Source organism: Cervus canadensis, chromosome 8, assembly GCF_019320065.1.
Source record: "Cervus canadensis isolate Bull #8, Minnesota chromosome 8, ASM1932006v1, whole genome shotgun sequence".
Taxonomy (NCBI): Eukaryota; Metazoa; Chordata; class Mammalia; order Artiodactyla; family Cervidae; genus Cervus; species Cervus canadensis.
This window is the reverse complement of record NC_057393.1, coordinates 48,121,293-48,193,381: the sequence shown is the minus strand read 5'-3', so window position 1 is coordinate 48,193,381 and position 72,089 is coordinate 48,121,293. Positions and strand designations below refer to the sequence as shown.

At 38.7% G+C, this 72,089-nt stretch overlaps 1 pseudogene; it reads left to right on the top strand.

Moving 5' to 3' along the window:
* Positions 1-46,516: 46,516 nt before the first annotated feature.
* LOC122445801 lies at positions 46,517-46,828 on the top strand (annotated as a pseudogene).
* Positions 46,829-72,089: the final 25,261 nt, after the last annotated feature.

The window sequence follows — 72,089 nt, the reverse complement described above, 5'->3', positions numbered from 1 at the left end:
TGAACTGTTTCAAATCCTTAAAGTGATGCTGTTAAAGTGCTGCACTCACTATTCAGCAAATTTGGAAAATTCACAAGTGGCCACAGGACTGTAAAAGATCAGTTTTCATTACAATCCCAAAGAAGGGAAATGTAAAAAAAAAAGTTCAAATTACTGCACAATTGCACTCATTTCACATGTTAGCAAAGTCAAGCTCAAAATTCCTCAAGCCAGGCTTCAACAGTACATAAATTGAGAACTTCCAGATATTCAAGCTGGATTTAGAAAAGGCAGAGAAACCAGAGATCAAATAGCCAACATCCATCAGATCATAGAAAAAGCAAGAGAATTTTCAGAAAAATATCTACTTCTGCTTCATTGACTACACTAAAGCCATTGACTATGTGGATCACAACAAACCATGGAAAATTCTTGAAGAGATGGGAGTACTAGATCACCTGACCTACCTCCTTAGAAACCTGAATGCTGGTCAATAAGCAACGGTTAGAACCGAACATGAAACAATGGACTGCTTCCAAATTGGGAAAGGAGTACATCAAGGCTGAATATTGTCACCCTGCTTATTTAACTTATATGCAGAATACATCATGCTTAATGCCAGGCTGGATGACGCCCAAGCTGGAATCAAGATTTCTGGGAAAAATACCAATTACCTCAGATATGCAGATGACACTACCCTAATGGCAGAAAGTGAAGAGGAACTAAAGAGCCTCCTGATGAAGGTGAAAGAAGAGAGTGAAAAGGCCGGCTTAAAACTCAACGTTCAAAAAACTAAAATCATGGTTTCTGGTTATCACTCCATGGCAGATAGATGGGGAAACAATGGAAATAGTGATAGGCTCTAAAATCACTGTGGATGGTGACTGCAGCCATGAAATTAAAAGATACTTGGTCCTTGGGAGAAAAGCTATGACAAACCTAGACAGTGTATTAAAAAGCAGAGACATTATTTTGCTGACAAACTTTTTTTGCTGACAAAGCTATAGTTTTTCCAGTAGTCATGTATGGATATGAAATTTGGACCACAAAGAAAGCTGAGCACCAAAGAATTGATACCTTCAAACTTTGGTGCTGGAGAATACTCTTGAAATTCCCTTGGACATCAAGATCAAACCAGTCAATCCTAAAGGAAATCAACCCTGAATATTCATTTGAAGAACTGATGCTGAAGCTGAAACTCCAATATTTTGGCTACCTGATGGAAAGACCTGACTCACAGAAAAAGACTCTGATGCTGGGAAAGATTGAGGGAAGGAGGAGAAGGTTACAACAGAGGATGAGGTGGTTGGATGGCATCATCAACTCAATGGACATGAATCTGAACAAACTCGAGGAGACAGTGAAGGACAAGGAAGCCTGGCATGCTACAGTCTATGGGGTTGTAAAGAGTCAGACATGACTGAGCGACTGAACAACAATAATAAGGCAGTGAAAAGGTGGCAAGAATTTGGGCTCCACACCTACATACAGGGCAAATTTGGTGTTCTGTTGTCTCAAGATTGATTTTTCACATATGTCTCAGAAGGCTCCGCTTCTAAGTTAAGACTTGAATGGGTGGACAGGTGGTTTTGGTTACTGGTCTGAGGAGGATAATTCTTTTTGGTTGCTCGGTTTATGCAGGAAGCAATTTCCGCTCCCCCTGAGAATGGGCCAAAGCAGTCCTCAATTGGAAGCTAACACCCTAGCTCCTGAAGAGTGTAACAGTTGATATGGAAGTTGTTAAGAGAGTAAACCTAAGAATTCTCATTGACACCAAAAAAATCTTTTTTCTCCTGATGATCAGAATTTGCTTCTGGCTGAGGTAATCAAGTTCCATGGATGCAAGAGAGATTGTCAAGGTGCACAGCACTCTGCCCATTCTATGTGACCTGACGGGGCTTGCTGGTTTTCTGATCGTGTTAACTCATTCCTCCAGGTTGAGAGGTTGACTCTGAGATTATTAACAAAGCTACCATGGCTCCAAACACCCAGCGCAGCGTGCCACGTGTAAGGCTTTCAAGTAGAAAATGAAGGAGGCCTGGCTGTTCTAGTGGAGTGGTGCTGGGGTACCAGTGGGCCTCTTGGCAGAATCTGACCGTCCCAGGGGAAGAGCAGTGTGACTGGCAGGCTGACCCATGCAAAGGCACAGAATTAGCTGGTTGATTTGAATCCATGGTTCTTGTTATTAGACCTGGCTTTGGGGACACTCACAGGACTGATTTTGTCAATAATGGGGAAACTTAGCAGGCAATGACATAACAAAAGAGTATCCGCTTTTCTTTTTCCACTCTCTGCCTCATTCCCGGAAGAAAGTGAATGAATGTTAAAGGTACCTTTTCCTGCTCAAAGACTTCCCTATTATTAACAGCTTTCTGTGGGTGATAAATCATAATAATTCACAGTTCTGTTAAATCAAGAATTACCAATTTAGGTCAGCTACTCCTTACCCATGTGTCCCTCTCCAATTAAAACTATATCTGGCTGAGTAGAACCAAGGCTTCCAAAACTGAATTTATTGATAAAAATCAACAAACCAAATACTTGTAATTTAATTTAAGTTAATAAGGTAATCTAAATTTGCATGATGCTCTTAATGACCATAAGCAATGCCTTGTTATTTGGGGGCTGAAGTTGATGAGGCAGATATTTTCTAAGTTCTTTCTGACTATTAAAATCTCACTATAACATTAATGTTACTTGTTTATTTCATTTCTTCTTGGCATAAATGTACAGTTAATTTTGTCAACTATCTTCTAGAAAAAAAGTATGCCTATACACGTAAAAGTTTCTGTATTTTCTGATTCATTTACTATATTTACTTTATAGATATTTACTTTGCAGCACTCTCTCACTTTGTAGGTAACAACAAACACTTTTCTCCGGGCCAAGGGAGGCAGCAAGAATAATTTGTAGAGAATCAAAATCAGCTTTTTGTGAAACACAGCATTTTTTCATGTAAAGGCTTTGCTTGCACTAAATTGTATTAGGATTGTCAAGCGCAAACATTTCCTGGAAGCACATTAATAAAGCATGCCACTCACAACTGCAGTGGAATTTTAATTGAGTTCCGTAGCATCCCGGAAGGGAGGCGGCTGGCCGAGCCATTGCACACTCTGCACTCGGTTCTACCACAGTGTCCTCATTCTCCACTAATAAGCCTTTATCTTACATAGTCATTCGGGACAAATCATTTGCAAAATTAACCCAAACCCACTTAATTAACATCTGTGTTGTAGAGCCCATTCTTCCAAAGCAGCCTCCGGAAAATTTTTTCAGTTGTCTGTATGTTTGGTTTTGATAATATATGAGTAAAGCATTTCTGTTATTTTTCTGCCTTTGCTTTTGTGGCTGAAGAAAGAAATGGATGAGTTAGTGCATTAGATGGCTGGAGATCTTAATAGAACCACATTTATTAGTAATACTTCTTGAATTATTTCATGCATGGTAGTCTGATAGGCTGGTTCCTGACTATTATTACAGTAAAATAAATTTTCTACCCCAAGGGCAAATCATTACTACAAAGTTGGATTAAATTTACTTGAGCAGGGAGGAAACTAGTGGAAAATCCCTCTATAAAGGTGATTTTCAAAAAATTTATATTAAGTCAGTTATAGAACTCATTAAAGTGCAGATTCTAGGATAAAGAGATTCAATAAATCTAGGGGGAGCCTCAAAATCTGTATTTGAAAAAATAAGAAGCCTATGTGGTAATGTTATATAGTGATCCTGATGGAAGTGGTTCTCATAACTTAATAAAAGGAGCACCAGGCCTAAAACCTCAAATTTTTGCTAATATGCAGTTTTAAATTTTGCTGCTTTTGACAAATTTCAGTATTATTTATTAAATCTGCCTATCTGATCTTGATCTTTGTGTCAGAGTCAGTATTTTTTAAAAAATCAGTTTTTTTTTTTAATCACTCAGACCCTAAGATTCTCAAGTTGTACTTGCCTGTATTTAATTGTGTAATTAGAAAAGGAAAAAACAAAACAACAAACTTACTAGATGCAGTAGAATGAGTCATGTCTGTTTTAAATTTAGTTAAGGAACGATAGTAAGGAAAACAAAAATGTTTCTGTGTAGTTGATGGGGAGAGGGGAACTTGTGAAAAAACAAACCCAGCTTATCAACTGAGAGTCTCCAATCGACAGTGCATATGTAACATCAGAGTTCTCAACTAACGTGGTTTCTTATTAGCATTTAAGTAAGATTTTTATCTAGTTCTATCACAGTCAGAGGCTAAAACCAAAGCAGTATAGTAAGCACCTCATCACTGAAAGTCAGGTCTCTAACAGAGCCTTAGTGTGTGGAATATCTTACCATGTGAAAAAGCTATGCCAAAAGAACATTTTTTTACTCCCTTTTTTCTTTCTTTTACTTTTTTGGGTGACATTTTGCTTATGTGGACAAAAGACAGCATTAAATATCTTGCAATTGAAACATAACAGACATTTGCTTCCTGTAATTTTTAGATATTTTCTGTGTTCACAGTTTCTCTGCTGTTAGAATTGTGGCATGGGGGGAATAGTGACAAAAGAATCAAATGTTACCAGGAAAGTGAAGCCAATTTTAGATTTCTTGAGGTGGTTGCATGCAGTGACTGCATTTAGAAAGCCTAAGGAAGTTATGTGAGTTCATAGGCACATGTAGATTTTGAGTCAGAAGTACAACAAACACATTAGCTTCTTCAAACTTCAGGGCTATTTTTGAGTGTCTTTTATTTCTGAAAGCTCATTTTAATTGTCTGGCATAACTCTGTTTAATTTAATTTTTCAGGGTCTTCTAGGTTGTTCAAGGTTGGCTTTGAATGTTATTTGAGGGATCCTGAAATTGCTCTGATCCAAGGCATTTCACAAGTGGCTTGTCAAGGCCCTGAAACCAGTCCTTTTTTTTTTTTTCCCTTTTAATTAAAAAGACACTTTTTATTGAATACTCAGTTCAATGCAAATTTGCTATATTAGGGTTGGGGTAGAGAAGGACAAATGACTTGTTACTTCAACACTCAGTCTTCAATTATCAGATGAGCCTACCTCTTCATCTCTCACAGATGTTTGCAGATAGAAGGCCCCTGGTGGTTCTGCTAATAGCTACCTGTTTGATATTAGACAAGCCACTTAACTTCTCTGGCTTTCATTATTTCCATGAATAAAATAAATGAATTGGATTTAAGGTTCTCCAGAAATCTTTCAACTCAATCTATTGATCTTGCAGTTTAAAATTTTTTATTTAATGTGTTGTGTTGATTTTTATAATTTTTTCCTTACCCTAATCTTGAATACAATTATTTGATAGTTGCAATTTAACAAATGCAATTCAAAGTAGAAGAATTTAATGGCCGATCTACAATGTACAAGGGACAATAAATATCCCTACAGATTAGCTCAACATTCTATAAAGTTTTATGGCAATTATAATCATTCTCCTTGGCTTTTCTGGGATGGTTCTGGTATTTAATATAGTCTTGCTCTTATAAACTGAGAGCTAGAAAGTAATGGGCTGTTGGCCATATGCAGCTGTTTTATGTATTTTGCTTCTCCTATAAAGTATTTAGAATATGAGTTAGGGCAAATGATCTCTAGTTTGTCAAGATCCTGTCTCTATTGTCTCCACCAAGTCGGTTTCATTCATTCACTTAGGTATGTAGCCTTATGAAAACATGTAAGTTTGCAACCCCTGTCGAACTACAGAAAAACTAACTTTTCTAGACCAGCACTCTTCAGTTGATCTTTCTGTATTGATAAAGATGCTCTAGATCATTGTTTAATCCACTAGCTATTAACTGTTTGAAATGTGGTTAGGGTGACCGAAGACTAAAAATTTTAACGTTACTTAATTTGACTTGATGACTTCCCTCATAACTCAGTTGGTAAAGAATCTGCTTGCAGTGCAGGAGTCCTGGGTTCGATTTCTGGGTTAGGAAGATCCCCTGGAGATGGAAATGGCAACATACTCCAGTATTCTTGCCTAGGAAATCCCACGGACAGAGTAGCCTGGCAGGCTACAGTCCATGGGGTCAAAAGAGTCAGACACAGCTTAACGACTAAACCAATTTGACTTGATTTAAATTTCAATTTAAGTAGCCACATTAAAAAAAGAGAGAGAGAAAGAAATAAGCACATGTGAGTAATGGCCAACGTACTAGACAAGGCGATATCTACACTGTCTGTCCAGGTAATCTACTTCTGTGCAACAAACCATCCAAACTTATTTTGCTCATGGATTCAGTGGGTCAGGAATTCAGACAGGGTAGCACAGATGGCTCACTGAAGCCCCAGCTGGGAAGTTGCAAATGATACAGTGACAGCTTGAGCTGGAATCATCTGGAAAATTGCTTTTCTAATCTCTGATGCCTAGGCTGGGGTGACTTGCAAGCTGTGTTAAACTGGGGCTGTCAACCAGAGCACTTGCAGGTGGCCTTTTTTTGTGGCTTGAGCTTGCCACCATGCCACATCATGGCGTCTAGATTCTAAAAGGGAGTGTCCAGGCAGCAAGTATTCCTTGGTAAATTTTATCTGGAGGTGGAAGTGTTAAGTGGGGTCACTGTTCATTGTTCAAGAAGCAGCAGTCACCCAGTGAGCAACACAAGGAATATTCAGCTATTTGTGTGGTTGCAGGGCATCCTTGCCTCAGTCTGGTTTCAGACACAATCACAGGGAAGTCTTAGCTCTGTTTTGTTAGACTGTCTCACAGTGAAGCCTTGTCCAATCCTTATTTATGCTGTGCAAAAGTTGTTTATGTTTTCTTAAAAACATTAAGGCCTAGCTGTCATGTGCTAGGGCTATTTTTCATTTTCTCACACAAAAAAGTGATCTTTACCTATTAATGAATAGCCTGAGGTATAAATAAACCAATTAGAAATTAGTCCTCAGTTGTAATTAATTCACTTTGGTGAAGATGAACCAAGCAGCAGTGGGATCACTTTCTGTCATTATCCATTGTGTAACCAATAAATCAAATTGCTTTCCACTTTCCAAGCCTGGGTGTTGAGTGCTTATTTTCCCTTTGGTTTCTGGTATGTCAGTTCCAGAGGGAGAACAAATGAACTTGCTACAGCTAAAAGAGTTAAGTCTTTTTGGGAAGTTGAAACCTAATATAGAATTTTAGGTTGCAGTAAGATGCTGCAGGGAGTCCAAAGCTGTGCTATCTTTTAGGTCCTTTAGAAATTGAGGGATGATAGAAGAATTCTGGAGCATTACTGCATCAGATTTACTGGACAGGGGTTAAATCTTTGAAAGTAAGGATATATAGAACACCTATGTTCTGGTAGCTTTGTGTGTCTGGTAATCTTGTTTGCCCTCTCAAGATGTGACCTCTGTAACTAAGGCTTTCACTTTTTTCATCCCTCTCATATTTGTGATTGGAACATATAAGTTACTACTCGAGCACTAGGATCTCATATAAAAAAAATATGTGTCAATTAAAAATAAAAATAACATTCAGGTCCTCAAAGGAATTCTTCCTCATCACACTGCAGAACCTATTTGCAGATACTGCTTTGAACATGGAGTTGATTTGGGATTAAATGAGGTCAGGTTGATGTAGCAGTCCCCGACCTAGATGAGTCTTAGATGTGAAATTCCTAACAGCCAAAGGGTAAGGAATGTGCTAACACTAGCCTGCTTCCTCATTGAAATACCAGTTGTTGCTCTAATGTTGCCTGAAAACAAAACTCCTGCCTGCCTTCCCAGTTCCTATTTCTCAGTGCAGGGCTGGCCCTGTGTCGATGGATAAAACAGTGATGAGAAAGGAAGGAAATCATTGGTTCCCGCTTCTCTCATCACCTGCAAATTCCCCTTTCCTACTTCCAGCTTTCTTAGCCCTTCTTTCACTTATTTCCCTGTTCCTTCTGCAGGACCCAGACCTGCTGTTCATTTTAGGTTCCTCTGCTCTAACGAGGTTTAAGAAGCCCAGGATACCTGGAGTCTCACTTTGATGTTTAAATTAATCTGCTCCTCCACCACCACCTACAGACCCACTGTTATTACCCATGTACATAGAATCTAAAAGAAGTATAGTGTGCAAAGATCCATAGGAAGAAAATTTCTTTCTCCCCATGTATTCTTGTGCAGTTGTACAGTAATCAGAAAGTTGGGTGCTAATCAGGGCAAAAAGCAGTGTGGAAAACTGAGGATGAGAAGGGAAGGTAGAAACTGATCAGAGGCATCAAACTGCCTAGAAGGAGAAGAAAGTGGTCCCGAGGTATACAGGATATGAAGGTAGTGATGGGGGAGATGGGACGAGTTGGAGCTGAGACTCTTTGCCATCCACTCCCTAGATCACTTGTTTCACTTTTAGGCACAACTCACCTATTAGTCTCACAGAGCCCCATCTCTAGGTCACGGATACAGTTGGAGGAAGGAAATACCAGAAGGGGATAGAAGGGTGAAGTGGGGCAGTTGCTGATTTTAAGTATCCCTGGTTAGGAATCCAAAGGCTCATTCTGGTAAAAAAAAAAAAAACAAACAAAACCTTGTGCCCAGATTCTGCAGAACAGCATCTTGCTGCCAAGAAGTTTAGCTTCAGAAAATTAGCGAACAGTCCTATGGTAGATGGTATTCTAAAGATGCCTCTTCTCTGTTCCTCTCCCTTCCCAAGGATTCTTGTCACCTGGCTCATCAATCAAACACTCACCTAAGTGCTGCTGTGAAGAGACTTTACAAATGTAATTATAGTCCCAAATTGTTTAACCTCAAAATAGGAAGATAATCCAGGTGGGCCTGTTTGAATCACACAGATTCTTTAAAAGAAGGGAAAGTCAGAGAGACTCCAAATCCAAGAAGGCTTTGACTTGGGGTTGCTGACAGAAGATGGAAGGGGCTACAGGAGAGGAGTGTGGGCAGCCTCTGCGAATTGAGAGTGGCTTCCATCTGACAGTTTGTAAGAAAACAAGGACCTCAGTCCTAGCACCGCTAGGAACTGAATTCTGCCATCAACTTGGACAACCCTGGAAGCAGATTCTTCTCCAGAGTATCTGGGAAGGGATGTAGCTCTGGGACACCTTGGTTTGAGCTACATGACTGCGAGCAGAGAATCCATTCTAATGGTAATGTACTTCTGATCTGAAGAACTGTGAGCCATTTTTGTTACTTTGATCTGCTATATTTTAAATCCATAATTATTATATTTAAATTTAATTATTTATATTTAAATTTAATTATTTATATTTAATATTATATTTGTAATGGTTTTTTTATACAGGAATAGAAAACTAATATAAGACCTAATATTTACAGCGAGTTTCCTACAATGCTCAAGGGGATTGCAGAAAGACAGAATTGAGGAAAACATGCTTTCTTTCAAAGGTATGTATTCTCCTTGTTAGCAAAGGTCTAAATTCAATATTTGACACCAGTGAGGTATCTCCAAAGAAGAAGAAAATAGGTGTGTAAAAATATTTCTGTAAAATAGGTTGAATTACATATTGACATTACAATATCCCCCATGGATATGGGGCAACATGGATGTTGACCCTGTTCTTCAAGCAGAGTCCTAACAGAGTTGTTTCCTTTTGTTCACACAGCAAAACTATAGTAGAGTTGACTGGTTATGAGCACAGGTGAATCAGGTTTGATGCCATCTCATAGAGAGGTTGTGAAAATTAAATGACACAGTAAGTTCGTTTCTTTAAAAAGATTTTTTTTTTTGATGTGGACCATGTTTAAAACCTTCATTGATTTTGTCACAATATTGCTTCTGTTTTATATTTTGGTTTTTAGGCTGGAAGGCATGTGGAGTCCTCCCTGACCAAGGATTGAATCCACACCTCCTGCATTGGAAGGCAAAGTCTTAACCACTGGACCACCAGGGAAATCCCTGTGAATTCTAAATAAATTCTAAATAAAGTTTGTTGTTGTTGTTGTCATCATCATCAGCAGCAGCATCATGGATCTCCATGGCCAGAGGAAATGAAAAAGTGTTAGGAAAATCCTTGAATATGTATCAGAAGAGAAAACCTCCTTCTTTTTCTTGTCAAGTCCCAAATTAAATAATAGTTCTTTCTGTAAGTTAACACTCTAAGGAAGACATCAATCAAAAAGAGATTTTCAATATTAACCAGTAATCACATATAAACTCAATTGCTTTGTCAAGTCTCTAATTGTGAGGTTTTATTCTGTGGAGTCTCTTTTTTAAAAAATTGATGTACGGTTTGTTTAGAATATTAGTTTCAGTTGTGCAATACAATGTTTTAAAAGGCAAACTTATCTCCATCCATTCTCCCTTTACCCCGAATTTTAACTTTTTATAAACCGGTCACTGCTTCCCTGGGGCCAAGGATTTACCTGACTTCCTGTTTTGTACTAGAGAAGACTGGCATTCAGTTACAACTTCATTTCATGTACTGAGAGGCAGGCTTAACAGAATTTTGCAAAGCAGCAAAAATGCAAAAAATTATAATGATATAAAGAGTGAAAAACTTTTTATCATTTAATTTTATTCTTTTAATTTATGTATTTATCTCTTAGGAAAGAGATATTTATACAAAAGATATAATATACATATAATATAATATAATAAAGATATAATATACAAAACCATGTAAGCTGTATGGTAGTCTGTTCTCTTGATGACAGATCTAATTTCCAGATGAAGGAAATACTGTCATATAGAAAATGACAAGGTCTTTTTTAAAGACCCTGAGCTGGGAAAGATTGAAAGCAGGAGGAGAAGAGGACGACAGAGGATGAGATGGTTGGATGGCATCACCGACTCAATGGACACGAGCTTGAGTAAACTCCAGGAGTTGGTGATGGACAGGGAGGCCTGGTATGCTGCGATTCATGGGGTCGCAAAGAGTTGGACATGACTGAGTGACTGAACTGAACTGACTGAAGGGTCTTTAGGCAGGGACAGGACTGCCCAAGATATTTTGGTATATCAAGGAAACTCAAACCTAAAGTAGATTAACTTTGACCTTATTTTCCAAGGATTTGTTCAAATTCCCCTAGTTTCTGGTTTGCTTTTGTATTTGAAAGTTTGTATTATAATCTCCAATGGATGTTGTTGGTTACTGTTCCAGGTACATTCAATCTGGACATTAGCCAGGTGGGACAATTAACCATCTATACCCTGATAGTGTCACTATAAGCCGAATATGATGTTGGGCACTTTTGAGTTAACAAAGGAGCTAGAGATGAGACCCTGCCTTCAAACAGTCCACAGATATTTATCAAGCACACTTTCTGTGCCTGGAGGATAAGGTAGAAGCTGTGATTTCTCATGGAGCTTACAGCTTAGCAGGGACAAGATACATACTAAACAATGATGTGTAGTGTGAGAAGTGTTGTGAGGAAGGCGTCCAGGAAACCCTCAGCATCTCCCATTCCACTAGGAAGAGTGAGAACATTGAAAGCAGAGATTATAATTGCTAGCCCCAAAGGTGATTTTTATCAGCAGATAGGCACTGTTGTATTTATTCTGTTCACACATATTAAATTTGATTTAGTTGTTAATAATGCAAAAATTCATGTAACATTCCAGATTTCTAGTTCCTGTTGAAAAATTGGAATTTCTTGGCAATATTGGGGCTACTATTGATCTTTTTCTGTTGCTGGAGTTGTATGTGCTCAGTCACTTCAGGCTTGTCTGACTCCTTCCGACCCCATGGGCTGCAGCCTGCCAGGCTCCTTTGTCTACGGGATTATCCTGGCAAGAATGTTGGAGTGGGTCGCCATTTCTTACTCCATTGGAGCTGTATAATGCCCTACAAATGCTTCCTGCACTCTCCATTGTGCCAGAGTCCCTGCCAGTCCCTCCTTTGTCTCTGACACAGAAGCTGAGGGTCATGTGCTATTAATCATGTCACACTTGGGGGACACATTTCTCTAATTTTCATGATTGGCTTGGCTCCCATGGGTATTTGAGTTTGCCAACCCTGACCACCAAAGAAGAAGTTTATAATGTGTAAAGTTTATAGTACGTAGTCAACAAGCTTTATTCGAACAGAAGTGTGTGGGAATCAGAGTAAACAAAACAGTGGGTAGAAATGAGTTACATTTTGGATAATTTCATAGAGGAAGTAGTGATGCTTATTAGCATTTCAAATGAGACTTGTGCTTGGTTTCTCATGAGAGGCTAACCTGTTTCTTGATGGTGGTTTAGTCGCTCAGTCATGCCTGACTCTTTCAAGCCCATGGACTGTGCCTGCCAGGCTTTTCTGTCCATGGGATTCTCCAGGCAAGCATACTGGAGTGGGTTGTCATTTCCTTCTCCAGGGGATCCTCCCTATGCAGGAATTGAACCTGGGTCTCCTGCATTGCAGGCAGATTCTTTACCGACTGAGCTACAAGGGAAAGGAAAGGATTACTTATTTAAAGTCTTAGGGTTGTCATTTGACTACAAGTCACATTTACTGTTAACTGGAAGTTAACTAGAAGAGATTTTTTTTCCAAGACATAGGCCCAGCAAATGCCTCCTGAGATTCTTTTTTTCTTGAGAATTTGATTCATATAGTCTGGACTGAGGATAAAAAAAATGAATGTTTGGCAGGAGTACTCTAGGGGATTCTCACGTGTACTCTGTCCTTGAACTTCTGCTTTGAAAACTACTAAGCTAGAGCATACTAGAAACTCAAGGTAAATGGACGGGAAGATTAAGACTTTGAAATCCATGACTTAGAGCATATCTGATTTTAAATAACAGCAACAGCAGCGGCAAACCTCTAGCAGCAACAACCACAGCCACTGTGTGCCAGGCGTTATTCTGAATCCTCTACGTGTAAGAACCTTGTTTAGTCCTAGAGTAGATATCATCCCAAGAGAGGTGAAGTGAATGGTTTAGAGCAAAAAGCCAAGGCAGGATTCAACCTGGACAGTCTGGTTCCTGAACCCTTCTTTTAACCAATATGCTGTCCTGAGTTCATGAATGAGGTTTCAAGTGACTTGGGGAGAGGAGACAAGCATGAAGATGAGGGAGATACTTCTGTCTATAAGACTGTAGGGTGGCTTCCAGTGAGGAAGAGTGAGGAGACAGCAAGATTTCATGCAATTCTTTGGGTTAATATTTGCCTTCTTGCCTCCTGCAATTTCAAGAAAACCTTGTGATGAGTTGCTGTCACCTACAAAACTGCTCATTGTTTAATAAAAAATGAGCATAATTTTAGGTATACTTCTTGTGCTCATCTATATCATGGAGACAATTAATTGCCTTTAATTACACTTGCAATGAATTATCTTAAGAAAATAAGACCATCAGTCACTTCTGATTTTAACAACTTACTCCAGACTCACTTTAAAAAGACTATTGACTTGGAAGGAAATATTCTTCCATGGCCCTATCTTTCAACTCTCATTCTTTATTTCTGGAAATGTACCCCTGCTCCCCTCACAATTTTTTACTTTACTCAGTAAAGATGGAGTTGGCTGAAGGAGCCATTTCTGCCTTTGGTTTCTTACCACTGAGCAGAGTGGCTCATAGTTAGAGGTCACCTCTGAACCAAGGCTAGTCCCTAGTTTCTTCCCGTGCATCCTCCATTGAAACAGCTGCTTGCCAGCTGAGTATTAAGAGCTATCTTCTTTATTGTTTCTGGTGCCTGAAGCTATTAATCATCAGGAGGAAAAATGTCAATTTCATTAGAGAAAATAGTTCTGTAACAGCAATATTCTTGTCTCAGAGCAGTAAATACAATTCATCTGGGTGTATTTGTGTGAAAAGTTTCAAACCAAATTGATCAGAGGTTTTGTAATGAATATCCAGGAAATTCATTCTTACTGTGGAGGAAGGGGCAGGGATGACATTTTAAATAAAGATATGCATCATTCTTGTCATAAGGAGGGCTCTGGGGATTGTTCTTATAAAAGGATCTCAGTTCAGTTTAAAGAGAGCAATAGCACCAGATGGGAATACTCCCACCTCTGATTTCTGTTTCAACTCTTTTCTTTAAAATAACAGTGACTGAGACTGCTTCTGGGGAGTTAGATTAAATGATCTACTGGCATGAAATGCAGCAAAATTGATGCGAGTCACTCCCAGCCTCTTATCATTTTCCCTCCACTTTCTCCACCCCCTCAAATGAAGATGAAGGGATGAAATAAATGGACAGAGTGGGATTGTGAGCTCTGTTTTCATTTCTCCACTCAATATGACTATGTATTATAGAAAATACAAATAAATTAATAATGTGAGCAAGACTACAAGAGAGTTTTTTTCAGATTTATTGAGGTATGGTTGCCAAATAAAATTGTAGTATATTTAAAGCACACTGTGATAATTTGATATCCTGGTGGCTCAATGGTAAAGAATCTGCCTGCCAATGTAGGAGATCTGGGTTTGATTCCTGGGTTGGGAAGATCCCCTGGAGAAGGAAATGGCAACCCACTCCAGTATTCTTGCTTGGGAAAGCCCATGGATTGTGAAAGAATTCCAACAATTGAGTGAATTAACACATCAATTACCTCACATATTTACTTTTGTTTGTGGAGTTGGTAGGAATGCTTAAGTTCTACTCTCTTAGCAAATTTCAGTTACACAGTACAGCATTATCAACTAGGATCACCATGTTATAAATAGGTTCTCAGACTTTACTCATCTTAGAACTGAAAGTTTATACCCTTTGATCAACCTCTTCCTATTTGCCTCATCTCCTAGCCCCTGGCAATTGTAATTCTACTATGTTCTGTGAGTTTGCCTTTTTTTTTTTTTTTGGTTCCACATAATATTGCCAACATGCAGTATCTGTCTTTAAGATGACAATTAAAATTATTTATCCATCCTGTATTTACTGGATATCCATACTTGCCAGGTGTTGTGCTAACACAGATAACATAATCACAGTGTAGAAGGACTTATCTCTCCTTATGAGATTTTTTTGTAATTTTCTGTCTTCATACTGAAGGGTCATAAAGTACAATGCTTACTCTTCTGTGCTTAGCAGTCAAACAAATCTACGTTGGAATTTTAGCTCTGATACTTAGCTTGTGTGACCTTACACAATTCACTTATCTGTTAAATAAATCTCTGTAAGATGAAGATTTTAAAAGAACCTAAAGATAGAGTTGTTTGGAAGATTCAGTGAAACAATACATGTAAAGTGTTTGGTTCCATGACTAGTATTTACTACATACTTAAAAATGATAGCTGCTAATTAGTATAACATTTCTCCACTTCTGGGTAACACCATATCCACAGCAGCCTCTCTGAGTAGGTAGAGCAAAAGTGCAGCAAATTCCATTAGTTAGTGGGAGTTAATTAACGGGGGAATGTGTGTGTGTGTATGTGTGTGTGTGCGCGCGCTTAGTTGCTTAGTCATTTCTAACTGTAGCCTGCCAGGCTCCTCTTTCCATGAAATTTTCCAGGCAAGAGGACTAGAGTGGGGTGCTATTTCCTATTCCAGGGAATCTACCTGACTCATGAATCAAACCCATGTTTCTTGTGTCTCCTCATTGGCAGGCAGGTTCTTAACCATCTGAGCCATCTGGGATATTGCAGCTAAATTAACAAAGAAGATTTATGACTTCTTAAAAGTAAGTGAAGACTTGTATCTTTAAAATTCTCATGTTAGCCAGAAATATCATAACAAAATCTTTACCAGAGTCTCTATTCTAAGAATAGATAACAATGATTAGTATGTCAAAGCCCATTAAATAGCATTCTTTGTGCTTACTGAGACCCAGTAATTCTATGTACCTACTGAGACCTCTTCCAACAAGACAAGAGAAGACTCTACACATGGACATCACCAGATCGTCGACACCGAAATCAGATTGATTCTATTCTTTGCAGCCAAAGATGAAGAAGCTCTACACAGTCAGCAAAAACAAGACCGGGAGCAGACTGTGGTTCAGATCATGAACTCCTTACTGCCAAATTCAGACAAATTGAAGAAAGTAGGGAAAACCACTAGACCATCCACGTATGACCTAAATCAAATCCCTTATGACTATACAGTGGAAGTGAGAAATAGATTTAAGGGACTAGATCTGATAGACAGAGTGCCTGATTAACTATGGACAAAGGTTCGTGACATTGTACAGGAGACAGGAATCAAGACCATCCCCAAGAATAAAAAATGCAAAAAAGCAAAACGTCTGTCTGAGGAGGCCTTACAAGTAGCTGTGAAAAGAAGGGAAGTGAAAAGCAAAGAAGAAAAGGAAAGATATTCCCATTTGAATGCAGAGTTCCAAAGAATATCAAGGAGAGATAAGAAAGCGTTCCTCAGTGATCAATGCAAAGAAATAGAGAAAAACAATAGAATGGGAAAGACTAGAGATCTCTTCAAGAAAATTAGAGATACCAAGGGAACATTTCACGCAAAAGTGGGTTCAATAAAGGACAGAAATGGTATGAACCTAACAGATGCAGAGGATATTAAGAAGAGGTGGCAAGAATACACAGAAGAACTATACAAAAAAATCTTCACAACCCAGATAATCACAATGGTGTGATCACTCACCTAGAGCCAGACATCCTGGAATGTGAAGTCAAATGGGCCTTAGGAAGCATCACTACAAACAAAGCTAGTGGAGGTGATGGAATTCCAGTTGAGCTATTTCAAATCCTGAAAGATGATGCTGTGAAAGTGCTGCACTCAATATGTCAGCAAATTTGGAAAATTCAGCAGTGGCCACAGGACTGGAAAAGATCAGTTTTCACTCCAATCCCCAAAGAAAGGCAGTGCCAAAGAATGCTCAAACTACCACACAATTGCACTCATCTCAGTCGCCAGTAAAGTAATGCTTAAAATTCTCCAAGTCAGACTTCAGCTATATGTGAACCATGAACTTCCAGATGTTCAAGCTGGATTTAGAAAAGGCAGAGGAACCAGAGATCAAATTGCCAACATCCCACTGGATCATTGAAAAAGCAAGAGAGTTCCAGAAAAATGTCTATTTCTGCTTTATTGACTATGCCAAAGCCTTTGACTGTGTGGATCACAATAAACTGTGGAAAATTCTGAAAGAGATGGGCATACCAGACCACCTGACCTGCCTCTTGAGAAATCTGCATGCAGGTCAGGAAGCGACAGTTAGAACTGGACTAGGAACAATAGACTGGTTCCAAATAGGAAAAGGAAGACATCAAGGCTGTATATTGTCACCCTGCTTATTTAACTTATATGCAGAGTACATCATGAGAAACGCTGGGCTGGAGGAAGCACAAGCTGGAATCAAGATTGCTGGGAGAAATATCAATAACCTCAGATATGGAGATGACACCACCCTTATGGCCGAACGTGAAGAACTAAAGAGCCTCTTAATGAAAGTGAAAGAGGAGAGTGAAAAAGTTGGCTTAAAGCTCAACATTCAGAAAACTAAGATCATGGCCTCTGGTCCCATCACTTCATGGTGAATAGATGGGGAAACAGTGGAAACAGTGGTTGACTTTATTTTTCTGGGCTCCAAAATCACTGCAGATGGTGAGTACAGCATGAAATTAAAAGACGCTTACTCCTTGGAAGGAAAGTTATGACCATCCTAGACAGCATATTGAAAAGCAGAGGCATTACTTTGTCAACAAAGGTCCGTCTAGTCAAGGCTATGTTTTTTCCAGTAGTTGTGTATGGATGTAAGAGTTGGATTATAAAGAAAGCTGAGCACAGAAGAATTGATGCTTTTGAACTGTGGTTTGGAGAAGACTCTTGAGAGTCCTTTGGACTGCAAGGAGATCCAACCAATCCATCCTAAAGGAAATCGATCCTGAATATTCATTGGAAGGACTGATGTTTAAGCTGAAACTCCAATACTTTGGCCACCTGATGTGAAGAGCTGACTCATTTAAAGACCCTGATTCTGGGAAAGATTGAGGGCAGAAGGAGAAGGGGAAGGCAGAGGATGAGCTGGTTGGATGGCATCACCGACTCAATGGACATGGGTTTGGGTGAACTCTGGGAGTTGGTGATGGGCAGGGAGGCCTGGCGTGCTGCGGTTCATGGGGTCGCAAAGAGTCAGACACGACTGAGCGACTGAACTGACTGACTGAGACCCAGGCATGGTATGGGAACTAGTCTGAATAATTGAAAAAGCTACCATTTTGACTCATGGAAGCAAGTCCCACAAGAAGTCAGAGAACCGTCTATTTCAGGGCCAAGTTGAGTCTTAATGATATGCACATTGTACTGAAATCTCCAAGCCAAGAAATTCTCATTAAAACTGGTTTCTGGCCCATGAAACACTTGGGAGCCTGGCAGATAAAGACATAAAATAGCTGTGTAGCCATATTTCTTTGACCCATGGTAGTTGGGACTCTGGGGGCCTGAGGAGGCAAGGGAACATATGTTTAACTGGTGGGATGCCCAGCTACTGACCCTGGGCTTGAACTGGAGCAGGGAGCAGGACAAACCAGCCCTGCCCACAGGAAACTTGGCATATTCTCTGTGCAATGGATGTTCTAGTCCTTCCTCTGTCTTCCCCTCAAGCTTCACATAGTTCAAGTCTGAGGTCTTATCCTCTTCACAAGTCTTTCCTTGCCTGATTTTGTTGCCCCTCTCTTCTCTCTGAGTTTACTTAATGCCTTGCTTAAACCTCTGTTGAAGCAGTATCACTCTTAGTAAGTTAGTTTGAGAGCTTATTTCCTCTTCTAGAGGTTAAGTCTTTTAGGGATGTGCGTTAGTTGCTCAGTCGTGTCTGACTTTTGGTGACCCCAGAGACTGTAGCCATCTAGTCTCTGTCCATGGGATTTCCCAGGCAAGAATACTGGAGTGATTGCTCCAGTTTTACAAGAATGCTGGAGCAAGATTTCCAGGGGATCTTCCCAACTCAGGGATCAAGCTCAGGTCTTCTGCCTTACAAGCAGATTCTTTACCAGCAGGATAAATCTGTTTTATTCAGTACTTTTCTCTAGTCCTGATGTATTTGCTTAGGAATACTGAACAAACCAACAAGACAATATATTCTGCTAGGGAGGTAGATGTTCACCTTTAATCTTGCTGAGATTATTGATTTGCTTATTTTTAATTTTTTTATGGATAGTGCAAACATAAATGTTGCCCAGGCTTTTAGGAATTATAGATTTGAATTTTGTGAGACAAATAGATACAGTAAAAGAAGGTGTAGTGAGGAAGATTAATAATAAAATGTGTAACTCATATGCCAAAATTATGTACTGAGTATATATATATATATATTTATATATATGTAATAACATAAGTTATATCTGTTAAGTAAATGTATTTAAGCTAATTATCTGCTCAACAAGTTAGCTTTTATAATCTAAAAATTAGATTTTGCTTTTTTATGCTTTCTTGTTCATAACATAAATATTTATTTTCTTAAATGTTTCCTCAAACATCTAGCACAAAATGTATCACTTTAAACAAAAAACATTTGCATATTATTGAATTTAAATTGGTGCATATTTCAGAGCTGCCTATGCAACATTTATGCAACTCAGTGTAAAATTTGTCAGTATTTTAATGCTAACCAGTTTTATCATAGGCATTTTTGTATGAGTACTTCCCTGTTCATTCATTAGCATTAGGCAATAATTCTCAAATACGTGCAAGACACACGTTTTAGGAACAGTGGGAAAATCCAATGTACATCATCTAGTGTGTGAAGGCCAGTACTCTTGCCTGGAAAATCCCATGGATGGAGGGGCCTGGTAGGCTGTGGTCCATGGGGTCCCTAAGAGTCGGACATGACTGAACGACTTCACTTTCACTTTTACACATTGGAGAAGGAAATGGCAACCCATTCCAGTGTTTTTGCCTGGAGAATCCCAGGGACAGGGGAGCCTGGTGGGCTGATGTCTATGGGGTCACACAGAGTTGGACACGACTGAAGTAACTTAGCAGCAGCAGTGTGTGAAGGAAGAGGATTCCAGATACTGATGGAAGGCACTTCGTATGAACTTAGAATTGGTTCAGCTACTTCTTGATGTATGTTAAGTTAAAAATGAAAATTTAAAACTTCTGCCAATGCAAGTTTCATTCAAACTAGTTTATATTTTTATTTTAAAGCAAATCATAGGTCTGACTGAAGCCATTCAGTATTCTTTTTGGTGCATTGAATGATTAAACAATGTGAAAATTTATTTGCAATTTACTTTTGTTGATTTAAAGTTTTCCCTTGAACTGTTGTGTACATTCATTCATTATCTTCCTCAACAAAAATTCATGGGACACCTATTTGGACCACTGTACTTGGCATTAGTGATTCATGGTAAACAGGACAGAACACAGCTTACCATCAGAGACCTTCCATCTAGCAGTAAAGAAAAGTGTATGATAAATATGTGAATGTTACATAATTTCAAAAATAATCTATGTTTTGGTAGAGTTTAGTCTGAAGGAATTGGAGGATTCTTGAAGAGTTAATCAGGACAGAAATGGTGATCACCTTGTGCAGTAGACTAAATACTAGCCTTGTAAATGATTAGATGTATACTGTTTATGGCCAGAATTCAGTGTTTTAAAATCTGTGATCTTTCTTTCTAAGCAATTTCATGACTTATCTGGTAAGTCGAGTGTGTGTGGAGTGGTATTTTAAAGTTTTATAAAAAAACAGAATAAATTCTGACAGATACCACATAAACAGCAATCCTCAACCATTTAACTTTAGTCAAGGCCTAAAATCTGAGCAGATTGTGATGAATTTTAACAAGCTGTATAAATTATTTCTATATACTAAAATGTTATTGTTTTAAATGTATATAAATAGGGAAAATAGCCATAAAATATATGAACAAATATTCATCCTTATAACCAGAGGAATGAAAATGGGAACATGAATTACCCTGTCTTACTAAGTGGCATATTGAGCAGCTGATAATATGGGTTGGAAATATCTTTTCATACACTGTTGAAATGTGAATTATTTTAACAGTTTTGGAAAACCCTTTGGAAGCCTCAGATAAAATCAATATAGACATACCTTTTGATTCAGATATTTCTGCTCTTTGTATCTCTAACCCACATTCCATATCTACTATATGGTAAAGCTCCTAGGAGATTATATTACTGTATTGTTATATTACAGTAATGTATTAGTGTTGTATTATATGCTGTCTTCACTCTAAGAGGATTTTATATCCTCATTGGTTACTAAGTGATTTGCTATGCTCCTCCCATTAGGAAAACTATACTTGGTTCTCCACAGACCGCAGTCTTGTTCACATGATTTCTTAGCTGGTGGAGTGTGGGTGGAAGTAATATATACTGTGACCAAATAGAAGCTTCAAGAGCCATTATGTGGTTTCATTATTTCTATTACTTCTCTGTGCCAGCAGATTAAAATGAGACTGGTCCTTTAGTCTGAGTCTTGAATAAGGAAGATTTGGAACAGAACTGAAACCAACCACAGGAATCATGTACGTGAATCAAAAATAAATGTGTGGTAAGCCATTGAAAATTTTGGTTATTTGTTTAGTGTTGTTCAGTTCAGTTCAGTTCAGTTCAGTCGCTCAGTCGTGTCCGACTCTTTGTGACCCCATGAATCGCAGCACGCCAGGCCTCCCTGTCCATCAAAAACTCCTGGAGCTTACTCAAACTCATGTCCATTGAGTCGGTGATGCCATCCATCCATCTCATCCTCTGTTGTCCCCTTCTCCTGCCCCCAGTCCCTCCCAGCATCAGGGTCTTTTCCAACGAGTCAACTCTTTGCATGAGGTGGCCAAAGTATTGGAGTTTCAGCTTCAGCATCAGTCCTTCCAAAGAACACCCAGGACTGATCTCCTTCAGGATGGACTGGTTGGATCTCCTTGCAGTCTGAGGGACTCTCAAGAGTCTTCTCCAACACCATAGTTCAAAAGCATCATTTCTTTGGTGCTCAGCTTTCTTCACAGTCCAATTCTCACATCCATACATGATCACTGGAAAAACCATAGCCTTGACCAGACGGACCTTTAACCCAGCATAAACAAACAAAAGTTCCATATCCACTTTTTCCACAAAGTTTTTAGTGTTTATTCCAGTTTATGTTTGTTTTTCCTTGTCCAAAGTCTGCAAGGAATTTTAAATCTATAACTCTTATAAATTGTGCATTTTTCTGATATTGATTTCAACTTATATTAAATAAGTCATTGCTGTCCTCAAATGTACTATAAATTCTTTGAAACCCCATGCTATGTCTTATACTTTTAAATTATTTATTTTTTTTCTGGTCCTGGAAGCATAGCACTGAATAAATACTCTTCAGTCTACATATATACAGATATTTCTTGAGGACCTATACTATGCAAGCCATTGTTGCTTTATCAATTGGTAAAAATAATAATTAAGGACTTTTTTCTGCCAGGTTGACAAAGGATGTTTGTCCATTCCCCCGGAAGGGGGTAGTTGGTTTCAGAAAGATTTTTTTCTTGCTGGATAAGTAGTTCATAGAAGCCCTTGTAATGACTGATATCTTTACATAACTCATATTTTCACCCATGAAAGACCTGAGGAAGCCTTTAAAAAGTACTCAACTCAAAGTGGTTTCATTGCCACTAGAGATAGAGAAAGTTGTGGCCCTCTTAAGCTTAGACCAGCAACAAGTATGTTTATTCTTACAGTAAAGCATAAGACAATTATTTGATGTTTTAGATGTCACTGAGTGAAAGATTCCTTCATAAGGGAATATTAGTTTAAAGTGAAGAGAACAGAGGCAAGAAGGCAGAAAAACAATGGTCAGCTTAATTTCTTCCTAAAAACAACTTCCATTTTCCCTGGGGGCATCAGTGGCTGGCCTGGCATCTCAGGCATAGGGTTTATCTATAGATTTTTTAAATTTCTTAAGAAATACATTAAGCTATTGTAATGTATTAAAATGTAGTGCATTGAAATGCATTTAAGCTCTCTATTCATTTGAGTTCCAGAGTATATGCTACGGGTTTTTTTCTTTCACTTTAAAAAGTAAACCGATATCCTCTCATATTGAAAGGAACGGAGCTCACTGAAACCCATAAAATGTCTTCTGGTGACTTAATATAGGAAGTGCTTCTGGATTATTGTGTGATTATCAGGCAGGACCCTAGTAAGGGAGGAAAGGCATGACTGCCAACCCTTTTAAATAAGATTAAACGACATTAGTCTGAGAATAGTGGTTGTTTAGGATAAATATTTCACAGAAGAATAGGCAGAGAAATACAGCCATAAATTTTCCATTTTTTTCTGAATAGCTATAACAAGTGTATGACATCTGTATTATTTTCTGTACTGTGATCTCATAATATTTTGATCCTTAGATAAATGTCATTGAATTATCACATAGTTAACCTTGTGAGGTTTTTTGAAGCTAACAAGCCAAAGTAATGTGAATTGATAGGTGGCATTAGCCAAGGTTAAACAGTTAATACTGTTAGGTGGCACATGGACCATTGTAATGTCTAGCAGGAGAGGAAAATGCTGTCTTTCTAGAGGGAATATTGATAGAGTGGGATCCTTCTCTGTTCCATAATAGACTGTGTAAAACAATTTGGAAAACCCCTTCATGCTTCAGTGTCTTTGTCATCACAGCACTGGTACAATTATATCTGGGAAGTTTTTTGCTCTTCAGATGAAAGTGTCTAGCAAAATTCAGAAAATCTTACACGTCCAGAGTTACAATGGACTGTAAGGTTTCTGGTCCAACCATTTCTTTATTGATGAAAAAAATATTTCCCAGAGTCATTAAGTGATTTGCCTGAACTCAGATCTGCTGTAAGAGTTGTGATCAAAATTTTATTGTTAAAAAACACATCTAAAAACCACATTTTAGATAAAGGAAATTTGAAAAAACAAATACACAGATATCAACTGGACTGAAGGTATCACCAAGAGTGTACATGAGACCAGAAACCTGCTCATTTATGAAAAGGCAGTGGACGTGAACCATGATAGGCAGGTAAACACATTCACAAAAGCTGACAAACCTGGGAATAGATGCAGAAAAGGGCGACAATCCAGAGTGTGGGTGACCGGAGCTGTGTCATCCTGGAGAGAGTTCTCATGCGGGATGCTCTGCAGCTGACTCTTTTGCACTGAACTGCCCAGTGTTTTATGCAGTTGGCTTGGATAAATCCATATAATAGATGGCAATCAGAAAATAAAAATATAGGAGTAAAGAACATGTAATATGTTTAATGACAGAATTAAGATTCAAGGCCATTTATGCAGATACGAACCTTTAGCCCAAAGAGATGAATGAACATGAGAATAGAATCGGGAGAAGTAACTAAAACAATTGCAAAGAACTTGTAGAAGCTCAGTTCAGTTCAGTTCAGTTGCTCAGTCGTGTCTGACTCTTTGCGAGCACATGAACCGAGGACTGTGTTTTTCAGCTTCTTAGCAGCTGTGAAATTCACAGTTCTGGTCAATGAACCATCAGAGGAAGGGTGTGTGTCACTTCCAGGCTGGTATTTCATGCCTGATCTCAGATCCTCCAATGCCATCTTCTCCACCGCGATGATCAGATTATATTTTCTGGCTGGTGTGGTTCAACATGATGACTCCTCCATCAGTCTAGGTCTCTGAATGACCATGTGAAGCAAACTGCCTCCCACCCTGGTTACCCCTGATCAGCACTGGGGCCTGGGACAGGTCACCCCAAAATATGTCTCAGTAGCATATTGATTACTTTGATTTAGTTACTTAGGAAACAGCCAGTGGAAGAGAGACACATTCCTCTCTGCCTCACTGAAAGCAGAAAATAAACCTACCATATGAAAGAGGCCCTTCCTGTACCTGGAGATAGAAAGGCACCATTATCAACAGATGCAGGGAATTCAGGGCGGAGAAGTAAACCTTGTTACTTCTTTACTAATTTACTACCCAAGCCCAAACTCCCACTTAAATTTCTTAACAATTAAGCACTCAAACAAAAGATTCTTTTTTCTGTAAATTATTTACAAATTTATTATTTCTTTGTGTAAAAAGTGTAAGAGCCATTCTTAGGTCCCTTTCTATGAGACCTCTGTGTGCAAAAATTAAATGTGTTTCTTTTTCTCCTGCTAATCTGTCTTGCATCAATTTTATTATTAGTTAAACCACAATAACTCAAGACAGGCAGAGGGGCAAGAATCCCTCTATCCAGCACTGTTAATCATTTCAGGGGTTGGAGTGGGTGTGGAAGGTACTGAACTCTCATACTGTTTCACTCAGGGTGGAAGTTGTGTGTGCATAATGATGTCAAACACAGTTCCCATTTAGGAAACTATGGTATACTTTTCTCTCTGTTCTCTTGCAGGAATATGGAAGGATAGCCCTCTGTATGGATGGCTGAGTCCCTTTGCTGTTCATCTGGAACTATCACAACACTGTTAGCTATACCCCAATACAAAATAAAACATTTTAAAAAAGAAAATAGAGCTCACATAATTTCTAAAAAAAATGGGGGGGGGGTTAAGCAGAGGATTTGCAGACAGAATGCATTTCCTTCAGTCTTTTGCAGATATGTGGTCTATCCTCTGTGAAGGGGCACTTGCATTTTTGATACCTCATTTAAGACTAGATAGGCTTCCCTGGTGGCTCAGATGGTAAAGCGTCTGCCTGTGAGGCGGGAGATCTGGGTTGAATCCCTGGGTCAGGAAGATCCCCTGGAGAAAGAAATGGCAAACCACTCCAGTACTCTTGCCTGGAAAGTCCCATAGATGGAGGAGCCTGATAGGCTACAGTCCGTGGTGTTGCAAAGAGTCGGAGACGACTGAGCGACTTCACTACTTTTAAGACTAGATGACAATCATTGCTTTCCATAAGAAGAAACAATTGTTTGCTACAGATAGTCTCATGACCCATGAAAATGATTTCTCAAATGGTAAGTCAAAATGTTTCTAAGCATTGGAGCTCTTCAATAATTATATGCGCTAAGAGTCTCCTGGAGCTAGGACTATTCCAACAGTGATTACAAAGAAGGGATTTGGGGACTAGTTAGGGCCTTTAAAAAGGTCCAGTATCACACACAGAATGTATGGTTGTTTTCTTCTAAATTTCCCCAACCCCCTCCTTTTCCAGGCACTTTTAGTCATAATCATTGTTAATGCTATCACAGAACTTTTGTATATGGTACACACATAGATGTTTATGATGAATTCTGGAACATTGTATGAGACATCATTACTTTGTAACTTACTCTTTCTTTTTGTGCAAAAATCCAAATTTCAGAAGCAACAAATATATTCATGGCTTGGTAAACTAAAAGTTTATAGATAATGGAATGATTTTTCATGAAATTGCTAGAGAGTTGATGCACAGTCTTTATGAAGGAGTAGAAGTCAGTGCCAAATCTTGGATGAGACACCATCTTTTTACCTCTTATATCTAGGCCACTAGTACTATGTTTCTTAATATTGAGGAGGGTGAATCCTTGTGAATTACCTGATCAGGATTATTATTCCTTATTCCCCTATTCCCAACAGGAGTTATCATATTCTCCCTTGCATGAAGCTGAAGAGATTAAGAAGAGGTGGCAAGAATACACAGAACTATACAAAAAAGGTCTTAATGACCAGGATAACCATGATGGTGTGGTCACTTACCTAGAACCAGAATCCTGGAGAGTGAAGTCAAGTGGGCCTTAGGAAGCCTTCTTACGAATAATAGTGGAGGTGATGGAACTCCAGATGAGCTATTTCAAATCCTAAAAGATGATGCTGTTAAAGTGCTTCACTTAATAAGTCAGCAAATTTGAAAAACTCAGCGGTGGCCACAGGACTGGAAAAGGTCAATTTTCATCCAATTCCCAAAGAAAGGCAATGCCAAAGAATGTTCAAAGTACCACACAATTGTGCTCATTTCACATGCTAGCAAGGTCATGCTCAAAATCCTTCAACAGTGTGTGAACTGAGAACTTCCAGATGTACAAATTGGATTTAGAAAAGGTAAAGGAACCAGAGATCAAATTGCCAACATCTGTTGGATCATAGGAAAAGCAAGGGAATTCCAGATGAATATCTACTTCTGCTTCATTGACTACACTAAAGCTTTTGACTGTGTGGATCACAACGAACTAGAAAATTCTTACAGATGGAAATGCCAGACCACCTTATCTACCTCTTGAGAAACCTGTATGCAGGTCAAGAAGCAACAGTTAGAACCGGACTTGGAACAATGGACTGGTTAAAAATTGGGAAAGGGAGTACGACAAGGCTGTATATTGTCACCCCGCTTATTTAATTTCTATGCAGAGTACATCATGTGGAATGCCAGGATGGATGACTCACAAGCTGGAATCATGATTTCTGGGAGAAATATCTACAGCCTCAGATATGCAGATGATAGCAGTCTAATGGCAGAAAGGGAAGAGGAACTAAAAAACTTCTTGATAAGGGTGAGAGAGGAGAGTGAAAAAGCTGGCTTAAAACTCAGTGTTCAAAAAACTAAAATCATGTCATCCAGTCCCATCACTTTATGGCAAATAGATGGGGAATAAGTGGAAACAGTGGCAGATTTTATTTTCTTGGGCTCCAAAATCACTGTGGATGGTGACTGCAGTCATGAAATTAAAAGACACTTGCTCCTTGGAAGAAAAGCTATGACCAACCCAGACAGCATATTAAAAAGCAGAGACATTACTTTGCTGACAAAGGTCTGTATAGTCAAATCTATGGTTTTCTAGTAGTCATGTATAGACGTGACAGTGGACTATAAAGGCTGAGCACTGAAGAATTGATGTTTTCAAATTGTGGTGTTGGAGAAGACTCTTGAGAGTCTCTTGGACAGCCAGGAGATCAAACCAGTCAATCCTGAATGAAATCAATCCTGAATATTCATTGGAAGGGCTGATGCTGAAGCTGAAGCTCCAATACTTTGATCACTTGATGAGAAGAGCTGACTCACTGGAAAAGACCCTGATGTTGGGAAAGATTGAGTGCAGGAGGATAAGGGGGTGATAGAGGGTGAGATGGTTGGATGACATCACTGACTCAAAGGACATTAGTTTGGGCAAACTCCTGGAGATAGTGAAGGACAGGGAAGCCTGGTGTGCTACATTCTGGACAACAAGGACAACCCTTGCATGAACTTCTCGTGGCTCATTTTATCTGAGTCTTAAAATGAGTGTGAAGTGATATTTCCAGGAAAATAAATCTGGCATTACAAAGATGTTAGCCATTATTATTTATATAAGTTAAACAGTGAGAATCAGTGCTTTATAAAACTGTCATGGTTGTCTGCTAGGGTCACAAACAGTTTGTAAGATGCTGCTGTGATTCTTTTGCCTAGAAATGTGAAGTAATGTGTTCCTGAAAAAAAAAATCTACACAAAGGTATCACAGTCTCTTCTATGGATGACTTCACTTTCTGTGGTTTTAGTTATCTGTGGCCATCCATGGTCAAAAAATATTAAATAGAAAATTCCAGAAATAGGTAATTCATTCGTTTTAAGCTGCTGGCTCAGTGATCCAGGACCACTCTAAGCAGATAATCTTCCTTCTAACATATCATTGGAAGGTCAGTTGTATCCTAATGCTGCATCACAGTGCCTACACCATTCACCTTCCTTTATCTCATCATGTAGACATTTTATCTCACAAGAAGAATGGTGAGTAAAGTACAATATTTTCAGAGAGAGAGAGAAAAAGAAGCTACATTTGCAGTATATGTTATAATTGGTTGATTTTATCTTTGTTGCTATTAATCTCAATTTTACATATTTCTATATTATATATTTTAATATATTATATTTATGTGTATATATATTTAAAATCTAGTTTATAAATTAAACTTTATCATAGATTTGTATGTATAGGAAAAGATACAGCACTATCTGTGGTTTTGGGCATCTACTGGGGGTCTTGGAATATACACCCCAAGGATAAGGTGAGACCACTCTAATTTACCTGAGTATAAATTCTCTGTTGTTTCTCTTTAGAAGCAATCTCAATGGAATCAAGTGCAATAAGGCCATATTACTTGTGGGTGAAACTGCACACTTGTTTAGAGCAAATTATGATAAATTCTATTAGCAACTGTGTTGGGTATTATGGATTAAAATGAATGTAAAATGAATATTTTCATCATAAATAGTGTGGCATTAATGACATGGTGACTAGAGGAGACCAGTCTGTCTTTCGGAAGTTGACTCACCATTTCTAAATGTGTGATCTTAGATCCATAACTCACTCTCCCTGAGCCTCGGTATTTTCATTTGTAAAATGGAAGTGATAATTTTATTTGTACTATACTCTTATTGTCAAGATTAAATGAGAATATACATGTTGGGCAAGAGACAGATTGATATGTAGTAAGGAACTGATCAATATAGCCCTTTTTTTGGCTCTTGTTATAAAAGTCCATGGGCTTCCCGGGGGGGCGGGCTAGTGGTAAAGAACCCACCTGGCAATGCAGGAGATGTAAGAGATCCAGGTTGCAAAGGATCCCTGGTTGCAAAGAGTTGGACATGACTGAAGTGACTTAGCAGCAGCAGCATAAATGCCCACGTTTGGTCTGCTTGGTGGGAAACAGCACGGAGGTAGAAGTAGTACCAGATTGTGTATCAGTGGGCCTGGCTTCACGTCCTTGCTTTATCACTTAAATGCTGTGTTGCTGTTAGTAAATCACTTGCCCTCTCTGGACCTCGATTAAATTTTATTTTGTTTTTCCGTGAATAGATATCTAGACTTGTATGTGTGTACCTGACCATTTGCAACCCCATGGACTGTAGCCTGCCAGGCTCTTCTGTCCATGGGATTCTTCAGGCAAGAATATTGAAGTGGGTCACCATTTCCTTCTCTGGGGGATTTTTCCAACCCAGGGATATAAACGCTGATTCTTGCATGTTCTGCACTGGCAAGCAGATTCTTTACCACTAGTGCCACTTGGGAAGCTCCTTATCTAGACTTAATAGTCTCTAATTTTTTCAAGTATAAAAATCTTTGATTTTATGTAAGCCAACATCATGACTATGAAAACAATGCATATTTCTTACTGACTTTAAATATTAAAAACTACACGTTATGACAAAGAGCATGTATCAATTAAGTGACTTAGAGCAGTACTTCCCACATTTTTATGTGTACTTGAATCAGCTGGGGGAATTCTGGGAAACTAGTACAATGCAGATTCCTATTTGGTAGGCTTGGGGAGGGTGGAGCTTGTGATTCTTCATTTTTAACACTTTCCCAAATCATCTGAGAAAGGGTAAAGGTCTCAGGTCTTCTCACTTTGGCTTCTCTTTTTGAACACCAAGCTCTCACATGAATTTGAATATTAATACTCTCTTATTCATATCTATTTGTGGTTAGAACAGTTTGGAAGAAAATAAAGGAAAAATAATTGAAATAAATTAGTATGTTAGAAATATAATACCAATTCATCACATCAATTCAGAAAGTACAGCAGTAGCTCTGGAAGAGCTATTTGACAAATGATGATAATTTTAGGATTAAAAATCAGATGAACATTACTGAGCAGATGTGAGTCTCAGTTTCCATTTTTCTCCCCTTTGGGTCTTAAGAATCAAAACATCTATGGAATGGGCAAGTGAAATTATCCTGAATATAAGTGAGCACCAAATGGTTGTAGGACTGGAGCAACTGTGCTGTCTTAATTTATTTCTCACTAAAAGTATTTCTTGCTGCCAGTTTTAACTCCGGCAAACTTTTATGATCAGAAATTGTCATAAAATTCACTTTTCAGTTAAGAACTGTGGATAATTCTGCCCTGGAAAGAATTTTCCACAAAACTTATTTTCTTTAAACTGTCAGTGTGAGTGTCATGGAGAAGAAAAGGGCTTAGGGGATAAAATGAAATTAAACTTCTAATAACTCTCTGGCCTTCAAGTTGCAGGCGGCTGATGATGATCCAGTGTGAGGTGGGCAGAAAGAAGAAGCCATCTCACAAAATACCAGAGCAAAACAATAGACGATCTCCATCTATTTCAGGTTAGGAATTTCCTTTTGATTTCTCTAATCCTTTAATTTGTCAAAGTTCTTAATGTCTTGATGATAGGGAATGGAGAATGCATGTTGATGACTAGAAGCATCAGCCAATTGTCTTTCTTTATCTCTTGGTCAGACTTTGAAGTCGTGGAGAGAGCAAGATAGTAAATACTAGCTTGGCCAAAGATGCTGAATTAGGTATTCACTGGCTAGTAGCTGGTGGTCTGCTGGCTGAGAAACTGAGCTTTCTACATTAGGTGTTTATAGCTTTCAAAGGAAAAGCGGAAAAACAAAAACGAGTGGGAGGTTTTGCTCTCTTTAATTCTATAGCTATGCCCTGTGTGTGGGGATATACCTGGGAAAAAACTTCTGTGTTAGATGACGAGAATATATCTGACTACATAAAAATACTTACATACTATTTATATGTTTATAGATGTATTTATCTTTATATTATAAATATGCATATATTTATATGTATACTTATTTATGGATTATTTATATCTATAGGATATAGAATACAGAGTTCTCTCTGAAATGCAATTCGATTGTTTTGCATGTAAAATTTTCTTTTTTCTTTTTTTGCCACACTGTGTGGCTTGTGGGATCCTAGTTCTCTGACCAGGGACTGAATCCAGGCCACAGCAGTGAAAGCACCAAGTCCTAACTGCTGGACTGCCAGGGAATTCCCTGTAAAATTTTATTTTAAAAGGCACTTTTCTTATAAATCCTCTGATATAACTAAGAATTCTTTTGTGGCATAAATATATATTAATACTTGCCAATTTGATTGATAATTTTAATACTTGCTTTCCTTATCGGAGGAAATAGCTGTTCTTAATGTTTTCTTTCTTTTGGAAATTGATTACCTTCCTCTCAGTGACCTAAGTCCAAGTGTCAGTAGGGAAGTTTAATCTTAAGCTCTTGACATTTTGCAAAGGTTGCTAGCTTGGCCTTAATGTTAAAAATTCATAGATTATGTACTCAGATATATTCAGCTCTGCAAGAGTTTTTGATATGATCTTATTGCTGGATTTAACAGTTAAATGTCTAAGATGAGAATGCTAGTTTCTTCTTTGTTCTTTATCCTTTCTTACCAGGCTTTTAAAATCTTGTTCAGCCAACCCTCAATCCTCTGATTGTATCAGGTTGTTTTGGTTTTAACTCTGTCTTGGAAATGCCATTAAGTCTGGGCTGATAAATTGAGATCTTTTTTTTTTGTGGAATGGGGCAAATGATTTGACTGAATCAGGAAGCTGGGCTTGCTCTGCATATCCCTTGAATGTGTATGTTCATTTGAGGTTAAGTGGAGGGTCCTATTACTTAACGGGCAGTTGGTCACTTTGAATAAGACCCAGAGTAGTCACCAAGCCCACTTCTATGAATGCTGTGAACTAGGTCTGACCTCTGACCTAGTCTTAAGGCTCTGCTGACCTAGAAGAGAACAGTCCTGGATCACCCTGGGCCATAACAGGCCAATTTGCTGGTCTGATAAGCAAGAGAAGATTATTCAGTTCCTGTCTCCTAGATGTGACTTCCTGGCTTCAAGGGCTTTATTATACCTCTGCACCCTATGTTTGTATAGTGAGTTCTTATTGACAGGGTGACTTAGTAACATTCAGAGCACTGGGGTATTGCTTAGTAGAGAATTGCTATAAGTGAAGCAGGTTTTCATATATTTTATGTACTGTGCTTAGTTGCTCAGTTGTGTCAGACTTTTTGCGACCCCATGGACTGTAGCCTGCCAGGCTCCTCTCTCCATGGGGATTCTCCAGGCAAGAATACTAGAGTGGTTTGCTAGTTCCTCCTCCAGGGGATCTTCCCAACCTGGGGATCAAACAGCATTGCAGGTGGATTCTTTACTGTCTGAACCACCAGGGAAGCCCAGGAATACTGGAGTGGGTAGCCTATCCCTTCTCCAGGGAAGCTTCCCTACCCAGGAATCAAACTGGGGTCTCCTGCATTTCACATGGATTCTTTACCACCTGAGAGATCAGGGAAGCCTCATTTATTTTATATTAATTCTCAAATGCATTATTTTGGAAATATTCTTAAGAAATAGAATCATAGAGTCTTAAGAATTTTCTTGTGTTTCTTATCAAGTCTCAGACTATCTCCTCTTAAATTCTTCTTGAAAGATAAGTGGTCATTAGTGAAAGGAAAATCATCACACTCTTATGCACAAATTATTGAGCACAGAGTTATAGCACAATCTAATAAGTACCATCTCTGCACCGGCTGTCATGTTGGGCATGACATGTCATGTCTAGACAAATTGGACTTAGTTCCCGTCCTCAAGGGATGACTTTTTTGTTGTGTTTTATTGCTTAAAATTCCTTACAGACAGCCCATAAAATTGAGCTATTCCCATGTACTTCTTTGCTACATGTGTATAAAATGTCCCAAAATATGCAATAAATAGGTTTCTAACTAGACTATTAGTTAGTCCTGTTTATTTCTTGGGTACCAGCTCAATCCTACTGGTTACAATGTCAGAAAGAGGTTATGTGGTGATATCTCCCCTTTTTGTCTATGAAAGAAGCCATTTTGATTAGTAGCCTACAGGTTGAACATGGATAATAGATGCACATTTTGTTTTTGTCTTTATACTTCATTTTTAATATGTTTGAACTAACATTTAAAAATTGAAAAAACTGTAAAATTGAATTGTGGTGATAGTTACACAAGACTGTGATTATCCTTTGTGAAGATACTTAAAGTGGATGGGTTGTATATTTTATGAATTAGATTCAGCAAAGCTATTACAAATCTATATTTTCTGTTTCTTTTGAAAAATCCAAACTATCTGGCAATCTTAGACCTACATTCCCACATCAGCAGGGACCAAGCCATCAGCAGCAACCAAGCAGCTGCTGCTTTTAGGTATAGCATGAATTCCCTCATCCAGCCGAGCTACTCAACTAGCTCAACAAAATAGTTAAGTCTCAGATTCTCTTCAGTGGTCAGTAATTCTCAGTTCAAAGCAGTTTTGCCATGATTCTTGCAGCTAAGGAGAGAAGAGGCTGCAACACTAAAAAATAGCTTATGGAAGATAGAATCTCTAGGGTTTGACCAGCAGAGATTAAGCTCACTGAGTTCCCTCATCAACAGCAGTTCTCATGAATACCTAAAACAATGAGAGGCAGAGGTTTTTCTTTCTCCTTGATCTGTTGCCTCTCCTTTCACCACCCACAACTGACCACTCAACAGAATGCTGTGGGCCAGGTGGCCTGATTCAGAATGAATTGGTATCGTACATTGAATTGTATGTCATAGGGTGGTCCATTTTGATCTCATTTGTCAAACCTCACAAACTGACTCAGCTCTTTAGAGAAGTACTTCCAAAATGGTCCCCCTCAGAACTTTAGAGTCTCAGGAGAAGCAAAAAAAGTTTCTGTGGTTGCATGTTTTGAGTAAATGCTGGATACAATATTTACTCTCTGTATGAGCAATACACATTAGTATATTAATGGCCTTCAGGAGGTTGTCAATAAAGGAATCTATTTAATTTTGTTGTTCCCCAAGTAAAATTGATCTGAAAAGTTTACCCAGGAATCTTAACCCCAGCCTCCTTGGTCACATGTCTTGTAAAAGATTGGTAGGTCATACTCCATAACATTGGCCCAGAACGTTGTTTGGGTATCAGTTAGCTACATGGTGTTTTAACTACTATCCAATTGAGAACACTTTGGGAAAGTATAAAGAAGGAGCAGGGTGTCTAGAGATAAAAGGTAGATCACTGCTTTAAGCTTTTAATTATTGGTATTAGGGACTTCCCTGGTGGTCCGGTGGTTAGGACTCCATGCTCCCAATGGAAGGGGCCTGGAATTTGATCCCTGGTCAGCAAACTAGATCTCACATGCTACAATTAAGATAGAGGATCTCCTGTGTTGCAACTAAGACCTGGCACAGCCAAATTAAGTAAATATTTAAAAAATTGGAATTAAAGAAAGATCTCTTTTCAAGTGGGGTTTAAAGTCATTAGGGTTGGATGTAAAGCCATCAGAGGATAGATGGTGATGGTCAAAATCTTTCTTTTGGTTTTTTGAGAATAGAAAACACACCTCCTCTCTCTTAGTATTTCTATAAGAGTCAAAGTATAGTTTTTCTGTACAGGTAACATTCAAACGAGGTTGCTTTCTGAAACCTAGTTTGAACCTGCCAGTTTGGGTAGAAACGTAAGGCAAAGAAATAGTAAGAGGTGGATAAGAGAGGAACAACTTGTGAGACATTTCCACTGTAGCTGTTTCACATATATATATATAAATACATGTATTCAGTAACTCTTTGGCAAATAATAAAATTGTTCATTTTATTTGCAGAAAATTCAGAAAAATGTTAGGAGAACAAGTGGTTGACCAGATGCAACCACTTGATAACACTTTGATGTTTTTCCTTCTCAGTATATATTGAACATAATGTAAAACAAATTCCGCCTTAGCTTTGCTCACTTAATATTATGTGCAAACGTTTATCTGTCAGTAAAAATCCTTTATGAACATTACTTGTAATGAGTACATTATGTTCCATTTTTTGGATCTATTATAATTTTTAAGTTTTTCACTTAGATTATTAAAATATGTATGTATTTCTGGAAAGACCTCTATCCCAAGACTTTAGCAAAAGAAATGTCAAAATAGATCGGATGAGATCACATGGATGCAGAAGGGTAAATGGCCTGCTTAAGTTTCCAGGAGAGCTGAAAACAGAACCAAGGCCTCTTGTTCTGTGTTTGATACTCAACTCAGTGCCTTCAGCTCCAACCCCTGCTGCTGACATCCTATCCCACACCTCTGTGACTGTCATTTGGGGGCTATTGATCTGATGGGTGATTTAGCCTGCAGCAAGGGAGCCTAAGTGAGAAAATTGCTGTCAAAATGGACTGTGTCCCTGGGGTATTGCTTTCCCTGCTTGAGGCCTCAGAGACACAGTGGAGGGTACAGGCAGGAAGGTCACACTGCTGGCCTCTCTCAGTGAGAAATGAAGAGGGAAAAACAGCCCTGGAGCAATTACCACTCTTAATTGCTTTGAAATGGACAAGATACTTTTCTTTGGGTGATCCACGACTGAAAACCATCCATTTAGTTTATAAATGAAACAGAGGAAGATGGACATCCCCATTTCTTAGGTAATCAGTACAGATTGTTTTCAGGAGGGTTAAGGAAACCACTAGGCAACAGGATAGAATAGGAACCTCACCACTGACCAGCTGCGAAAATGACAGATTTGTGCCATCATCCTCTTTCTTTCTGGGGTTATTATCCTGCATCTTTCCCTGTTTCCAAGAGTCATGATCCAGCAAGATGTGGTTTTGGAGGTCAAAAGAACACAGAATAAAGTAATTGGTTTGTTCTTTTTCTGTATCTATTCATTTGTTTTTGTCTCCTTTTAGGAGACAAAAACATATAGCTTGTCACAAAAATTATAAGAATTCTTCCATAGTGGCAAATTTATCTCATACGAGAATTTTTTGAGAATTGAATCATTTCCTCACTGATCAGGATGATAAAATCATGGTTTTCAAAATTCTGTGTTCTAAGGGGAAAAAATGGCCTTCAACTATAACAAAATTTGTATTCACCAGCATTCACAAAAAAGAGCATCTGGGTGTGTAGAGTGTTTACATTGAATTATCCCTCACAAAACCCACCGAAAATCAAGTTTAAGTTCCCCGGAAGTCTCTCTGGATTGTTCCAGATCTGAGAGTGAGCCTTTGACTAAAATCCTGGTTGGCATCATGGGGATGGGCCTCTTTCTGACAGGGCTTTAAAAAGAAAAAATTTAAAAATTGGAGTACAGTTCTTTACAATGTTGTGTTAGTTGCTGCTATATAGCAGTGTGAATCAGCTCCATGTGAATATATCCCCTCCCTCGTGAGCCTCCTCCCGCTCCCACCCTCTAGGTCACCTCGGAACACTGAGTTGAGCTCACTGTGCTATATAGCGGCTTCCCACCAGCTGTCTGTTTTACGCGTGGTGGTGTATACACGTCAGTGCTGCTCTCTCAGTTCATCCCACCTTCTCCTTCCCGCTCTGCGTCCGCAAGTCCATTCTCTACGTCGGCATGTTTATTCCCTGACAAGGCTGTTTGAAAGGCTGCTGCTGGGAACTTAAGGTATTTTCCTAAAGTCAGTGAGACAATACTCTCCAGGCCATGACAGCGTGATTTCCACCCATCATCCTTGGTGGCTTGAGGAAGCCTCACCTTGCCTGTTGTATGTGCCATTGTCTGAGTGGCTCAAGAGCCTAAGAGTAATGCCCTGTCTTCTGTCCCATATGAAAGCTGGTATGATGGGAAGACAAGGAATCACCATCATCTTTATCTTTTCCATCCTTATGACCATCTCTAACATCATCATCATTGTTAGTCATCAGTGAGTACTTCATCACAGTGTAATTCTTAAGATGTTAAGATCATGATTCTCATACATAATGTAGGTCTATGTCAAGTTTTATTTAATGCAATTAAGAAAGTGCCAATAGCATGACAGAATGGTTTCAAAAGAGAACAGGAGAAACTAGAGTTTTTTTTTTTTTTTTTTTTTTAGTTGGTAGAAATACAAAAAAGAATGCTGAGATGATTGCCAAATTAGAAACAAAACTGATTCACGTCTCATAGAGGAATGAAACCGTATTAAACCCATATATTGGGGTTTCCTTCTCTAAAAAAACAAAAAGTAAGACAAACATACTCTATTAGTTTCCTAGGGCTGCTGTAACAAATTACCACAAATACTATGGCTTAAAACAACACACATTTATTCTCACCTTTCTTGAGGTTGGAAGTCTGAAATCAAGATGTGGGCAGAGCCACGCTCCCTCCTAAAGGGTCTGGGCAAGAACCCTTTCTTGCCTTTTTCTAGGCAGGGCTAGTTAGTTCTTGCTTATAGAAGCATTCCTTAGTACTCCTCGGCTTGTGACAGCGTAACTCCAGTTTCTGACTTCATTTTCACTGGCCTCTTCCCTCTTTTTATACCTTAACAGTTTTTTTATGTAATAAAATGTTTGCATGCTAATTAGTTATGCAAGCACACTTGGATTCTCTTACAAAGTAAGATAGCTCTGAGGCTGATTTGTTTAAAAAATACCACTAACACGTGGAGTAGAAATGGCAACCCACTCCAGTATTCTTGCCTGAGAATCCCATGGACAGAGGAGCCTGGTAGGTTATAGTCCGTGGGGTTTGCAAAGTCAGACATGACTGAGCAACTGAGCGTGCACACACGGGACAGTAGAAGATCACATAATTATCTTTTTATTTTTTCCTCCAAGTTTGGAGAATCTTTCTTAACAACTTTTAGAAAAAATTCCTATTCCTCGTCAAGCTGTGATTCATGATGTTTATATATTATCTCATTTCATTCTCACACTTCACCAAATAGGTTTTGTTATCTGTATATTCACAGATGAAGATACCTGAGGCCCAGAGAAGTTAAGCAACTTGTTTAAGGCTGCACAGCTAGTAAATGACAGTTTTTAAAATTTGTACAAAGCCCTTAGCCCATTACTCTTTTGGCTACTTGTTTCTTCTTTAAGTCAGGTTAGATAAAGGTCTCCATCTTCTTCCTGTCACAGAAGATGAGTGATTATCAACAATCAATAGCTCTTCCTGAAGTGTGATGTTTTTACTGAGGTAACCTCTCAGTGGAATAAAGATCACAGTGCATGATTCTTAGAAGATGCTTTCCTTAGATCGAGATAGTCCCAAGGACATTCCTAAAGAAATATTAATTGAATTGCTTTTCTCTTTCTGCTTTAAAAAAAAATATAGATAATGCTGAATTTTTGGAGTTTTTTTGAACTTACAGAGATTTTTTTGAAGGTTTTAAAAAATACCTGCTTTTTGCTCAATCCACAGTTAAGTAACATACAGTAGTAGAAAGGCATGCTTGTGATACTTGGTTTGAATGATAATGCATCCTGATCTATTAGAGCACTACACATTTTAGTGTGTGTTTTAATTTGGAAAATGTGTATTGTCTTCAGGTTGTGATTTTTGTTAGTAGATTCAGTGAGGACATTTTTCTAGTCTTTTATAAAGATGAGCACCTGAAAAACCAGTGTTAGTTTAAATTGTAGTTTAGGTTGAAATGCAAAGCCAGTTAGGAAGGCAGCTCCTTGTGAACTAATAATATTTAGTGTTAGTACTAGAGCAAATAATCACTCTAGGAATTCGCAGACTTCACTTCTGTAATCCTGGGAAAGACACAGAAGGCTGAACGATATAGGGAAAAGGACAGTGAATCAGGAGCTGTGCCAAGCCAGAAACCACCCTTGTGACCTTGGGCAAATCATTCAACTTTTTTGCGTCTCACTCCTCTTTAAACACAACGTGAAGTTATACTCATTTTTAGTATATTCCTGTTGAGCTGTATCTACTGTTTTGAAGTGTATACTGAATAAGCATTTGCCCATTTGCTGGGATGTTTAGTCTTCCATTTATTTCTTTTGATTCACCTTAGAATATAAGTTAGTGGAGTAGTTTGAATTTAAATAGTACTGTTTGTTTTTAGAAATCTAAATTTGTTCTTGTGTTAAATCCTTTGTTTTCATATTATGCATGTATTCTATGTAGACTTGCCTACCTATTAACAAAGATAGGAACTGAAAGTTAGTAGCTGCCAAAAAGAGCATTGGCTTTGTTGCTGAGGAGCAGAGACTGATCCTAGAGGCCCCTTCATTTCCAGGCAAGTAATAGACACTGTGGTTCATTTTACAGCACCTGAAGTGTAGGTCTTTTCCACATTTTGCAGTCAGGGGAACTTTAAGGGCAGCAAATGCCTTGCATATTTGCCCTTCCCTCATAGCTCAGTTGGTAAAGAATCCACCCGCAATGCAGCAGACCCCGGTTCGATTCCTGGGTTGGGAAGATCCACTGGAGAAGGGATAGCTTACTCACTCCAGTATTCTTGGGCTTACCTGGTGGTTTAACTGGTAAAGAATCTGCCTGTAATGTGGGAGACCTGGGTTTGATCCCTGGGTTGGGAAGATTTCCTGGAGAAAGGCTGCATACTCCAGTATTCTGGCCTGGAGAATTCCATGGACTGTATAGTCCATGGGGTCACAGAATTGGACACGACTGAGGGACTTTGACTTTCATTATTGCAGGGGGGTTGGACTTGAATTACCAGCAGCATGTGTATCTCTTTGCTTAAGGACCTTTTCTATTAAAAGCAGCTGTCAGGCTGCAGTTCTGTGTAATGGCAATCCAGAAGTGTCCACATGCTTAAGAAGTAATGTTACCTTACGAGCAGCCCTCACTCAAAGAGTGCTGGCAGTGGCTGAATAAATACCCCTGACTTCCTGTCTCCAGAACTGTGAGAAGTACATTACTGTTGTTTATAAGCCACCCACTTTACGATGTTTTGTTATAGTAACCTGAACTGACAAGACAGCCCCAAAGCAGGAAACTCGCTGATGCAGAGGTTCTTAATCTGCAGCTTATGGGTTCCCTGAGATAACATGTGAAATTATAAATTTTGTTCTTATGAGACACATCATAGCTTTCCTCAGCTTCTTAAAGAGTCTGTGACCTCCTGAAGGTTAAGAACAACTGCTTTAGGCTATGATGTTTTATTGAGATTGACACAAAACTGTCATCCTTGTTAGATTGTGATGACCAACCTCATTTTTATCAACATTTCTCAGTCTATAGAATCAGATAAATGAGTCAAGGAATATTTATTGCAGCTGGAGGGACTACTAATATTATCTCAACCAGATCTATTATTTGAAAAAGGAGGAGACTGGCCTCAAATTACTACAAGATAATCTGAATATAATTGTTTATTTTATTTTAAAAAACTGTGATTTTTATAGCTTTATTTACAGTTCAAATCTATTCAGATCACAATATGATTGTATTTCTTTCCACTGGGTTTGTTGAGCTATATACTTAAGTTATATTCTTGCTGTTCAGTTGTTCAGTCGTGTCTGACTCATTGTGACTCCATGGAAGCATGCTAGGCTTCCCTGTCCTTCATTATTTCCCAGAGTTTGCCCAAATGCATGTCCACTGAGTCGGTGATTCCATCCAACCATCTTGTCCTCTGTTGCCTCCTTCTCCCCCTAACTTCAATATTTCTTAGCATCACGGTCTTTCCCAGTGAGTCAGCTCTTCACATTAGGAGGCCAAATTATTGGAGCTTCAGCTTCAGCATTCCTTCCAATGAATATAGGATTGACTATTTAGAAGTTATATTCTAAACTATTCTATTCTGAACTTAAGCTATAATGCCCCGAATAAAATTTACTGTGACCCTTCATATAAACATATAGGACTTTAAACATTTTCCTTTGGTCAAAAATGATCATGTTTCTCCCATTTAAACATATGTTTTAGAAAAGTTTACAGGCCTAAAAAAAGGTTAAAGTCACATTTTAAAATTCCTCTTGCTTCCCACCCCCAGCAAATTTACATATTATAATTAGAGCCAATATGATGAAAGGAATTTGAATGAAGAATATTGTTTTACAAGAAACAGTTTCAGGAATACATTTGCACAGAGTTAAAAATATTTTAAAATCTGCATAAAAAGAATGCTGATTTTTATTAAATGAGCAATGTATTTTGTTCAAGTAATCCGTGTGTGTGTGTTAGTTGCTCAGTTGTGTCCAACTTTCTGCGATCCTATGGACTGTAGCCCACCAGGCTCCTTTGTCCATGGAATTCTCCAGGCAAGACTACTGGAGTGGGTTGCTATTTCCTTCTCTAGGGCATCTTCCTGACTCAGGGATAGAACCTGGGTCTCCTGCAATGCAGGCAGATTCTTTACCATCTGAGCTTCAGGGAAGTCCCTATGTAACCCGTAATTCACACGAAACTATGTGATGTGGGTTTTAGTTTTCCATTTTATAGAAGGGGAAACTAGCTGCACTTAAGTTACTTGGCAAGATGAATGAATTGTAAATGCTAGATTAGAGGCAGGATTGGAACACAGGCTTGACTACTTTTTCCACTCTATCACACTGCTTTCTTCTTGTCTGGAAAGAAGGGCTGTTTTCCAGATCTGCTATGCGAGATCCTCATAACAGAAGTTACTATTTACTGAGAAATTACTTATCCTTTTATTGCCTCTTTGAGATACATATCAGTTATTCTTTTCACCTGCTGAATGAAACAAATTCACTTAAACAATAAAAAATATAGTGAAACAGTGATAGTATAATTTGTAAAAATTTTGGAAAAGTCAGTTTACAGACATATGAACAATTCAAATACAGATGGTATTTCAGTGTAAAGACAAATACAAAGTAAAGAGAAAATTTTTGACCCTTCATATCATATTTCCTGTAAGGTAGGGTACGTTTGAAAGAGAAATAAGAACACTTCAAATTTAAGAGAAATGGAAGAGGTTCCCACACTTTGCAGTCTTTGTAGGACCAGTGAGATCAACTGCCAAATAAAAATACCAGCCAGTTGTTTTATATAAAGATTTAACAGCAACAATGGAATTGTGATTGGATAAGGCAGAGGGTTTTACATATTCATTCAACAGACATTCATTACTACATGTCTGGCTCTGTATTAACCTCTGGGGACTTGGTGGCAAACAGGAGAAAGGACAGAAATAGCCCATGTCTTTCCAGAAACTATTTTCCTGAGTGGGGATACCAGCGGCCGGACAATGAGGTACTGTCATGTGTGCTAAGTGTTAATGACAGCAGAGAGTGTTGGATGCTGTGGAAATTGATGGGAGGCCACTGAATTCACGGTTAAATTGGGCAGTCAGCCAAGTAAACAGGGGCCAAATGTGTAAAGGAGTCATCCAACAAGAAGGAATGGCATTGACGAAGCCTATAGAAAAAAAAGAGCATGACATGTTAAGGTGCCAAAAGAGGTTCAGTATGTCTAGAGTGAAGAGTGAGAGTGGGGTGGGGTGGAGGGTGGAAAGTGGCAAGATCTCAGGGTGGTTTAAAGACATTAGCATCCCCCACTTTCACCCTGAAGCTCTCATTTCACACTATATCCAGTGCCCATATCCCAAATTATAAGACCTCAGAGATAACGTCATAAGAACTATTTTGAACAGCAACTGAATAGTTGAAAAATGTTATGCTTTGGGGAAATTTCATGCAATATTTTCTAAATTTGATATCTGATTTCTTTTATGTTTCAAAGTCAACTTTTTATTTAACTTTGAAACCTTTCCATAGATACCTGAAAAACTTGAGGATTCTAGATACCATGTCCATTGGAACCATTGGGCTAGATGGAACCATATGACTGATGAAAGACTAGACAGAAAGTCTTGCAATGATGTTAAACCATTTTTTTGTCCCGGAGGCCATGGAAACCCTGGCAAGGTTTCAGCAGAGGAGGAACTTTTCAGAATTGCACTTTAGAAACATCATTCTGGCTGCAGTGTGCAGAATGCATTGAAGGGAAGTTAAAGGAATGTGTCACAGTAGGGATTGAAGTGAGGGATGTTAGAGGCTTGCTGCAAATTCACAGGGGAGAGTTAATTGGACCCTGGACTAGTGCAAAGTTATGACAAAGTGTAGAATTATAACTCTGTAGGATAGTGGTAAGATGAGGTGCTAGTGATTTAGACTGAAATCTTTGGTCCTCGGAAAAAGTTCTTATTATCTGACACTTTGGTGGTGTCATTCATTAGACCTGGTATAGCTTGTGAATTTATACCCCATGTCAGAATGAGATGAATACAAAAAGTTGACTGAAAAATAGTTTGCAGGTCTTTGGTCAATGGACCCACTGGTCCATTTGAACATGTGTATAGGCAGACTGTTGCCTTTAGGACTTCAAAAGTGAGTTGTTGGCCTAGTGGAGATTTGGATCAAATGTTCCCCATCTTCCTCAAATGTTACATGTTTATCAAGAAGTAAATACTCTTTGTTTTCCTTTTTCTGTTGTAAAACTTAACAAAACAGATAATGTCTGCTTTCCAATTTGGTGCTATAATGCATCATTCATAACAGCAAGTTTCAGGCAATGTAGCTGCAGCTCATGGAGCTCTCTCACCTGTGTTAATGCTCCCTGCTCATTTATGTGACCCTGTTAGGAGTCTATTTGTTTTTGTGGCAGGTGAAAAAGAGCTGCCTTTTTTTTTTTTAAATCAAATCTATCTGGAATTCAAGAGTCGAGAGAGAACTTGTGTGCCTTACTTTTTACTTTGAATAAATGGATGTTAGATACAAAGAATGACGATATATGCCACCCTAAATTTGCCACTTTGGCATAAGGTTTACTCTGAGCTAAAGGATTATTCTGGACATAAAAAAATAGCAGATGCAAGAAGGGCATTCCAATCTCCTCTTTTATTCCAGAAAGCAGGAGAATAAAAACTATATGAAAGATGCGCTCCTTGAACAGCAGAAATAAACATTCTTCTACAGAGTCAAAGCTGTGAGAATTCTGTATGAACAGATCATGTTAAACTAATTATTATCTTCTTTTAGCCTCTCCATAAATTTTAGCACTTTTCCACGTTTGCCTCTTTTTGTTCAACCTGATATAAAGTATATAGGTTTTGCCATTTCTTTGGGTCTCCTTTTTGGTGTGTGTCTCTTGTGTCACATAAAATTTATACAAATTTGTATGCTTTTCTCTTGTTAATCTGTTTTACGTCAGATTAATTCTCAGGCCCAGCTTAAAAACCCTAAGTACGAAAAAGTAAAAATTTGCCTCTCCTATAGTTACACACCACGTCTGCATTTTCTATTTCTAATTTGTCAGGGAATAGCAATTTATATGATGTAAATAATTATATAACTGCTTGAGACTCAGAAAATTGTAAGCAAAACTCATTTTAAAATGTATTTATTGAGTGCACAGCCCTCTGTTGCAAATGATATCAGTTACAAAATAATTTCATATCTTGGTCCCTGCACTATCAATGATTATGATTTTTGGGGAAAGACAGAATTGGACACAAAACAAAAAGATCAATAAATATTTTATTAAAAACCTTGACACTGAAAAACTTTTGGAAACAGTTTTCTTTACTGGAAGTAGAGGTCTATGTGATAGCATTTATTTATTACAACAATACTTTGCATGTGATTAACCAAAATGGTGAATTTTAAACTATCTCTTAATTATCTTTGGTTTTTAGAGGTTATAGGAAAAGAGGTAGGATACACATACATATGAAGTGTTTCCAAACAAATATACAAACCATTTCAACAAACAAAATAAGGGAAAAAAATTTCTTTGTGGTTAGTATCCACATTGGACTCAACCTCCTGGTGCCCCTATGTAGAGCAATTGAAATGGTTGCTCTGTGAGCTTCAGTTTTGTCATTTGCAAAACAGGAGCAATGTGTCTTTTTTTTTTTTTTGAGGAGAGTGATCATTTTATTGAAAGGCTTTATGATATGAAGAAACAAGTTGCAAACACGTAGATGATGGAGGATATGTATACATATATATATATCTTTCAAATATATATTTGAAAGAACATGTGAATCCTATTTAATAAATTAAGTGCTAGGGCAAGGAGTGGGGTTTCCTGAGTGACTCAGATGGTAAAGAATCTGCCAACAATGTGGGAGATCCAGGTTCAATCCCTGGGTCAGGAAGATCCCCTGAAGAAGGGAATGACTACCCACTCTAGTATTCTTGCCTGGAGAATTCCATGGACAGAGGAGCTTGGTAGGCTACAGTCCACGGGGTTGCAAAGAGATTGTGACTGAGTGACTAACACTAGCATATAATCAAGAAGAAAAATTTAGAGCAAAATCACACCGAGCCTTAGTTGAATTCATTTTCGCCCAGATTCTTTAAAGGTGTCCCTGGTAACTCAGCTGGTAAAGAATCCACTTACAATGCAGGAGACCTGGGTTCGATCCCTGGGTTGGGAAGATCCCCTGGATTCTTGGCTGGAGAATTCCATGGACAGAGGAGACTCGTGGGCAACAACAGTCCATGAGGTCACAAAGAGTTGGAAACAAGTGAGTGACTAAGCCGAGCACAGCAGAGCACACACAGATTCTTTTCGGTTGGCATATGTTCCCAGCTCACTGTCCCCACTTTCCCCTAGTTGGCTTCTAATACCCATTGCCTTGCCTCTTTCACAGAGGCGAAACTGTCTTAATACTTCTTTTAACTCTGTGATTCAAAATGTAATCCCTGTGATCCTGTCGTACACTAGAGAAGCAAAAAAGAAATGCTCTTATCTACTACTTAATAAGACAGGAAAATATCCTCAACATTTAAGAGAAAATTTAAGTAACCTGTGTCAAAATAACCCAAGTCCCCACCAATGAGGTGTTTAGTATTTATGAATCAGGAAATTGAACTAAGCAATTTGAAAATTTGATATTTTTATTGAATTTATTTATCATGCAAGCAATTCCTTCTGAACTTTCTTCTTAACTTAAATAACTCACATAAGTCAGAAAATCAGAAATAGCCATCATGTTTTCAAGCAGTTCTTTACCCACTTGCCCAGAAGGTAAGCTGCAGGAAGCTGTGGGAAATTAAATTGGAAAAAAAGTTCAGGCCATTTCGTGAAGGGTAAGAAAGTGAGGGTGAGAATTTTATTCTGTAGGCAATGGGGAGTCTTTGAAGGTTTCTTAGCAGGAGAGTAACTTATTCTGAACTGTGGAAGATTAATTTGACATTGGTGTGTAGAATTCATTGGATGGGAAAGCAACAGGAGTTAAACATTTATTTTAATAGTCTAGGTGACAGGCAATGAGTATCTGAACACAGACGGTGGTGGTGGGAGAGGAGAGGAGGAGCTGTGGCAAGAAACATCACTTAGGCTGAGTGAGTAGAGCTGGATGCCTAATTAGATATGAGAAATGTGGGAAGGGCAGGAGTCAGATGTTACCTGGATAGGGGCATAAAAGTGATCTTAGGATCCAGATTGAACATGGCAGTGGCAGCTGGATCCCAGGTTTCTGGGCTGCTAAGTTGTTCCTGGCTGCAGCTGAGTCAGCCTATGTCTAGGGGTGGCAATGGTGAAGAGGGTGAAGCTTGCCTGTGGAAGACCCTCACCTACTTTGTGGCACTTCCCAGGATGGGAGTGAGCATGCTGAATGTCTTTCTAAAGTTGCACCACAGAGAGAAGAGACCTGAGTTCACAGCCTACCCCTTCCAAGTCCTTTCCCTGGGGAGATAGTAACCATACTCATTCCATAACCCTTGTGTGAATCCAGTTCCAACTGGCTATGAAGTTGAATAACGAGAACCTGGGCCACTACCCAGTGGGGACCACAGCACTGGTTTGGACAATTACTCTGCATAAATAGACCAGAAAAGTATACAGGACCTTAACCTCACCATCTTGTATCCAGTGATGACTATTATACTTGATGACCACTGTGCTGATCTTGCATCCCTTTGCTTATGAGAGGTGGTGGCTTAAATAAATAACTTATTCATGAGCTGAAAAAATGATGCTTGAACTGGAAAGGAAAAAAGAAGTAGTAAAGAAATAATAAAACTCTATGAAACTAGAATCGATAAGAAAAAGTACTTTGTAAATTTAAATAAAAGGTCTTAATGACCCAGATAACCACAATGGTGTTATCACTCACCTTGAGCCAGATAACCTGCAGTGTGAAGTCAAGTGGGCCTCAGGAAGCATCACTGCAAACAGAGCTAGTGGATGTGATGAAATTCCAGTTGAGTTATTTCAAATCCTAAAAGAAGATGCTGTGAAAGTGTTGCACTCAATAGGCTAGCAAATTTGGAGGACTCAGCAGTGGCCACAGGACTAGGAAATGGTCAGTTTTCATTCCAATTCCAAAGAAGGGCAATGCCAAAGAATGTTCAAACTACCACACAATTGCACTCACTTCACATGCTAGCAAAGTAACTCTCAAAATTTTCCAAGCTAGGCTTCAACAGTATGTGAACCAAGAACTTCCAGATGTACAAGTTGAATTTAGAAAAGGCAGAGGAACCAGAGATCAAATTGCCAACATCTGTTGGATCATAGAAAAAGCAAGGGAATTCCAGAAAAACATCTGTTTCATTGACTACATTAATGCCTTTGACTGTGTGGATCACAACAAACTGTGAAAATTCTTAAGGAAGTGTGAATACCAGACCACATTACCTGCCTCATGAGAAACCTGTATGAAGGTCAAGAAGCAACAGTTAGAACCAGACATGAAACAATGGACTGGTTCCAAATTGGGAAAGGAGTATGTCAAGGCTGTATATTGTCACCCTGGTTATTCAACTTCTATGCAGAGTACATCATGAGACATCTAGCTGGGCTAGATGAAGCTCAAGCTGCAATCAAGATTGCCGGGAGAAATATCAATAACCTCAGATATGCAGATGACACCACCTTAATGTCAGAAAGTGAAGAGGTACTAAGGAGCCTCTTGATGAAGGTGAAAGAACAGAGTGAAAAAGCTGGCTTAAAACTCAACCTTCAATAAACTATGATCATGGCATCTGGTCCCATCACTTTATGACAAATAGATGGGGAAACAATAGAAACAGTGACAGACTTTATTTTCTTGGGCTCCCAAATCACTATAGATGGTGACTGCAGCCATGAAATTAAAAGACGCTTGCTCCTTGGAAGAAAAGTTATGACCAACCTAGACAGCATATTAAAAAGCAGAGACATTACTTTGCTGACAAAGGTCTGTATAGTCACAGCTTTGGTTTTTCCAGTAGTCATACAGATACGAGAGTTGGATCATAAAGAAGGCCGAGTGCTAAAGAATGGATGCTGTTGAATTGTGATTCTGGAGAAGACTCTTGAGAGTCCCTGGACTGCAAGGAAATCAAACCAGTCAACCCTAACCAAACCAGTCCATTCATTTGAAGGACTGATGCTGTATCTCCAATATTTTGGCCAACCGATGTGAAGAGATGACTCACTGGAAAAGACTCTGATGCTGGGAAAGATTGAGGGCAGGAGGAGAAGGGGGAGACAGAGGATGAGATAGTTGAATGGCATCATTGACTCAATGGACATGAGTTTGAGCAAACTCAGGGAGATAGTGAAGGCAGGGAAGCCTGGCATGTTGCAGTCCATGGGGTGGCAGAGTCAGACACAACTGAGAGACTGAACAACAAGTAAATTTGTATCAACAAGTCCATAAAAATCATATCCCAGGGTAATAATAGCAACTGTTATTTTCTTTTCAGGGAAACACTGTGTCAGATATGTGCTGTATAGCATGTTCTGTATGTCTTAAAATATATCTTGAAGGTAGATATGATTATTTTAATTTTAAAAATTTAGAACAAAGCTCCTAGATGTGAAGAAATTTTCCCAAGCATTACCAGCGTGTTAGTGATTGAACACAGAAAGATCTTTTCTCTCTCTGAGCTATGTGATCTCTCTTGAAACACTTATAGGTTTGTTACCTGTAATTTAAAAAAATTGTAATCGTGGAGCTAACTATGCTAAATTATTAGCATTTTGCTCATGTTATGACAAGCTGTGCTAAATCATTCATAGATTAAAAATGATATAGCATATATCTACATAAACAATGTTCATTTCAGTTTTTTTTTCTTTAATAATTAGATCCATTGAATGCCTCTCAGTTCACAATTTTAAGTTCTATTTGTCCTTGCAAATACCCAGCAAGTAGTTTCATTTTTCTTAGTTTACTGATGAATAAACTGAAGTCTTATGGTAAAGTAACTTGCTTAAAATGCTATAGACAGTGCCAAAGCTGGAGCTAGTTTGGCTTGAGAGGGTATCTTTTTAAAATACCACACCAAACTGTTTTTTAAATCTTTCAAAACTCTAGAAATGGACAAATATTTCAAATTTCAAAAAAGAGGAAAATTTGAATCCCCAAAACTTCAGTTCCTAAGCTCAATGTTGATCCAGACATTGAAACTGATTATTAAATAGCTTAGGAACAGTTATAAAAGAAAGAAGGAACCATTAAAGATGAATATCAGTTCAGTCGCTCAGTCATGTCCCAATCTTTGCAACCCCGTGAACCACAGCATGCCAGGCCTCCCTGCCCATCACCAACTCCCAGAGTCTTCCCAAACCCATGTCCATTGAGTCAGTGATGCCATCTAGTCATCTCATCCTTTGTCGTCTCCTTCTCCTGCCCTCAATCCTTCCCAGCATCAGGGTCTTTTCAAATGAGTCAGCTCTTCTCATCAGGTTGCCAAAGTATTGGAGTTTCAGCTTCAACATCAGTCCTTCCAATGAACACCCAGGACTGATCTCCTTTAAGATGGACTGGTTAGATCTCCTTGCAGTCCAAAGGACTCTCAAGAGTCTTCTCCAACACCACAGTTCAAAAGCATCATTCTTCGGCGCTCAGCTTTCTTTATAGTCCAACTCTCACATCCATACATGACCACTGGAAAAACCATAGCCTTGACTAGATGGACCTTTGTTGACAAAGTAATGTCTCTGCTTTTTAATATGCTGTCTAGGTTGGTCATAACTTTCCTTGCAAGGAGTAAGCATCTTTTAATTTCATGTCTGCAATCACCATCTGCATTGATCTTGGAGTCCCCCCAAAATAAAGTCAACTACTGTTTCCACTGTTTCCCCATTTATTTGCCATGGAGTGATGGGGCCGGTTGCCATGATCTTTGTTTTCTGAATGTTGAGCTTTAAGCCAACTTTTTCACTCTTCTCTTTCACTTTCATCAAGAGGCTTTTTAATTCCTCTTCACTTTCTGCCATGAGGGTGGTGTCATCTGCATATCTGAGGTTATTGGTATTTCTCCCGGCAATCTTGATTCCAGCTTGTGCTTCCTCTAGTCCAGCATTTCTCATGATGTACTCTGCATATAAGTTAAATAAGCAGGGTGATAATATACAGCCTTGACGTATTCCTTTTCCTATTTGGAACCAGTCTGTTGTTCCATGTCCAGTTCTAACTGTTGCTTCCTGGCCTGCATAGAAGTTTTTCAAGAGGCAGGTCAGATGGTCCCATCTCCTTCAGATTTTTCCATAGTTTATTATAGGCTTCTGTAAAATAGGTAATGCTAAATCTGGTTTCATAAAAACAGTATTGTCTACTGGTTAAAGAGATGAATGTTATAGACACTATACAATTTGTTACATATTTTACAGTTATGGAAAAGATAATAACAAATAGACTTATGACAAAATTGGCTGAATTTATACTCAGACCATACAGCAATTAAGTTCAATGTCTTCTTGTAAATTCTCCAGTGCTGGGTCCCATAAGTCTAGTCTGGTCCTCTTCTGTGACATTTTAATCTAAAGCAGTAATTCTCAATATTTTTAAGTTTGTGGCACACTTTCCAATCTAGAATTTTTAATACTATGATTGAAATAATTGACAATCATAGTTACTGATCTTTTCTCTTGGTTACCCTTTCTCCCAGTTCCCTATTAGAGTAGTCTTACTAGAATAGAACAGTTTAATGTCTTAGCTGCATTCTACTTTCTCATGCACGTGTGAGGCAACATTTTTGTGTGTTCTGGTTCCCTGGTGCCTGCTTGATATTATGTTATACATCTTAGCACTGCATGAAAATGTGTACATGCTTTTTCAGTTCTGCTTTCTCAGCTCGATGCTCCCTATAACAGATATATGTATGTATGTATAATATATATACATATATATATGTAATATATAAACACGAGGTGTTTTCAGCCTGTTTATTGCAAACACAAATTTTTAGTGATCAACATTTTTATGGCACAGTTATGAAAACTTTATGGTACACTGGTGTAGCAGGGATCATTGATTGAGAACTACTGATCTATAAAATGGGTGAGGTTACAGAATAGAATGTGCATTTATAGACTGCAGAAGATAATAGGGCTACTTAAAATTCTTCAGTGAGGGGAGCAAATTATGGGTTCTCAAAATATGTGCACACACACACATACTGAGCAAAATTTAAATTATTTAGATACTGGATGGGTTATAAGCTAGTTATGTGAACAATTGCCCATTAAAATATAGTGTGATATGATTTTCTATTACTGGAAGTAGAAGTCTCAATCAAGTGATAAAGAAACCTCATATGCCATAGGGATTTGATCTAAGGTATGTGCTTTATCTGAAATTTCAGCAAGCTGAAAATATGCTAGGTGAAAGAGCCACAAATGCAAGCCATATATGTAATTTTAAATTTTCTAGTAGCCACATTGAAAAAGTAGAAAGAAACAGATGAATTAGCTTTAGGTATGTATTTTATTAAATGTAATGAACAGAGGAGCCTGAGGGCTACAGTTCATGGGGTTGCAAGAGTTGGACATGACTTAGCAACTAAACAATTAACATTTCCAAATCTGGTGTGAATTGTAAACTTACAGCACCTCTCAAGTTTGACCAATCATATTTCAATGCTCAGTAACCATTTTTCACCTAGTGCAAACTGTCACCTGAAAGAGAAATACACAATGCAATAGTTGTGAGTTTCAGTTTTATTCAGGAAGCTTACTGAGGATAATAGCCTGGGAAACAGCCTCTTAGCTCTGAGGAACTGCTCTGAAGAGGTAGGTGAGGAACCAGTATATATAAATAACATTTAAGTCTTTACCAGCTCAAAATTTCTCAAATCAAGAACAATACCAGTTTCAGAAGAAAGAGAGGAACAGAAACACAAATAAAGCACAAACTGTACATTAATAATACATGTTTATAAATTACCCACTCAGATCACGAGGTTAAGCATGTAGGGAATGGAACCACTGAAATTCTATAAGATAAATGACTATAAGCAGGACAAAGGAAGCAGAATGAGTAGAAAAACTTTAAGCACATTTCAGTAAATGTACTTTTAAAGATAAGATGGAAACTCTACATGGAGTTTGGGTGTGGTGAGAATAACCACATGGGCTTCCCTGATAGCTCAGTTGGTAAAGAATCCGCCTGCAATGCAGGAGACCGTGGTTCCATTCCTGGGTCCGGAAGATCTGCTGGAGAAGGGATAGGCTACCCATTCCAGGATTCTTGGGCTTCCCTGGTGGTTCAGCTGGTAGAGAATTCTCCTGCAATGTGGGAGACCTCGGTTCAATCCCTGGGTTGGCAAGATCCCCTGGAGAAGGGAAAGGCTACCCCACTCCAGCATTCTGGCCTGGAGAATTCAGTCCACGGGGTCTCAAAGAGTCAGACACAACTGAGTGACTTTCATTTTTACCACTTCATTAGTCTTGGTAGTGAAAGAAGAATGCTGAAATCTTCAACTTAGATTGTGATTTTATAGGATCTCACTAATCATATTTATGTAAAAGTAATTTCTTATGATATACCTATCAAGTAGGATGATAGCAACTTTACCTATGGATGTGTTTTTCCTGAGAGTTATAAAACCATTTAATGCCCTGGTTTAAATTCAAAATTGTACTGACAATTTCTCACTTTGTTGGGAATCACTTTGCTTAAACTTCATTAAAAGCCCATAAAGGAAAATGGGACCTCTGTAAACACACAGGAATAAGGAGCCAATATTCTTCATTAGTTCTTTCCTTGCATCATTTGAAGAGATTTACAGAACTCTCATATATTACAAAATGCACTGAGGGAGGCAATTTAAAGAAGGATAGTTTGGTTTCTAAGTCTTACTCTTATATTTAAAATCATGCAATAAAATGCTTGGAGGAACTAAAATATGTGTTTATTAAGATGATTAGAGTTTTTAAGGTTTTATTTCACTTTAATTTTATTTCTACCATTATAGTACAGCATCATTGATGAACACAGCAAATAGTATAATGGTGTTGACATGTAGGAGTAATTTCCCCAAGGACTCTATACCACCTCAAACCAAAATTTGATAGGATATTAGCTCTTTGCTGAGTCTGCTAAAGTAGAACTATTTCATGGATGATGACAGTGCTGTTGTCTTCATAGTGATTTTTAGGATGTTCATTCAGTAGGGAGCTAGGACCATAAACTCCGTGTCTCTATCTACACATCCAGAATTTACCTTTTTGATTTAATTTTTTACCATTAGCATCTTAGTCCAAACTACCATCATTTCCCTCTTAGGTGAGCCTAGTGAAAGTCACTCAGTTGTATCTGATTCTTTGCAACCCCATGGACTATGCTGTCCATGGAATTCTCCAAGTCAGAATACTGGAATGGGTAGCCTTGCCCTTACTCCAGGGGATCTTCCCGACCCAGGAATCGAACCCAGGTCTCCAGCATTGCAGGCAGATTCTTTACCAGCTGAGCCACAAGGGAAGCCCAAGAGTACTGGAGTGGGTAGCCTATCCCTTCTCCAGCGGGTCTTCCCAACCCAGGAATCGAACCAGGGTCTCCTGCATTGGCAAGTGGATTCTTTACCAACTGAGCTATTAGGGATGCCCTAGATGAGCCTAATCCATGCCTAACTAGACTGTCTCCTGTGTGCTACATACAATCTGTTATCTACACAGTACCTGGAATGTCACTTTCCTGTTTAAAACAACCAGTGGCTTCTTTCTATTACATTTAGAATTAAATTCTGAATCCTTATCCTGTCCCCTTCCTTCTGCCTCCCTGCTCTGTTATAGTCATACTGTCCTTATTCTGGTGCTTAGGCAAACCTGGGGTTTCCCAAGTGGCGCTAGTGGTAAAGAACCCTGCCTGCCAATGCAGGAGACTTCAGAGATCTGGGTTCGATCTTTGGGTCAGGAAGATCCCCTGGAGGAGGGCATGGCAATCCACTCCAGTATTCTTGCCTGGAGAATCCCATGGACAGAGGAGCCTGGTGGGCTATAGGCCACAGGATTGCAAAGAGTTGGACACGACTGAAGTGACTTAGCATGCACAGACAAAGCTGACTTCACGTCTGCCTTAGGAATTCTGCACTGTGGTTCTACCTCTGATGTTCAGATGACTGGTTCTATCATCCCTGTCTCAGTTTAAAGTCCAGACTCCTCAGAGATACTTTCCCTGTCTAACCTGTCTGACGTGGTTTTCCAGTCACTTTCTACTAAATCTCTGCTTAGCCTTTATATTTCCTGAAAAAAAAAAATATTTTGGTGTGTGTTTTAAGTGTACATACATATTTATACATAAATTATCTATATATCATCTCTCTATAAATGTATATATAATTTTCTTTTAGCTTTACTCCTACACCATCTTAAAATACCACCTCCATGGAATCTGTCTTATTCACTACTGTGTCTACAGCATCTAGAAAAGGGTCAGGGATATAACAGATTTCTCCATAAATACTTAATCAGTGGATGACTAAAAGCGTCAGAATGGACATAAGAATGGGCTTGGGGGTAAATTCCCATGTCTTCCTACTTGCTGTATGATATTGGGCAAATTGCTCAGCTTCACTAATACTGTTCTGATGTTATTAAATGAAGACAATAATCATGCATGTCTTTAAGGTCATTACTTAGCACTTTCCTTAAAAAAACACACACACACACACACACAGCAAATCATAATTGTAGTTTCTGACTATTACTACCCATGCCAGATCCATTCCTGTTTTAGTAGCTATGGCCCTCTAGGGGTGTCTGGGTTAGCTTAATACAGTAAATACACGAATGGCCAGTAGATTGTGTTTTCCTTCTCCCTCCCTGCCTCCTTCTCTCTCTCTCCTCTCTCCCTCCTTCCCTCTTGTCTGTTTTTTTTTTTTTTTTCATTCCTGAAACAGGAAGGTTAGTTGGAACCCAGACCACGTAAGGTCCCCTTCGGGGAAGATACACAAAGCCCTCTGTGTCGGCAGATCTCTCAGGTGTCTCTCATCATTGGACTCCAGGGACTGTGTGCTAGCATGAGCGCAGGTGATCCGGCTTCAGGGGAAATAGCACCTCTTTAGGAGCGCGATTCACCCTGAGCCGGGTGTGGCTCCGAAAAGCCCCCATCTGTGGCCAGTTAATTCCCACGTGGCCAGAACACGAGGATGTACCCCAGGAAGCCCTGGGGCCGAGGCTGCGTCCGCGCCCACGCACAGCATTTTCGGCGTGCATGCGGCAGCCTCAGTCTTCAGGGTGTGTCCACGGGCGAGGTATGACTGGGCAGCGCCCACCAAGCAGGCTTTCTGGACCAGCAGTTCCTGCAGTGCGCGGTGGCCACCGTCAGACCGCTTGTGACACTGTTGTTCTAAGGGAACTTGGGGCCTGCCTGACAATCTTGATTTCTGGCTGCCTCCCACCTCCTGCAGTCTTATAAAGGCCTCAGAAATCCTGTGAATTCTGGCTTCAGGGGAATCAGCAACTCTGTTCTGGAATGTGTTGGATGCAGACAGCTGATGTGTCCCCAGAAGTCCCAACTTGTGGCGGTCTATCCCCACCCGCCTGGATCTATGACCCTTCCTGAAGAGCCTGGAAGCGGAGCGACACAGCACGCGCCTGTGGAGGGCACTCCGCTCACCTAACCTCGGCCACCAGGACCTCCAGCTCTGCCTGGAGGTGGGCTGCCCTCACCCAGCCAGCCATCTTGCTGGGCCAGCGGTTCCACGGACTGGACTGCATCCTGGTACAGAGTGAAGGTCGTTGAGCCAGACGGCGTCTCCCAGGCGTGTCTCAGGAGTGAGCTCCCCGCGCTCCCCGCCCCCGTCCTGCTCCCAGGCCGAGGAGGCTACGGAGTTCCTGTGATGTTTGGCTTCAGGGGAATTAGCAACTCGTGTTTGGAGCGGGAAAGGACCCTGGCTGCCCAATTTGTCCCCCAGAAGTCTTCGCCTGTGCCTGGCCTATCCTTACGTGATCCATACCGGGAGACTGATCCCAGGAGCCTGGATGCTGAGTCATCAAGGTAAGTGCATGCGCATTTCGCTCCTGTGTGCCTGCTCGGGTCATCAGGCTCTCTTGCTTGTTGGGTAATCTGCTTGTCTTTCCGCACCAGGCGGTGTTCCTGAGGCTAGTGCTCCCCGCACCGCCCCCGCTCCCACCTAATCCCTAAGGGACTCCCTGCTGTTGTCCAGTTGCTAAGTCGTGTGTGACTCTTTGTGATCCCCATGGACTACAGCATGCCTTAGGTCTAATTACAGATTTTGTTATGTATACAAGCGTTTTTAACTCTGTTCTTTACATTTCTTTTAATTACTATATTAGAAGTGACAGTGGTTACACTAGAGGTAAGAAACCACTCCTACAGGTTTTTTTCTTGCTCAGCATGAGCCTGGAGGGGCCTTGGCTCACCTTGGTGTTAATAGGCAGAAATGTGTCAGCATTTTCAAAGCAAGATCAGATAGATGCATAGGGTGGCTCCAGACAAGCTACACAGCTGACTGCCATCTGGATATACTCTGAGACTGATGAAAGAGTCAAATAAAGTGTGCAGTTGAATTTGGAGTAATAGCTGGGGTCATAAGAGAGGACTGATATGGGAACTGATATGGGGTAATCAGAATAACACAGGACTGTTGATAGGAGTAATACCCACAGGAACCCTGACCATTTGGGACTTTGGAGCAGGTAGGGTTGTAGACATTTGGGTGATGTTGACAGCAGGAAATGCTTAATGCTTACATTAAGCCTGACAATAAATTGTATAGTTCCCAAAAGGCTGCTTATGATATTGAAGGCTTGTTGTTCAAAAGGTGTATTAGAAAGGGGTATTTAATAATCAACCATTTTATTACACTCTGGGTGGGATGTTTTCACTTTTTCAGGATGTTGTTGTTATTACATTTTGCTATTTGTAAAATGGTGACTTTAATTCTTTTTTTAATTTTAATTTTATTTTTTTTGTGACTTTAATTCTTAAATCTTTAAAATATCCTGCTCTTTGAGTGTACTTCTTCCTATGAAACAAATGTTTGATTCATGAGACCTGCATCTTTATGATGGTGTTATTACATCTGTGACTTTAAGGATTTCTTAATGAGGCTTTTGCATTGGGTAAACTTGTCTTAAAATTGGACTATCCTAATATTGATCTCTTAAATTTTTTTCATTCAGTTGCTTTTCATAATATTAATACATAATTGAAAAGATTTTCTCCATATCTTTTCAAAAGAGTTACTTTGGTATGCATCATTAATAAATTGCCTCTTATTCAGTAATGGGTAGAAAATATTTAATTTTGGTCCATTTCATGCTTCTAGTCTTTATTTAAAATTGTTATGTCAGGTTGGAATGTTTCAAATTGATATCCCAAGATTATATCATTAATGAATTTTTAGTATATATCTGTACATCCTTGAAAAGACTTCATTATATTGACACATTAGTATTTTGTACATCATTGTTACATATACTAAAAATTCATTAATGATATAACCTTGTGATTGTATTATTAAACTGTTTGAAAAGTTTTATTGGTAATGCTTTAACAGATTTAAATATGGAGCATAGATCATCTTCATAGTTGTTTAAACATTTAATAAAATGCAGCAAACCTCTAAAATGATAATAAAGAGGTTTTTTTGAAAGGCCAGTGTTATGTGAAATAATTTGCACCTATGCTATCAATCAGGAGAGTTCCTTGTTTAACTCTAGGCATTGGTGAATCAGATGATTGCATGACCCAGAGACCCTGTTGCAGGTCTGTTTACCTTTTCCATCCATATAGATATCACAAGCTTCATCAATCTTTTAAGTAACTACAGAGACAAGTTTTAAAGTTTTAAAATCCTGGTCTTCATGCATGAAAAACATGGATATTTTCAGCATCATATATTTCAGTTTTGTAGAGAACATTAATGTGGTGGTAAAGAAGAATTGTAAATCAGCAGTAAAATGAAGTTATTGCCCCAAATTTTAATTTAAATTGAGGTCTGTGGTATTGTAAGGGTTTTGCATTTACCCCCTCATGGTTATGACTACTATTATCTCCCTACATAGAATAGAAATTAGAATACGGGAAAGAATATGGAGAAGGTAAGAAGGTAAAGCATTCGAAAGAAATGGGCACAGATGTTAAATTGTGGTTTGTCTAGAGTTCCATTATATGTGGTGCTTCCAGTATCACTTCTTTGTCTATCATCTATACATTGTTAGGAATCAGCTTCATGGCACCCATTCCAGGAAGCCTTCCATGACCATTAAGACTGGGTTAGGGTTTCTGATTATATAAAACCATAAACATTTTGTATTCCCCTCCCCTACTGCATAGCTCTTCACATTCAAAAGATTTTATTATAATTTCTTGCTTTCCAGATACTTGTTTCCCTAAAAATTGTGTCTGATTCACTAGTGCTAAATTCATAGTGGTTGTGTAATAACTGATCATTGAATGGCTATCACTCAGCATGGAATAACTGGTTGGACTGTGCGCTGGACTGCAGTGTGCCTGACTTCAAAGAAGCATAACATTGGGGAAAAAGAAATATGGCTGGATATTCAAAAGTCAGAACATTTGGAAAAGAATTTTTCTTTATGCTAGTGTATTTTGGAACAGTGAACATAATCTTGACTAGATCAGGATTTGAGTTCTAATTTTGGTACTTCAGTGGCATCTATATCTGTGTACTCTTGGCAGACTTCTAACCTCTCTGGACATCAGTTTCTGTATTTGTGAAAAGAAGACCCTTAACTTGACTTCCAGGGCTTCTTTGTACATATCTACTACTATTATATGAATATCAACTTAATATCAGTGACAGGGCTAGTGAGCTTCTTAAGTTGAGGGTCAGTATTGCCTTGTTTTGTCAGATGTCAGTAAACTCTAGAGGAAGCAGGTAATATTGAGAACCTTATTTGTGGTGAAAGGAATGTTGCTTAGTCCATATTATTACCACTAGATGCAGAAATGGAAGTTATGATTGAGTTGCTTTACATAGGTCTAAAGACTTTAGGAAGTTCCAATTTGCAATTAATTACAGACCAAGTTAAAATGGGATTACTGTTTACTGTAGAGAAACCACCACTGGACGAGTAGAAGGTGAGTTAGGTATAATTGCTACTGTAACAAAGAGAGCCAATAAAAAGTTACTCATAAAGAACAAATACAGTCCTACTTCAGTATACCAAAACCTGTGGATGCTCAAGTCTCATAGGTGGCCCTCAGTGTCTGTGGATCCTCATTCATGTATTCAATCAGCTGTAGGTTATAGCAATGGTATATAATCTGTGGTTGGTTGAATCTGAGGATATGGAACCTTCAGATACTGAGGATCATGGTACATTCTTTTTCCTCACAGTTGTCTTGGAATGGCGTGGAGAAGTGATCTTCCACTCAGTCATTCAGGAAATCGGGTTCCTTTCAAGTCAGTGAGCTATTCTAGGGTAGGTCGTCATCTGTTTTGATTAAAGCTGGGAATGCTTTAATCAATTCCCACCTGGGTTGCTGGGAATTTTTGGTTTCAGTTGAGGCATGTGTGGATGGGATGTGTTTGGGGAGAGATGAATGGAGGGAAGCATATGTGCAATGTTTTACAGTTAAGGCCTGGCGTGGCACATATTCTTCTGGTTACATTCCACACTTAGAAGCAAGGGAATTGGAGAATGTAGTTGGTCCCCAGCTATGTTTCCAGGAAGAAAGGGGAGAATAGACTTTGGTGAATAATTTAATCTCTACCAGTTCTATGACTTTCAGTAATTAAGAGAAATAGTCAACGAAACTTGAATCATCATTGATTTTTTAAAACTTAAAAAAGATACCCATCATCAAATTAGAAATAGATAATTCCATGGTTAAATATTTTATAGCATACCCATACAGTAGAATGGCATGTAGCTGTTAAAATGCTTTTTGTAAAAAAATAGTTAATTCAGTGGCAATGAGTATACCATATGCAGTTAATTTAAATTAGCAGGATATGGAAAAAGCTATGTAATAAAATAAAACTTTATAAAAATATCATAGGTAAAGATTAGAAAATAGGTAAATGTTACTGTTATCTTTTGAGGCTTAAACAATTTTGTTTTGTATAGATCTTTTACTAAAGTCATATTAAAAGTTTTTTTCAAATATTTTGTTAGTCTATGATTTAAGACGTGGCTGCTGTCTTTAGTTTCTCACTTCTCTTCTTGCTTTTATGAATTTGTTGAGAAAAAACCTTGTTTGCATACACTAGGCAGATCCAGTGTTGGATGGAGCACTAAGCATGGAAACGGATCTCTGAATCTTAACTCTGATACTTGATGGCTACACATTTTCTCTGAAACATCTCTTAAACCTCACAGATTGCACATTTTCATATCAGGTCAGGAGGGCTGAAAGTACCTATTCTATTGAGTTGTTAAGAGCTCTAAGTAAGATAACAGGTGTGAAAGAATTTTATACATGGTTAATCTATGTTGGGTATTGATACTAATACTGCTAGAAATTAAATTGATGTAGCAAATATTTAAATGACAGTTGACTGAATTTGGCTCATTCATATTGGCTCACATGCCTAATTAATTATAGGACAATAAGTAGTTATTCTGCTAGATTCAAATAACCACAAGATAACTTGTTTAAACAGGGTGGTGGTGGGATCATTTAAAGTTCTTCTAGTAACATTGTTGTGTCCAACTTACAAATAAATGGCTAGTAGTCCTAAAATTCACTTTTAAAATAAAGATTAATAGTATTCTGATAAAGCTTTTATGCGTATAATTTTAAAGTAAGCTTTAAAAAAAAGTTTATAAATAACCTGACAACAAAATAAAATGATGTAAATAATTTGGCTCTCCTGGAAAATCCATTAACAGCATCATGTTTTTGATTAAAATATAACTCATGTGTAATGAATTGCTTAGATCTAAAGTGTGAAATTTGATGAGATTTACAAATTCATAGAACTGTGTTACCCATATCTTATAAAAATATGGAATATTTACATTTTCATTACTTCAGAAAATTCTCCTGTGCCTTCTCCCATTTAGTACCCTCATATGCAGCCACTGTGCTTATTCTTAAGAGATGATTTTACTTATTTGAACTTGATAAAATGGAATCATATGTACTTTTCTGTGTCAGATTTATTTTGCTTAACAATATTTTGGTTATTCATCACTATAGCTTTGTAAACCTGTTGTTTACTCAGTTACTGTCTTTGTTGTTCAGTCACTCAGTTGTGTCTGACTCTTTGCGATCACATGGACTACAGCTCACCAGGCTTCCCTGTCCTTCACCATCTCCCAGAGTCTGCTCAAACTCATGTCCTTTGAGTTATTGACGGCCATCCAACCATCTCATCCTCTGTTGTCCCCTTTTCCTCTTGCCTTCAATCAGTCTTAATGGTAGAATTTAAGTCGTTTATTTTGTGTCTGTGTTTTTCTATTTATTTATCCATGATTTCTAAATTTGCTTCCCGAACATAGATTTTATTAATAAGGAAGTAAGTATATTCACAAGTGACAAATTTGTAATGACCCAGGAGAAGTTAAATTTACCCATACTCAACTTCAGCTGTTGATTCTAATAGATTTAGTGAAATGGCAGCCCACTCCAGTATTCTTGCCTGGAGAAGCCCATGGATGGAGGAGGCTGGTGGGCTACAGTCCACGGTATCGCAGAGAGTTGGACATGACTGAGCGACTTCACTTCACTTCACTTTGGTCAATCAGGTAGACTTATGGTTTCTCAAAGAAAATAACCTAGATAACTTGGCAAGTAGAAAGAAGTGGTAATTGTGACTTATGGTCCCCTTTGAATGATACAAGAGCTGTTCTCATAGTAAAGCAAATGCATATTATAGCATTTTTGTATAAAATTTTATCACAGAGCCCATAAAAGCACATAAATGTCTTACTTCTCAAAATCATTGAAGCAAAATGTCTGAAATGAATGCAGCATTTAAAAGATAAGCCCCTTTTTTCTTATCTAAATGGCTCAGTTGGTTAAAAAATTTAGCAATTAATCATTTACCTGCCCTGAGTTTAATTGCAGGTTACTTTTAGTCACAACCAAATTAAAAAGAGGAGTAAAGTTTTCATCGTGGGAACTGCTCACCTTTCCCAAATCATGGGATATTTTACTTTTAGACATCATTTTTCCATGTGATTATGACAAGTAACCATTTTATCTCCTATTTTTGTTTTTTAGTCAAGTTGAGTTCATTTATAAGCTGAAATTAAAGAGAGATTTTAGAAAAGCCTTGATATTGCCATCAGTATCCTCTTCTTTTGTTGCCAGGTTGTAGTATGTGTCCTTTAAGAGCGGATGTAGAAACATGGGGTGTGTGTAGGAATACATCAGTCACCTTGTAAGTAAGATAATCTGATCTGTAACTCAGTTACTTATTGACCCTTCTCTTGTTAAAGGAAACTGTCATTTAATCTGTGGCTATAACCAGAAGATCTGTTGTGGATTCTTTCTTGCCCATGTAATCCCTGGAATGTCCTCATGGTGCACTGTCATTGGGCATTAGCTGTGGTTCACTTCTAGTAGCGCTGATCACCACCCAGGGATCTGAGTCATTACTTACTAAATACTTTAGGCAAGTGCTCGATCCAAGAGACAGGGTGGACCAGTTTTTCTTATATTTTTGGCTAATTGAGTTAGTCTCCCAGCCTGACTTTAGGGATGCAGTAAATATTGGCTTTAGTCTTGTTTCCGTACTTTCGCATATCTGCTGTATGGCTTAGCTTTTGGGAAACTGAGTAACTGCATATGTATTTTAACATCATAGAAATGTTACTGATGGTTACATGCACTTGTGAGGGCTGTGAAGGATATGGGAAGCCTTTCATGTTTATGCATACTTTTCATTTCGGTGTTCAGAAAGAAAACCCAGCGTAGAAGATACTCCAGAATTACTGGTCATAGCTAGAGAGATAATGGGTCTCTTTTATTCTTCAGCCATAGACAGACTGCATGATATGTAAGAAATTTCATGGCTGCCTTATGATATTCAAATAATTTGGAATAGCTGTAATTACATATAAAAAACTGTTTGAGACAAATAGCTTTAATACTGTATTTTGCAGTTAACATTACTTATATAGCTATGAACTTATTGGTTTACTAATACCAGGATAGAATTATGAAGAAGCAGTATTGGCCTTAGAGAAAATAGTTGATTTTTTTGCCAGAACTTGCTGAAATTTCTTGAAGGAAGGTATTTGTTACAAAAGGCTTGCTTGATCTTCCTACTGTTCTACTCCAGGAAAGCTAGTAAAATGAGTATAAATTCAATGAAAGCTGAATTGCAGGTGGAAATTTGGGGATAATTTTATCATCTTGAAACTCAAATTTATATCTCCATTGCCACAGTTTTTTGGTTAAAGGTAATTTTTTCTCAAATGGTTGTGTGAAACATCAAGGGCCTGCAAACATATTAGAAATAAAAATAAATTGGGGTCTTAAATTTGCTACTGGAAATAACCCATGTCTTCTGCAAGTAGTGCACAAATCTTTGGTTTGAGGATTGTATCAATAAAATTGTAACACCACTATGTTAGTTAGGGTTCTCCAGAGAAATAGAACTAATAAGAGATCTGTATGTATATCTCTCTGTATCTCTGTATATCTCCTTTCTATAACTACATATGTGGAATTATTGTAAAGAATTAACATGTGATAATGGAGGAGGGCAAGTCCCAAGGGCTGCAGAGTGAATCAGCAAATTGGAGACCCAAGAGAGCTGATGGTTTAGTTCCAGCCCAAGCCTGAAGACCCAAGAACCAGGAGAGATAATAATGTTGTTTCTGCTCGTAGACTGGCAAACTTGAGATCCAGGAACTGCCAATATTTCAGTTCAAATCCACAGTCAGGAAAAATGTTGACGTCCCAGATTGCAGTCAAGTCAGGTAAAAGGAATTCAGTGTTACTTGGGGAGAGGGTTAGCCTTTTTATTTTATTCAGTCCTTTAACTGATTGAGGCCTACCCACATTAGGGAGAGCAATCTGCATTACCTAAACTTCCAATTGAAATATTAACCTTATCCAAAAACACCCTCATAGAAACATACAGAGTAATCTTGATCAAATAATCTGAGGACCCCATGGCTCAGTCAAGTTGATATACAAAGTTAATCAGCATGATCACCATCAACATTTGGTTCAGGAGGTGAAGAGGAAATATTAGAGGAAAAGAATTTAAGAACTTAGTGCCAACATCGATAGCAGCAACAGAAAACAGTAGAAGCAGAACTGATATACTTTGCCTTTTCTACTGTGGTTGGAAATAAGCATTGACTTAGTGCTGCAGATGTACAGGTAAGGGGCTGCAGATGCAATTAGCTGGTGATTGTGCTGCTCAGGCTTTTTTTCTTTTTCTTTAGTGCTAAACTTTTAAAATTTGACCATTATGTTTTAAACAGTCAATTGTATTATTATGGTAATAGAAGATAGTCAAATGTTATTTCTCACATTTTTTGGATATAAATTAAGATATTTAGTTTATCCTCAAACAACAGGGGTTGTTCAGTGGGTCTACTTAAGCTGACTTTTTAAAATAGGTGGAAAAAAAAAATAAAATAAAATAGGTGGGAAAATATTTGAATTTTGTGACAGGTCAGAAAAACTCCCAGATGAACCATGGGGCTTAGAAATATCAAAAAATTAAAGAAAAAGGTATGTCATGAGTACATCAAATATAAGTAGATACTAGTATGTTTTATCACAAATTTATTATAAAAAGTTAAAATTTATTAAATTTTATGCACACACAGACCAGACATGGTGTCATTTGCAGTTGAGAGAAATGTAAAGATAAAACATTAAACTATAATTGCATAAAATTTACTGCAGTACGCACTGTACTTCTGTAATAACTTTGTAGCTGCTGCCTCCTGTTGCTACTGTGGTGAGCTCAAGTGTTGCAAGTATTCCCTTAAAGCACCATGTAATGCTAATCTCAGTGTGAGTAGTTTGTCTCAAGTAAATTGTGTATCACAGTAAAAAAGTGATTTCTTGTAGTTCTCACATATTTTTCATCATATTTAGTGCAATACCATAAACCTTGAATAATACCATGAGGCCCATACAAAGTGGCACTTGTGATGCTAGAAGTGCGTCCAAGAAGCAGAGAAAAGTCATGATGTTACAAGAGGTTGAATTGCTTTGTATATTCCACAGATAGAGATCTACAGCTGCAGTGGCCCATCATTTAAAGATAAATGAATCCAGCTTAAGGCCCATTTTTTTTTTAAACAAATTCATGAAGCTGTTTCTGTAGTTATGCCAGCAGGTGTGAAAACCTTCACACTTGTTGTGAAACACTCTTTGCTCTTGTATTGAAAATGGAGCTTAGTTTTTATGTGGGTGTAGGAATGCTTTCGGAGAAGGCAATGGCACCCCACTCCAGTACTCTTGCCTGGAAAATCCCATGGACGGAGGAGCCTGGTAGGCTGCAGTCCATGAGGTCGCTAAGAGTCGGATACGACTGAGCGACTTCACTTTCACTTTTCACTTGCATGCATTGGAGAAGGAAATGGCAACCCACTCCAGTGTTCTTGCCTGGAGAATCCCAGGGACGGGAGAGCCTGATGGGCTGCTGTCTATGGGGTCACACAGAGTCGGACACGACTGAAGTGACTTAGCAGTAGCAGCAGGAATGCTTTAAGAAAGGCATGCTTATAGACTATGATTCAAGAAAAATCAAAGTCATTATATGCTAACTTAAAGCAAGAAAAGACAGAGGATCTAAAGCTGGAGAATTTAATGCAAGCAAAAGGTGGTATGATAATTTTAGAAAGAGATTTGGCTTAAATGTCAGGGTAGCAGGAGAAGCAGCTTCTGCTGACTGAGGCAGCAGACTAGTTCCCAGATGCCATTAAGTAAATCGTTGAGAAAGAATATTTGCCTGACCAGGTTTTTAATGCAGATGAATTTTTTCCGATTCTGGGGAAAAATGCCACAAAGGACATTTATTAGTAAGGAAGAGAAGTGAGCAACAGGACTTAGGGCAGGAAGGGATAGGCTAATTACTATTTCATGCGAATGCAGTTGGGTTTATGGTCAGTACTGCTGTTATATATAAAGCTGCTAACCCTGAGCCTTGAAGGGAAAAGCAGCACTAGCTGCTAATATTTTGATTGTGCAAGAAGGCCTGGACAATGAGAACTTTTTTCTGAATTTGTTCCATTGTTGCTTTGTTCCTGAAGTCAGGACGTATCATGTCAGTGAAGTAAAGTGACAGTTGCTCAGTCGTGTCCAGCTCTTTGTGACCGTATGGACTGCAGCCTGTTAGGCTGCTCTATCCATGGAATTCTTCAGACCAGAATACTGGAATGGGTAGTCCTTCCCTTCTCCAAGGGATCTTCCCAACCCAGGGATCGAACCCAGGTCTCACATTGCAGGTGAATTCTTTACTGACTGAGCCACCAGGGAAACCCATCGTGTCAGTGAAGGACTGACTTTAAAAAATTTTTATGATAATTGGACAGTACCTCTGGCCTCCTTGAACCCCATGAGTTCAACACTGAAGGTACTGAAGTGATTTTCTGGCCCCCAAACACAATGTCTCTAATTCAGTCTCTAGATTTGGGGGGTGGTGGTGTCATAAGAACCTTTAAGGCTTATTAGACACAAGGATTGTCAACACTATGGATGAGAACCCCTATAGAGAGGACATCATGAAAGTCTAGAAGGATTGCATCATTGAAGATGCCAATGTTAGAGAAAAAGCTATAAAAGTTTGGGAATGCAAACTGGTACAGCCGCTATGGAGAACAGTGTGGAGATTTCTTAAAAAACTGGAAACAGAACTGCCATATGACCCAGCAATACCACTTCTGGGCATACACACTGAGGAAACCAGATCTGAAAGAGACACGTGCACCCCAATGTTCATCACAGCACTTTTTACAATAGCCAGGACATGGAAGCAACCTAGATGCCCATCAGCAGATGAATGGATAAGGAAGCTGTGGTACATATACACTGTGGAATATTACTCAGCCATTAAAAAGAATTCATTTGAATCAGTTCTAATGAGATGGATGAAACTGGAGCCCATTATACATAGTGAAGTAAGCCAGAAAGATAAAGACCAATACAGTATACTAAGGCATATATATGGAATTTAGAAAGATGGTAACGATAACCCTATATGCAAAACAGAAAAAGAGACACAGATGTACAGAACAGACTTTTGGACTCTATGGGAGAAAGTGAGAGAGCAGCATCGAAACATGTATATTATCTAGGGTGAAACAGATCACCAGCCCAGGTTGGATGCATGAGACAAGTGCTTGGGGCTGGTGCACTGGGAAGACCCAGAGGGATGGGGTGGGGAGGGAGGTGGGAGGGGGGATCGGGATGGGGAATACATGTAAATCCATGGCTGATTCATGTCAATGTATGGCAAAAACCACTACAATATTGTAAACTAAGTAGTCTCCAACTAATAAAAATAAATGAAAAAAAAAAAAAAAGCTACCATATGATTCAACATTTCCACTCCTGGGTATTTATGCAAAGAAAATGAAAACACTAATTCAAAAAATATATATGCACCCAGTGTTCACTGAAGCACTATTTACAATAACCAAGACATAGAAGCAACCTAAGTGTCCATCAACAGATAAATGGATAAAGAACATAAATAGACACACACACACACATACAGTGTAATATTACTCAGCCACAAAAAATGAAATTCTGCCATTTGGAACAATGTGGATGAACCTTGAGAGTATTATGCTTAGTGAAATAAAATCAGAAAAAAGACAAATACTCTTATTTAATATGTGGAATCTAAAAAATACAGCAAATGTGTATATATATAACCAAATGTATAAACAAACTGACTCACAAATATAGAGAGCAAACTAGTGGTTATCAATGGGGAGAAAGAAGGAGGAGCAAGATAGGCATGTGGGACTAAGATAAATCACAAACAAGGCTGTTTTTTTTTTGGCCAACATAAGGAAATATAGCCTTATAAATAAGGAAATATAAAATACTATTTTATAATAACTTAAAAACTGCTTATTTTACTTGATAGTTCTATGTATCCATAAATTAAAAGCAAATGTTTATTAATCTAGAATATGCTTCTGTTTATTGGAGACTGTCATGGTACCATTAACTCTACTAACATCTGGCTTCCTCCATTCAACATAGCAGTAGGACAGACTTAGGGACGCTACTAAATGCTAGGGTAACAATCTGAAACTGTCTAAAACAAAATGATTTCTAGAAGACAAACCATTTTTCTATTTATACAAATTTGTATAAATTTGTCCTATTTTTAAAGGAATGGAAGTCTTTTAAAGTGTACAGCTTTCTTTTTAATTGCCAAATTATTTTGATTTTCTTTGGAAAATCTTTGCCTCTTTCTTTTCCTTCCATTGAAAATTACGTCCAAATTTCTTATTAGAAAGTAACAGAGTAGTAGAAAGCAATGGTTGGAATATGGTACTCTTTGCTTTGCAAGTAATAATTTTAATCAGGTGTGAGGAAGTTATGTAGTATATTTGAAACTTATAAGCAATTTAAGATATGATATGTCATTTTCCAAAGCAACTCCTGAAAGGCAAATTAATAAAACTTTTGAAAAGTTGAAAAAGTATGATGTTTCAAATGCACTTGACCACCTGACCTGCCTCTTGAGAAACCTGTATGCAGGTCAGGAAGCAAGTCAGAACTGGACATGGAACAGACTGGTTCCAAATAGGGAAAGGAGTATGTCAAGGCTGTATATTGTCACCCTGCTTATTTAACTTACATGCAGAGTACATCATGAGAAGCAGGCTGGATGAAGCACAAGCTGGAATCAAGATTGCCCGGTGAAATATCAATAACTTCAGATATGCAGATGACACCACCCTTATGGCAGAAAGCAAATAAGAAATAAGGAGCCTCTTGATGAAGGTAAGGGGAGAGTGAAAAAACTGGCTTAAAACTCAACATTCAGAAAACTAAGATCATGACATCCGGTCCCATCACTTCATATCAAATAGATGGGGAAACAGTAGAAACAGTGACAGACTTTAAATCACTGCAGATGGTGATTGCAGCCATGAAATTAAAGGACACTTGCTCCTTGGAAGAAAAGCTATGACCAACCTAGATAGCATATTATTTTGCTGACAAAGGTCCATCTAGTCAAAGCTATGGTTTTTCCAGCAGTCATGTATGGAAGTAAGAGTTGGACTATAAAGAAAGCTGAGCACTGAAGAATTGATGATTTTGGAGAAGACTCTTGAGAGTCCCTTGGACTGCAGGGGGATCCAACCAGTCCATCATAAAGGAAATCAGCCCTGAATATTCATTGGAAGGACTGCTGCTGAAGCTGAAATTCCAATACTTTGGTCACCTGATGCAAAGAACTGACTCATTGGAAAAGTCCCTGATGCTGGGAAAGATTGAAGGCGGGAGAAGAAGGGGATGACAGAGGATAAGATGGTTGGATGGCATCACCAACTCAATGGACATGAGTTTGACTGAACTCTGGGAGTTGGTGATGGACAGAGAGGCCTGGTGTGCTGTAGTCCATGGGGTCGCAAAGAGTCGGACACAACTGAGCAACTGAACTGAGAATACCAGTGCTATCTGGAAGTTTTGGGTAGGTAAAAATTTACCAGTCATCCAGAAAATGCCTTATTGATTAAATTTGTCTACAAGTCATTTTTGTTTCTGTATTTGAAACTAATCATACAGGAAAGCTATTTGACATGAATGAAGCCTTTATGACACAGAAATAAAAATGGAAGATGATTTCAGAGTACGGGTTTCAAATATATTTAATATACTTTTTAAAAATTTATTCTACCATTCCACAAACTTTTTGATTATGCATGATAGAGCTAGATTCTTAGAATATTTCATTTAAAAGAGTGTGGTGATCCTCAACACATGTGGCATTTGTTCTTTTTAATGTAGTAGGTCAGTGATTGAATTGGGCTCTTCCAGGCATCAGAGTTTAGAAAAAGTTCTTGTACTGGAAGGAAAAGGGTGGTAGTGGTTTTCCTGTGAGTCCTTCTTCTAAGAGGAGAGTAGACTATAGATAGGACATTGGTGGTGGGTGAGAATAGCATAACTATTTGTAGTCCTAATAGTTATGGGCTTTGTCTTGTATGATGGAATCAAGTAGCTAAAGTTCTGCTTCTCTTTCTCCTTCCTAATTAAGGCTCAGAGATAGCAGAGAAAGGTTAGAATGAACCTTCTGTCATTTTTAAAGTTGATTTCAACAGTAACCCTTAAAGATTCTGAGGATGCATGTCTAAGGCTATTCTGTGTGAGAGAGCAAATTATAGCACTGGTCTTTATGTCCTGCTGCCATTACTGCAACAAGAAGTTCTGTTTGGTTTTTTTTTTTTTTTTTTTTTAGTGTTCTATGCAATGGAATTCTGTGTGTTTTGTTTGAAGAAAATGTTCTTGAGCTAAAAAAAATGATGCTTGAAAAATCATTAAACCAGGAGTTCTTTTTAAAGAAATCTCTTCACAAATATCTTTTGTCTTGACTTCTGTAATTTTAAAATCATTAGGATTAAAACATACATTTGTTCAGGAAGATATGAGGACTGGGTGAGTGGGAGGTATCAGATCAGAAATCCTTTGCTCGGGTGCTTTAGTCCAAACAGGTTGCTTTCCTAACATCCATTTTAGGTCCACACGAGGGGGGAGTGGGGAGCTTTGTGGGAAAGGGAAAAAGATGTAACTGTGGAGCATATGACATGGAAGGTAGGGAAGCCCAAAGGACTCACACTGAGCAAAATTTTGACAGCCAAAGACTATTGAAAGTATTCTTGTGCAGTAACAGAGTAAGGGAAGGTATTAGTAGTACACAGGTTAAAGGGAATAAAGATAAAAATTTACTTTAAAATTCGGCTTGGTATTGGTTGTTTCCTGTTTTTGCTTTGGTGTGTTTAAAGTGGTGTGGTCTGAGTTTATGAATTTAGGAGAAACAGTTGTCTAGTGTATTCTTGAATGGCTGTTCTTAGGTTGGAGCATCCCCAGGTTGCCTGTGTGAGTCTGATGTTCTCAGTATGAGGTTTGTTCTGGGTGTGAATGCCTTCCTCAGTGTGTGCTGACCCTTAACTACTTGATAGGGGCTGTGATGGGTGTTGCTGGTGATCAGAGCCTGCACTGAATGTTGGAGGGGGGCCTCCTCTTTGCTCCATGGTCGTCATAGTCATTTTGGGGGCAGGACCTGCTTGCTGGTTGGTGAAATAGAAGCCCTCATATTTGGTTCCAAACAGTGATGTGAAGTAGGTGGGTGGAGAGTGCTTCTGCTGGGAAAGGAGACACTGTGTAGTCCTGTCCACCAGGATGCATGCTCTGTAATGTCACCTGCCGCCCGGTGTCAGCACCAACCAAGCCTGCTGGACCTGCCTCGGCTGTGGGAACACCAGAAGTCGGCTTGGATGTCCCTCAAGTGCTGCACTCACAGAGGTGCTGGGATATACCTGCTGAGGCTGTGCCCTACACCTGCTGTGGTGCTCAGATGTCAGCCCTGCCTCCATTTCCGGGGCTACCAGCTGGGACTTGACTCCTAGAGCTCCTAGTGGTGGAGTCACGCCTGCTGGAAGCAGGGTGGAGTGTGACTGCTACGGCTAGGCCATGCCCTCCCTTCCTGGGGCTCCTACGGTGGACCCACACTCTGTTCTGGGCACACCTCCAGTTGCAGGCCAGACCACACTCCAGGCCTCTCAGGCTGTCTCTGAACAGCCAAACTGAGTCCTCTCTCCAGGTCTGTCCACTGAAGTCTGAGTTTCAGCACCCAGCTGCTGCACATACCAGCAGATGGGCCTCTTGGGCTGCCTGGGAAGTGCAGCGATGTGACAATGATCAAAAACT